Genomic DNA, 72,089 nt, shown 5'->3' with positions numbered 1-72,089 from the left:
ACACATAGATACATACATATCTTCCAGTCATAGATGCAAAGCACCTGGACAGCGCGGTGGGTGAATGCACCTGCTCAGTAACTGTGAAGGTCCAAATCCCAGCACTTAAGTGCATGTGTCTGGAGGAGAGGTACCTGTTCTACGAGTTGATGGTGCAACAACCCTCCTCTTTCGCCTTTTCTTCGTGGGGGGGGGGGTTGCCTGAGAGCACACCCGAGGTAGGCCAACAAGCAGGGAGTCAGTCAGCACAGAGGCTCATTAGTGCAACAGGATAATTATACAGTCGCCAGCTGCACCAACGGACTTCGGGAACCACACCTCCCACACAGTTCCAGTACTGGTGCACTACCTCCTAAGTGTTGTGGGGCCCAGTTGTTGCTCGACACCACTGCTGAGCAGAGATGCATAAACATAAGCCACTGGGTGGTGCACCCACAAAAGATCTAAAGTTCCTTTTGTATGTTAGTTATTTACTTTATTGCAAGTATTAGATTTTCTTCAATCACAGCACAGGTTGCAGCCAACTCGTTTCACTCAGTTAAACTGAACTTTCTCCTTTTCTCGCAGTTTTGTAAACTATAGGGAAAACTGGTGATTTTAAATAAATAAAGTCGCTTCGCCGTGCGGTCTTGGGAGGTGGGAGGGGTCTGACAGTGCAGTTGATGTTAAATTAATAAAGGTGCTTCGACGTACTGTGTTGGGAGACGGGAAAGATCTGAAAGTGCTGGTTATGGTACATCAATAAAGGCGCTTCGCCATGCTTTTGGGAGCCAGGAAGGGTCTGAAAGCGCTGTGTCATTAAATAAATAAAGGCGCATTGCCGTATTGTGTTGGGAGGCGGGAGGGGTCTAAAAACGCTGGTGATACTCATTAACTAAAGGGGCTTTAATGTGCTGTGTTGGGAGTGGTCTGAAATCACCAGTGATGTTAAATAAATAAAGGCGCATTGACGTATTGTGTTGGGAGGCGGGAGGGGTCTAAAAACGCTGGTGATATTCATTAACTAAAGGGGCTTTAATGTGCTGTGTTGGGAGTGGTCTGAAATCACCAGTGATGTTAAATAAATAAAGGTGCTTTGACATGCTGAGTTTGGAGGTGGGAGGGGTATGAAAGCGCTGGTGATATTAATTAAATAAAGGCGCTTTGCCATGCTGAGTTGGGAGGGGTCCGAAAGCGCTATAATAGTATCTTCAAGAGATGCGTCCGGTGAGAAGGGCATGAAGGGTACAATGAGGATGGGAAAGGAGTAAGTAGAGGGTGAGAGACATTGGGCACCGAATCACTCACCACGTAGGCGGCTCCGCCCTCCCCGTTATGGGTCTTGGACTCTTGGACTCTGGGATGGAGAAGTGCATGTCCCCTGTTCTGCTGCTTTCCAGGCACGGCACGCACACCCTGTAATTGCACAGCATATGGCACGGGGAGAGTGTTGTGCATGCGGGTATTGTGGCTTAATAGCTAGGCACCCTTAAATCCAGGATGGAGACAGCACTCGCAGATTAACCAGGGGCACGACCTTCTGTTTAAAAGCAAAACGAGCATGGGTGCTAGTGTTAAAAGTGCGCCCCCGTTATGAAAACTGAAAGCCTGCATTTGAAAAGCAGGAGGCAGAAGTCAATTTACAAATTCCCCGTCCTTTGTTCCCCAAAAAACAGGTTTTAGAAGACATCTGTCGAGTTTTCTTATAATTTTGCCTATATTGAAATGGCAAGTTTCCTCACGTGCTAGTGCTTTCTTGAGGTTTCTCACAGGGTAATTTCCACAGGACTGTGGGGTCTTTACTCACGCTGATCTCAGTAGGGACTCTCTCCACACACTGTCAGCCAGGGGGCTCCCCACTAAAACACAGTGTGAGCGGCCAAAGTGAGGTCAGGACATGGCTTAATACCATGCACTAATGGTGGGTGTGCTTCAAAAGTGCACTCACTCACCCCTCACATACACTATGTTACCAACACACAGTCAGCAAGGGAGCTTCAGAAGTGCACTCACTCGTTGCTTGTGTGCGTGAGCTCCTCAACCCCTCCCCCCTCGTTGCTTGTGTGTGCGTGAGCCCCTCCCCCTTTTGTGCATGAGCTCCTCACCCCCCTCCCCTCCTCGTTGCTTGTGTGCATGAGCTCCTCACCCCCTCCCCCCTCGTTGCTTGTGTGCGTAAGCTCCTCACCGCCCTCCCCCCTCGTGGCTTCTGCGTGCGTGAGCTCCTACACCCCCCCTCGTTGCTTGTGTGTGCGTGAGCTCCTCACCCCCCCCTCGTTGCCTTTTCCTTTTGATAAGGTGGTGTAATGATAGTTAGTGCTTGTGCTGCGTTACCACCCCTGGCTGTGCTTGCTCCCCTGCCCCTGGCTGTGCTTGCTCCCCTGCCCCCTGGCTGTGCTTGCTCCCCTGCCCCCTGGCTGTGCTTGCTCCCCTGCCCCCTGGCTGTGCTTGCTCCCCTGCCCCCTGGCTGTGCTTGCTCCCCTGCCCCCTGGCTGTGCTTGCTTCCCTGCCCCCTCGCTGTGCTTCCTCTCCTGTGTGTGTATGTGGCTCTGGGTGTGTGTGGGGCTCTGTGTGTGTGTGTGTGTGGGGCTCTGGGTGTGTGTGTGGGGCTCTGGGTGTGTGTGGGGGGCTCTGGGTGTGTGTGTGGGGCTCTGGGTGTGTGTGTGTGGGGCTCTGGGTGTGTGTGTGTGGGGCTCTGGGTGTATGTGTGGGGCTCTGGGTGTGTGTGTGGCTCTGTGTGTGGGGCTCTGTGTGTGGGGCTCTGTGTGTGGGGCTCTGTGTGTGGGGCTCTGTGTGTGTGTGGCTCTGTGTGTGTGTGGCTGTGTGTGTGCGTCTGTGGCTCTGTGTGTGTGGCTCTGTGTGTGTGTGTGGCTCTGTGTGGATAGCTTTTTTTTGTAGGTGGCTCTATGTGTGGGTGGCTCTGTCTGTGTGAGGGTAGCTCTGTGTAGGGGGCTCTATGTGAATGACTGTGTGAGTGGCTCTGTGTGGGTGGCTCTGTATGTGTGTGTGGGTCGCTTTGTGTGTGTGGCTCTGTGTGGGTGTAAATGCAATAGGTCATGCATTTGCGAGCGATTAAGCTATTGGCATTGTAAATGACAATGCCATTTATTTAACGATTAAGCTATTGGCAATGTAAATGACAATGCCATTTATTTATGATAAAAAAAAAAATGTCATGAGCAATGCCAATAGCTCTACCTTTAATGATGCCGAGACCATTGCATTGTAAATGCTTGTTTATGTTTACATTGCGGCTCCGGCACCCTTCTCTGCATCATTTGTTTCACATGATATAATGCCCGTCCCAACTGTGTGTTTTTTTATTGTTTTATTGGTCTCTCACCACCGCCCCTGAGAGATCGCTGTTTATTTATTTATTTTTACTTAATAGATAGAGATTTGCTAATAATTACCGCCAATGCCGAGGCTCCAAGCCTGTTAACGGCATCCGCTTTAGCACTTCCCTCTCCCGTGTTATGTTTAATTTGTGGCTCCGGCACGATTCTCTGCATCATTTGTTTCAGATGCTACCCTTAAACATTCCAACCAACTGTGTTTCTTTTTTCTTTATCTCTCCCCACGGCCCCTCTGAGATCGCTGTTTAATTATTTATTTTTAATTACTAGATAGGGATTTGCTAATAATTACAGTCCACGTTGAGGCTCAAATTCAGTTAAGGGTGTTTGTTTGTGCACTTTGCCCTACAGTGTTATGTTTACTTTGTGAATCTCTCTCCCTCACACACCCTCACCTACCCTCACCCACACTCACACTCTCACACACCCCCTCACCCTCACACACCCTCACCCTCACACACCCCCTCACCCTCACACACCCTCTCACCCTCACACCCCCTCACACCCCCTCACCCTCATACCCCCTCACCCTCACACACCCTCACACCCTCTCACCCTCACACACCCTCACTCAGCCTCACACCCTCATTCACAATCACCCTCACACCCCTCACCCTCACACCCCCCACACCCTTACACCCCCTCACCCTCACACCCCCTTACCCTCACACACCCTCACTCACCTCACACCTTCACCCTCACACTCCCTCACCCTCACAACCCTCTCAGCCTCACACCCCCTCACCCTCACACACCCTCACCCTAACACACCCTCTCACACCCTCACTCACCCTCACACCTTCATCCTCACACTCCCTCCCCCTAATAAAAAGAGATTGCCAGATGCACAAATCTCTAACAAAAGAGAGTTCCACAGGGCAGCAGCCCGAACACGGAAAGAACGTCCTCCAGCTCGGCTGAGTTTAAACCTAGGAACCACAGCCAGATCCTGACCCAGGGATCTCAGTGGGCAGGCAGGAACATAGGGTATCAACAGATTCCTGCGGATCGGGCCGAGAGGCCCTTGAGAATTTTGTAGGACAGACACAGCACTTTAAATTGGATCCTCTGCTTGACTGGCAGCCAGTGGAGGGAACGAAGGGTGCTAGCAGCGGAACAAAACCTAGGCAAGCCCACCACCGCTCTGGCTGCCGCGTTCTGGACACGTTGTAAACGTGTAATTTCCGCCTGGTTCACCCCTACTAGAAGAGAGCTGGCGTAGTCAAGCCGGGAAATGACCGTCGCCTGCAACACCAGCTGCCTGGTAGCGGCATCAAAGAATTTCAGTGCTGGTCTAAGTCCTCGCAAAATTCCTAAACAACTGGCGGCAGTTATTTTGGTATGGGACACAAAACTAAGGGCAGGGTCTAACCAGACTCCCAGATTTTTAATCTCCGTTACCGGAGTCGGGGTAGATCCCAGTTCCGGAGGCCACCATTTATCGCCCCAAAGTTCTGGTTTCTTGCCGATGATCATTATCTCGGTCTTTTTTGCGTTCAGCTGGAGATAGTTGGAATTCATCCAGCTGGCAAGCGCCCTCAGCCCATTATGGAACCTAGAGGCGTCCAAATCAGAATCCCCGCTGAGCGTGACCGCCAGCTGAGTGTCGTCAGCGTATGAAACCATAGTCAGGCCCCATTTCTTGACGACATCAGCCAGCGGCCTCACATACAGATTGAATAACATGGGACTGAGCGAGGATCCCTGCGGGACGCCCTGGTCCAGCTGATGACATTTGGACTGATGGGGAGGGATGGCTACGCAAAAAGATCGGTCGGCGAGAAAAGAACGGAACCACTGGAGGGCAGTCCCAGAAATACCAGCTTCTTCCAAGCGCTGGAGGAGGATACAATGGGATACGGTGTCAAAGGCAGCGCTCAGGTCTAATAAAACAAGCGCTGCCGTTTGACCCGAATCTAGCCCCATGCGCAGATGTTCCACCATGTAAAGAAGGGCTGTCTCCGTGCTGTTATCTGCACGAAAACCATTCTGCGTCGGATCTAGGACATTTGCCCGCAGGAGATGGTCTGAAAGGACACGATTTACGTGTGCTTCCGCTACTTTCGTAGGCCATGGAAGAAGTGATATCGGCCGGTGACTCTCCGGTTTAAGAGAATCCAAACCCGGCTTCTTCAAAATCGGCGTAACCACCGCTTGCTTCCAGCTGGCAGGAACCATACCCATGGAGAGCGAGAGGTTGATCAGAGAACACACCGGTAGGAAGTCTAAAGACAACGGGTCTCTGAAAAGAGCCGGTGTCAAAGGATCGGCCGGAGAACCGGACTTAGTACGAAGGGCCAGTTGATTAAAACCCTCTGGTGATAGGCAGGGAAAAGTATGCAGAACCATGTGTTCCTCAGCCCTCAGAGATGGTCTGGTGTCCTGGATGGGCATAGAAAATGAACGACGGATGGCTTGGATCTTCTCCAAAAAGAAGTTTGCCAATGCCTCACAATGTGAGATAGAGGCCGTGTCGTTAATAGGGGCCTTTTTAGCCATAAGGTCTTTGAGGGCCTTAAAAATAGCTTTGGAGGGATTAGAGCTGTTGCGGAACTCCGAAGAGTAAAAAGCCGCACGTGCTCTGCAAACCGCGCTATGGTAAACTTTAATAGTGGCGAGATATGATACTTTTTTACTAGTGTCATAGGCTTTCCGCCACTCCCTTTCCGCGAGTCTGCATGCAGTTTTCAATGCACGTAGCGAGTCTTCGTACCAGGGGATGGGATCCCTTACACTGCATTTACTCAGAGTAACCGGGATGATGAAATCCAAAGCCCGGGTAATCCACTCACAGAAAAGATTATAGCCCATATCTACATCATCAAACGGGCCTAGTGGATCCTCAGATAGAGTGCGGTACAGATCCTCTAATCTGAGTTTGTTCCAATGTCGTCTAGGGACGACTCTGGCCAAGGGTTTGGGGGGAGGCTCAAACAGAGGGCACTGGATCCTAACCAAGAAATGATCGGTCCAGGCAAGGGGGGTAGAGGATAAGACCATAGCCTCTGTCAGATTGGTGAAAAAAGGATCCAAAGTATGACCTCCCACATGGGTGGGGGAGGTAACTCGTTGGTACAATTGATAGGCTTCAAGATCCGCCAGCGTGCTAAGCATAGCAAAACACAGCATAGCATAACAACACATAGCATAGCATAACAAAACACATCACACATAACAAATCAAAGCATAGGATAGCAAAACAAAGCATAGCATAACAAAACAAAACATAGGATAGCAAAACACAACCTAGCATAGCATACAGCATCACTCAGCACCACCACAGCATCACTCAGTGGCACCACAACATCACTATGCGCTACCACAGCATCACTGAACGCTACAGCATCGCTCGTTCACCACCACAACATCAATCTGTGCAACCATTCAACAGCAACTGGTTCAAATGTCTCAATGTTTCAAGCTTTATTACAAAGGTCACAAAAAGATGTTAATATTTCTTTTCTGTTCTTGGATTTTCGCCACAATAAAATACAATGAACATAATCTTCACAAATGTTATTTACAAAAGTTTAAGCTATTGCCATTATAAATTACAATAACTTTTATTTAAGTATTCATTATTAAAAAAAATGAAAAGCCAATGTTATTTGAAATATCAATAAATCCAAGTCACGTAAATACAACACATATTGCATTACAAATGCTATAGGTGTCACATTTGTGAAAGTTAAAACTATTGGCATTGTAAATGACAAAGCTATTACTTTCACTATTTTCAAAAGCAAAACATAAATAAAAAATGTGTCATTTACAATACCAATAGCTCAAACTTTCCTAATGCGAGACCTATTGCATTGCAAATGCTTGTTTTTTTCACTGAAGATGGATGCGGGAGGAGCAGGGAGGAGAGCGACCAGGCAGGGGAGGTGGCAGACACGCAGGTAAGGGCCTTCTTTTATCATTTTTAAAGGATTTGGGAGGGGAAGGGAGTGGCTAACTCTGCTCAGCCATAGAGGGGGAGTTTTTCCTAACTCTGCGTTCCCAACAAAGCACGGAGTAGGGAAATCTCCACAAACTCCGCTGGCGGAGCGGGGTTACCTGCCCAGGGTTAACATTGAGCACTATTTTCTTAGCACAAAATGCACCCTTGTGTCCAAAGTGGATCAGAGGATGCATTTTGCTCTAAGACAGTAGCACTAAGTGCAACAGGACATGAACAGCGCAGCCAGGAGTCGCTCATGCTCACCAAGTTTGTTGCTCCAGTCATCCTACAGTAGGATTTTTGTCCCAAAATACTCTTTATTACTCAAGCAGATAATCATGTAATTCCGATAATTTCGAATCACAAGAGAAATGTGGAATTTCCAAAACTACTCTAATTACTCCAGCATAATTTAAATGTTACCTATGCCTAGCTGAAACCAGTCTGGGGCTGCTTGTGTTACTTACTAGCAAGGGCCAGTACTGATTTGCATATGGTAGGCCTTTGTCTGGAGTAGCACAGTGGCCAGAATGACAGGTTGTGTGATTGCCAGTGATTTATGATTTGTGCAAGTATTCTTCTGATCACCTCTTGTGAGTTTAATGTAAAACTGTGCCCAGGAGGCTGGCTCTCATCTTCTTGAAGCCTGGTCTTGGACTTTGCTTCTTCCTGCTTCTGGATTAAGGATTGTAACTCTGTTTTGAGATGTTGCACTGCTGCCAAGCCTGTGTGCTTCTGCCAACTGGCCCCTACCACAAGCAATGGCAAGGCTCATCCTTCTCTTGGCACAGTTCTACACCATTGTCTTTAGAATACCTTTGGGCACATCACAATACCTCTGGGTCCAAAACTACTACCACGCCTCAACCTCTAGTACTTACTGCTTCAGCAACTCTGCACTGCTGTGACTACACTTTACAACCACATAATGCAGGACTACTGCCTTGTGGAAAGAAAAGATATCCTGCCAGTGCACCAGTGAAACAACTGACACAGCATATTGACCCTGTACACCAGCAGTGAAAGTAAACGTGCACAACATTTGTAGGAGAACCTATTCCCTAAAGGTAATTACTGTGGTAGTGTGTATGACTGACCTGTTGTCTAGCAGGGATAGTTTACTGCACTGCTACCCTTGTCCTTCTTAGAATCTGCTGCTCTGTTGCCTATTTGTGATGATGAATAATTCTCTATTCTGCATTTGGCAATATATATTTATTAAAATGCTGTGTCCACAGAAATCTGGGCTGAATCCCTTCTCTGCATTTGGCAATGATAGAAGATTCCTGGACTCCCACAGCTTTCACATTCATAGCAAACCCATCAAGCTCCTGATTTTGGGTTACATTACCATTAGTTTCGGTTCTCTAAGGAGCAAGTGCATGAGTGGGACCTTGGGAAACAAAAACTAAGAGCCCCTGTTGTTTGGTTATATCTAAACATGACCAACCCTTCTACATATAGTTCTACATACAGTGTTATATAAAAAAATTGTAATTTGCATACCAAACCCATCAAGGTTTAAAACCTTATGGGTAAAACATTAGGATGAAGTAATCAGGAGAGTTGCTGCAGGTAACATAGTGTTAGTACAGCTACCTAGATTTCTACTTGAGATCTGTTGTCCACAGCTTGTTCTTATATTGGGGCAACCAGTATCAGGAAGTAAGAAAGATTGCGAAAAGACATCCCTCTACAACATATGCCTCGCGTGTCTTATAGCCAAACAGTGGAGAGCTGAAAAATCTACAAGAATTCTACGTTGTCCAGGAGAGCACAGAGAAGTGGTGCTCGGCTCTGACAGGTGCATGCTCTAAGACTTCCTAAAGTCCCATATAACCTTGGAGCTTCTCATCTTTGGAGTGACATCTCCTTCTGTCTTTCTTCACTTCAGGCCCGATTCTCAGAACTAACTTAAGACAAAATCCTAAATGTACTACCATTTTGGTATATTCACAGAAGGCACTTACTCATTTTGGTATTCACAGAAGTTAGGAGTCCTAAGTTTAGGACTCGTAAATGCCTTCTGTGACTACTGAAAGTCTCAAAGTTAGCACTTTTCTCAGTTTAGGAGTAGTAGTTAGAAGTCCTAACTTTAATACTACTAAACTGAGAAAAATTCTAACTTTAAGACTTTTGGTACTCACAGAAGGCATTTAGGAGTCCTAAAGTTAGGACTCCTAACTTCTATGAATACCAAAATGCGTAAGTGCCTTCTGTGAATACCAAAATGGTAGTACGTTTAGGATTTTGTCTTAAGTTAGTTCTATGAATCGGGCCTTTCCTTATTACAAGGCCAGCCTACACGTCTCTTTTTTCACTTTCCATACCTCCCATGTACTCTCTGTAGGGCAGAGGATGGGCCTAGAATATCTGCCTGGTTCTGCCTCCCTTTCCACAGGTTGAGAAAGACACTTTACCTCACCTCTCTATTCTTTCTACCAAATGTCGCTGTCACTTTCCAGAGGCACAGGTCCCAACTCTACTCCAAGTTAATCCTTGTTTGCCTCACTTCCTCCAACTGGGGGGCTGTACAACTCTTCATCCTCACTCTTTCACCATCACCACAGTGGAAGCTGTGTACAATATGTGGGTCTTACTCACCCTCCGTGGCCATCTCCTCCAGGCTTCATGAGTCCTTGGTCTTCACACAATCTGTAATGCCATTGATGGTCATGACCTGCTGTGAGTGCTGCTGTGTGCCTCAGTCAGCTTGAATCCTGTTAGCTGGACTCCATGAGACAAAAGCTTATAAATGCTTTCTGCCTCAAGTTCTTAAACAAACATGTAGCCTTTTCTTCCTCATCCACGCTATCTGGTGGATAGTGGGCCAGCAAAGATGACCCACCTTTTGTGGGGGATCTCCTGTTGACTTGGGTAAACAACGTACTACCCAGAGCTGCTTTTCTGTAGGCCAGCATGGACACAGGAAGCAAGAGATGACCAAGGTCTCCTTTCCCTTTCCCAGTTTCAAAAACTGTGTCACACGTAGCCCTAGCTTCAATGAAAATCAAGCGCATGCTGCCAGAAGTGCCTGCTGTGTCTCTCCTCCATCCCTCAGCACTACGGATGGTACATTCCATTGCCCAGAGGACGTCGGTCTTCCAACTCAAGGTGTTTGGTGCTGCTGATGCTGTCCACTTTGGGAAAGCTTGGTTATCTCTTGCATATTATATTTAACTGCATTCAGCCAATGGAAATGTGGGGAATGCATTGAAAAGTAGTGTGGAGATGTCACATGAGTATACGTGGATGAGAAGGGGAGAAAACAAGTAGGGAAGAGACCAAATGAGTGAGTGTGTGTGAGTGAGCAAGCAAGAGAGTGATTTTGCATTAGTAAGCGATTTGGAGGAAGAGAGCAAAAAAACAGAAACTGAGTAAGCAAGTCACTATGTAAGTGAGCTTGAATGAGGTAGCAATAGAGGGGCAGAATTACAAGCCCCTGACGTCACTTTTGTGCTGCCGTTACATCGGTTTTGTGAATCAGCTGCAGTGTAAAAAATGTGTCACGTTGTAAAGCCCTGGGTTACATTATACCTGAGTCAGGTACAATGTATGCAGGGTGGGTATTCCCACGCAAAAAAACATGTAAAACTGACGCAGTGAAATCTAAAAGAGTGCACTGCGTCACTTTATCTCTTCACTGCGTCAAAATCCCTAAGCCTGATTGGACCAGGCGTAAGAATGAGGCAGGGCTTTTTGAATGGGACTCACCCATCTACTGTGGCGCTTTGCTGGAGTTGCGTCACTTTCATGCTCAACTCCAGCAATGTGTAACGTTTGCGACAACAGATGTGTCAGAATTTCCGACGCATCTGTTAATCATTGCTCCACGAATCACTGTATTGTAAATACAGCTCATCAATAGTGGCGCAATGTCATTTGGTGCTGGAGCAAGGAAATGGACGGATCTATGCAGATGCGTCAGTTCTTTGGAAAATCTGCACCTGTGTACTCAAATGAGCAAAAGCGAGAGCAGTTGAACATGTGAGTGAGTGAAATGTTCTGTGAGGGCAAATAATTGAGAGGGTATGTTAATGCATCTGGTGCCTATAAACTATTTCCCAGAACTCTTCCTTCTTTTCCCACATAGATGTCAAGGAAATCATTCTCACACTGCCCAACTGTCTCCTACACCCCCGGATGAGAAAGAAGGACCCAATTCAAATGCAGGAAAGATTGAGATGTTTCCTTAGAATCTTACCACATTTACCCAAATTATTTCCAATGCTTCCTAAATCTCAGAACTCTGGCGCTGGATCTTTAAATCCTCTCTTCTGAGTATCGCAAAACATGTGTTTGTACAGTTATTTCTGCCAGTCTTGACTGTAACAACTCCTTCTACTTCGCACACACAATTATTTTTATAAAAAGCCTCCAATGTATTCAAACTACAGCTGCTGAGTCCCTGTTATACCTTCCCAGGCGGTTCCCTTTTCAGCAGATCTGCGCCAAGCTCATTGGCTCCCTGTCCGGGACTGCGTGCGCCCCTAATTTACTGAAAACCACACTGCGCTGTGCAGTTTAGTGCCAGCCCACCAGCTTTTACAGTGCTTAGTCAATTCTTCTGTCTCTCATGTTGTGTTGCATTGTGGGGATTGATCGAAGGCACAGACCTTCCAACTCACACAGGCCACCGTGTGTCACATGATATCGGCTCCCTTCACACGGTCACTCCGTGAAGGACAACACCACAAGCTGGAAATCACTGCACACCGTTGGTTTCCAGAGCATCTTTAGGGTCTCTGAGCAGCCAATGCCCATTAAGGGGAATGAAAACACCTTGGACGTCAGCGCCGTCCCCAGCAAACTTTCTTTTAGGTCTGCCGTTAGCTCTGACCTTTTTATTTTACCAAAATTATATGTACAAAGGGCCTCATTTATGAAAAGTGACGCATCGCTGCGTGAAAACAGCGATGCGTCACTTTTCACTGGACTCTCCTTATGACACCAATGATGCGTAATATTTACAGAATGCCGCATCATGGCGCAAGGAATTACAGATACGTCAGTATTTCTGACGTATCTGTATGGCGCAAAAATGACGCATTGCTGGAGTGTGTCACAAAAGTGACGCAACTCCAGCAATGTGTCCTTTCACATGGGGCAAGCCCCATGCGAAAGGGCCTGCGTCAGTCTTACGCCTGCTGTGAGGCAGGCGTAAGAAATTCATGCATTTTTGTCCTAGAAGTGGCGCAGTGAAATCACATAGATTTCACTGCGTCACTTCTATGACCCTTTCTTGCGTCAGAACCCCCCCCCCCCTGCATACATTATACCTGCGGTAGGTATTACGCAGCGCAGGGGTTTACAAAGTGACGCATCTACCTAGATGCGTCACTTTGTAAATGTGGTGCAACAAGGCACAATTTTTACGCTGCTGGTGCGTCACTAGACGCACCGGCGGCGTAAAAGTGATGCACGGCCTCATAAATGAGGCCCAAAATACTTACTTGAAGAGGCTTCCAGCAAGCTCTCTTCATGCATTGGTCTGTTGTTGTGCCGTTCACATTTTGCTTCCGTCCTCCGCAGCACACATTATAGGGCAGTGGGTCCACCCACTCATTGTCTAACTTCAATTTAAGTAACATCATTTTTCCCTACGTTGTGCATCCGCACATAAGATAGTTTCCTTCGGTGCCTATAATTATGTATTTATGGGGTTTTTTTAAGTTTCAAAAGAATAATTTTACTGAAGGCATAGATGTGTCAATATACAATACTCATAAATCAATACATCACATATTTACTCCAGCAATAATACATGAATAGGGTTATTGAATAGAAACAGTAACAGTAAAAGGACGAAGATTAATATAATAAAAATTAGGTCGAAATTTGAGGAACATCTGGGAATTCATGGGGGTTTAAGTACTTCTTCTTGGGAAGGATATGATGAGGAAGTTTGCTTGGCACACATATCAAAGAAATTGTAACAGGTGACCATAACGGAATACACTTCGTAGCTATATGTGTAGGATAGGCGAGAAAAATATCCAATCTATGATTATGGCAGATATCGTACTGTCATGCTTTGTAAGAAATTGTTGAGAAATCTTTCCAATTCCTTGTTATTTGCTGAAAAGCAATCGCTATTAATAGATCGATAATTTTGATATTGAGTGTATACTTTCTCCAGGTTGGTGAGAGACTTCCTAGAAAGATATTAATAACAAAAAAGGGGGTGCTAGTGCCAAAAATTGAATTAATTTGACACCATACACGCTTCCAAAAATTATGCACTAATGGACATGAAAATAACATATGGAACAAGTCAGCGTTCGGAGATGTGCAAGTCCAGGAAGTATCTGGTACATTGGGGAATCTTTTATTCAAATTGTTAGGGGATAATAAAAGCCTGTTACATATGTAAAACAGTGTTTGTGTTAGACTAGCTTCTCTTGAAGATTTACGTATCTTGGTCCATATATTGCTCCACTTGGAAAGAGACCAAGATGTGTTAAAATCTTTTACCCAGGCAATCTCTATGTTTGATTTTTGCCTACTTTTATCAGGAGATTGCAGGAAATTGTATATAGTAGACGCTTTAGGTAAGGTGCAAATTAAAATGGAAAGATCTGTAGATAAATCGCAAGTATGAGCTATGGAGGAAGTGCTAGCTAGTTGGGTGCATGTGTGCAGCTCCTAAGAATGTAGTATTTGGGAAGAAATGAGGTGGGCAGATAACATAATTGCCTAAGTGAAGGAAAGTTTGAGAATAATTGGTGAATCCATATTAAGCCTTTTTGTCTCCAAGTTCTCCAATAAAAGGGTTTATTGCATATTAACAAGGTGTTGGTATGCCATATAGTTGAGTCAAGGTAAGAATCAAGAGTATTGTGTGTTGAGGGGTAAAGCAGGTCAAGAAGTTTGGAAGTGAGCTTAAATAGAGGAGTGGAAAGGGCTTGAGGTTTGCGGGAAAAGGATAAGTATTCTTGAAAAGAAAATGGAGATAAAAACGAGTTTCAACTAATGTCCATAAAGGATATTCTGCTGTAGAATCCAATAACCAATATGAGGCTTGACTTAACAAAAATGCTTTTTGATAAGCGGGAAAATTGGGAAAGTTAACACCCCATTCCACTTTAGGATGGATTCGTTTGGAGACAGACATACGGGATTTCTTATTATTCCACAAAAAGGAGGAGAGTATGGAGTTAACAGATTTAAAGAATTTAGTAGATATAAGAACTGGTATATTGGAAACTGTGTATAACACTATGGGGGAAAGTGTCATCTTTATAGTATCAAGGCGACCCCACCAGGATAGATAAAGGGGATGCCATTTAGTTGTAAGCTCCAAATATTTCTGAATGCATTTATTCATGCATAACGTCACTGTACCTGAAATTGTAGGCGTGAAGTGTAATCCAAAATATTTAATATGATTGGACTTCCGTGTGAAGTTAGAAGATGTGAAGTCTGATTTAAAAGTGTACTTAGCCAGGGGAAGAATCTCTCATCTATCACTGCTTAGTTTGCACCCAGAAATTAGAGAAAAGGATTGAACATCTGCTAAGAAGGCGAAATTGATTCACTAGGGTTTGAGATAAAAAGCAAAATGTCATCGGCGTAAGCCGCAAGTTTACCATGAAGTGTAGGTGTTTCTAAACCATGTATAAGTGCATTTTGACAAATTTTTGAAATAAAAGGTTCACGGGCTAGGTTAAAGAGAAAAGGGAATAGAGGACATCCTTGACGCACTCCTCTACTAAGATCAAAAAATGATGATATTGAACCATTGGCGCCCACAGCAGCATGCAGGTTAGAATATAATAGGGAGATTAGGGATATAAATTTGGGACCGAAACCAAACCATTTAAGGGTATAAAATAGGTATTACCACTCAACTCTATCAACCGCTTTTTCCGCGTCTAGTGCTATTGCTGCAAGAGAATGCTTTAGATGTAAAGCTTTAGATAAGATATTTAAAAAAAGTTGTGTATTGTCTGTGATTAGACGTCCCTAACAAAGCCAGACTGTTCCTTGCATACTATACGTGGTAAGTGGGAATCCAAACGGAGGGCCAGTGCTTTGGAAAAAATGTATAATCTATATTAACAAGAGAAATAGGTCTATAATTTTTACAATACTTTGGGTCTTTGCCTTCCTTAGGTATGAGACAAATGTGCGCTTCTGAAAAGGAGCCAACTGATTTTTTCAGGGATTAAAAAGAATCAATCAAGAGAAGCATTTTGGGTATCAATAATTTGGAAAAATGAAGAAAAAATTCAACAGTAAAACCGTCTGGTCCAGGTGCTTTTTCTTTTTTGAGATGTTGGAGAGCATATAAAAGTTCCTGTTGTGTTATATCAGATTCCAGGGTTGATAGACCAGGGGAAATCTGCTGAGATCCTTGTATAGTGGAGAAAAAGTGTGACAGCATGAGGTCTGTGGGGCTTGTTTCCGAGGAGTATAATGATTTGTAAAAAAAAAGGAAAATGCATTCATCCTTAATTTTTAAAACAGATTGTTCATCAGAAATAACTCAATGTTTAACTTATTGTTCCTAGTTTTCAGTTAATAGGCCAAAATTGTCCCTTCTTTGTTATTACCATCATAACATTTCACGCTAAATTTCAACAAATATAATGAAGCATTATCTGTTGATTCTTAGTTAACCTGCAATTTTGCTTTCATAAGATTATTCAAAACATCTTTTGAATTAGAGGTATAAAAATAATGTTCCAGTCTCTTTATATCTTGGAGAAGAGATTGAGTATGTTTGCGTGCGTTAGTTCGTTTTCTAGCAACATAGTTTATTATAAAATCTCTTTTTGAAGCATTGAAGGCATCCCATATAGTTGAAAAGAATAGAGAGTCAGTTTGGTTTATTGAAAAATATTCATTAAAAAAGGTAGTGAAGGAAGAGGAAAATGCTGGATCCAAAAGGAGAGCATTATTAAAACGCCATCTTCTGGGAGCATTTACCTTAGGTATGATATCAAGGCAAATTGAAGTAGGGGCATGGTCTGACAATAATATAGGTCCTATTTCTGCACTGATGAGTGCCTGCGATGTTATGTGATACGAAAAAATAATCAATTTGTGATCGCGAATGGTAGACCAGGGAATAAAAGGTAGATTCTCTTGTGACTGGATTACATAATCTCCAAGTGTCTAGAAGTTTATGATGGGTAATAGCATGGATGAAAGATTTGTGCGATTTGTTAGGGATATATGAAGCTTTGGAGTTTCGATCTATAAATGGGTCGAAGATCTGGTTACAATCACCCGCTAATATGAAATTGTCTTCCATGCAAAGAGTGATTTGCTTAGCTACTGAGGAGCAAAAAGAGGAATCACCACCAGTAGGAGCATGAACAACAGCTTAACGTTAAGCCAGCAAACTTCAATGTCAGATTCTTGTGAAATAAATTTGATATGGAGCGATTTACGACAAAGTATCATAACTCCATTGCGTTTGCCATCACCTTTGGAAAAGAAAATTTCCCCCAACCAACCCTTTTTAATTTTTAATGATTCAATTTCCGTGAGATGTGTTTCTTGGAGAAATATTATATCTACATCTAATTTAGCTAAATGGGTTAAAACTCTCTCTCTTTTAATGGAAGAATTGAGCCCCCTACCGTTCCAAGATACTAATTTCAGCGGCATGACATCTTAAAAGGAGTAATGAATGAAAAAAGTGCATACCAATAACCCAATTCAATAAAACAATAAAGGAGAATATGGAAGAAGGAACATATCCTATGAATAATCACAATGACTGAGATAGGAAGAAATAAAGATATGGAAAGTAATATGACCAAAAAGTGTAACTGATATAATGACACATTTGAATAAAAAGATACAGAAATAGAAATGTGATAAAAAATTATAATGAGAGAAAGTGGACGAGTGATGACAAGAATGTTTAACAATGAAAGCTGGAGAAAACAATATCAATATTGAATAGAATGAGAAAGAGAGAAGGAATGTGATGAGAAAAGACATAGGGGATAAGAGAATCAATGACACCTGAGAAGAAAAGAAGAAGAATATTTGGAAAGGAAAGGAGAAGAAAGCCTTGGAGCAAAAATAAAAAAGAAATGCAGGAAGATAACATACCGACAAAAAAAGATTCAGGGATACACAGGAAGGGGGATGGAACCACATGGAACAGACAACACATCCGGGGTCATCTGAACGGAGGATCAGGGAGAAACCACGTTACGGGGTATTAAATCTGTGGAGACGACAAATAATAAAGATTAGGACAAATATTGGAGCAAACGATAACAAGAAAAAACAATGATAACATTGAACAAATTGACATAAAATGAACCTTTGTGAGAACAACAAGCTTATCAAAAACTAAAGACAATCATTTCTTAAGTAACGGGATACTATGAGGAAGAAAACAGAGCCTGAACATCCTGTCAGGGAAAAAACACAGAGTCAAGCATTAAATCAAGAAGAAGGCCTTGAGGAATCCATAAAATCTGTTTTGCATGAGTTTATGAAACTTTGTAGACGTATCGGGTCTTCATACATTGTTGTTCTGTTGTTATACTTATCTTTGAAGAGACACGGGTGAAAAAGGCCACATCGGGCTAAAGTAGAATGGAGATCAGCTTGCATGTTGAGAAAAGCCTTACGTCTGTTAGCAGTAACTTTAGCATAGTCCTGTACAAAAAATAAAGATGACTATGACTATGTTATTCTTGGAGGAGCTTTGACCGCTGATAGTACTTTCAACAAATCTGTATATTCCAAGAAGTATAAGATGACTCCTCTTGGTCTTTGTGAGGGTGAAGCGTGAGATGGAGCATGCCTAGGCATGGGCGGAAAATCCGTTCCGCTCGCGGATTTTGCGGATTTTCGGGAAATCCGCAATCCGCGAGATTTGCGAATCTCCCGCAAAATCCGCACATCCGCGAGCAGCGGATTTTGCTCGCACTGCTCGCACTGTTCGCGTGAGTTCGCGTGAGTTCGCGCCCCGCGAATAAGTGCAAAATTGCAGAAATACGATTTTAGCAAAACTGAAAGTAACTACTTACCAGGTTCAAAAGTTCAGGCTCATCATTAGTAGCCATTTCCTGTAGTGCTTCCTGAGGGGCCCCTCCAGAGTTCAGTTGCCAGTTGAAACTATTATGTGACCCTGCTCTGAACCTCAGAATAGTTACACATATGCCACAAAGGTCCTGAATTACAGCTAAGGGAGACAAGCAGGAGCCAGGCTGGAAGTTAAAATCCATTAATCAGCCCCTAATTCATTATTGTCAGTTGGGGCAGGGCAGGTGTTGTAACTAATTTTGCAACAATGAAAGCACTTAGCAAGTGCAAAAGATCACTAATCAGGGCGCACTAAGGAAGCAGGTGCCAGCTAAAAAAATATTCTGTGACACATTAATCAGCCCCAAATTAATTCAGGTCACTTGAGGCAGGGAAGGTGTGCTTTGCTTTGCCGAAAATAATGTACACTGGACAACCAGAGGGTGTGGTGATGAAACAGAGGGTGGCATGGGTGGGCCAGAGGGTGGCATGAGTAGTCAGAGAGTGGCAGTGGTGACAGAGAGTGGCAGTGATGAAGAAGAGTGTCCCAAACAGGCTGGACACGTAGAAACAACAAGTTCGCGAAACTTGCGACCCGACAGGTAAGTTCGCAATTTGCGAAAGTGTACAAAACCCTCGCGAACTGGCAGAAACACGGGCGAACACAAAAAAAAAAAATCCGCAAATTCGCGGGAATTCGCGGATTTTGCGGATTGCGAATCCGCAAATCCGCAAAATTCGCGAACGCGAGATCCGCAAAATTCGCTCATGCTTAAGCATGCCCCAACCTGTGAGCTCGTTGAATATTAAGCATAGTTCCTTCTGGCATGTGAAGTCTTTTACTGAGGAATGATTTAAAGAAGGTAAGTGAGTCTGATCCTTCAAGTCCTTTTCCCAGGCCGTAGATACGTAAGTTGTTCCATCTATTGCGATTTTTAAGATCCTCAACTTGTCTTTGAAGCATAGAGACTTGAGAATGCAGTTGAGAAACATTAACACACATTTCTTTTAAGGAAGAAACAGTGTGTTCGACTGCAGAGACCCTCGTATCAAGTTGAGACCAGTTATCCATTAAGATTTGCAGCTTAGTCTCTTCCATAAAGGGTCGAAGGGCCCTAATTTCCTCGAGCAACAGTTCCATAGACACAGGCGAGACTGAGTTAGGTGGTGAGGGAGGATCTTTTTTTAGACGTTTGGTGACAGATTTCCTGAGAGTTGCAGAGGAAGGATCTATTGTTGTCTTTGAGCTTTGAGGCATGGATAATAGAGAGTATTCACACTTGGAAAGCTCAGTGAATTTCTTTGAGGTTTTTATAAATATATGCTTCTTAGATAACGAGGGATGGAATGCCTTTGTTCTACCCATAGAGCGTTGTCTGAACACTCCTTCCTGATGTTGATATGCGAAAAATCAATCAAGGAGAAGTGAGAATCACTCAGGAGGAGAAAATCATTAAAATCTCATTACTATGTCAAAATGATTATAAAAATGTGAGCATGGGAGTCTCTATTAGATGAGAAAAAGAGGTATTAGTTCACACTACGTGCTAACTTCAATTCAGCAGCACTGTGAGAATGAAGATAAATATTCTCTGTGAGAGCTTGCTGATAATCATAAAATGGCCGCCAAACACATTCCTCACAGATCCCTCAGCAAGCTTCTGACAGCAATATGCAGCATTGTAATCCAGGGTTCATAGGATAAACCAAACAATTTCCCAACTTCTTAGGCATGCTCGGTGCAAAAGAAAACGTTTAGTAGGAATTGAGGCTTCATTTGTAGAAACTCGGCGATCGCGGTAAAATTACAAAAATGGCAGTCACGAAAGTATGCAGCTGTTAAGGAACTCACTTCTGTAAATAAAAGTACTTGCTGACCGTAAATGGAAGCTCTGAGGGTCACATATTGCCTAGCAGCCCTTCCGCTGTCCGGGGTCATCACTGGCGGTGCAAAAGGCAGTCTGGAAGCATGGGGCCTTATTTATGAAGGCCTTGCGCCACCGGTGCGTGTCTTTTTCCCATTTTAAAAGTCACGTAAAAGTGGCGCAAGACCTTCATAAATAAGGCCCATGGAGTCTCCGAGATGCACCGGAGAGCTTCACCCATGCGCCACCATCTCCCTTGGGCGCCAAGCCACGTCCTCCTTGTATTTACTTTAATATTTCTTTAGAGTTGCCTTTGTGCTAACAGGCAACCTTCTACCAGGTCTTTATGTTTTTGATGTGATTGCAGAGCACATTCCAGCTTTATCAGTTCCTGTATCTGCCTACCACTGTTCTTTTTAGAGTGGCATGTCTTTACCTGACTGCTGCTGTTTCAGAGCATACCATACTGTGTCCATTTGATATTGTTATGTATGAAGATATCCTCTTTTTAATAGGCATGCACTGACATGATTTATTAACTGCACTTCTTCATTGCATTCTGGTATGCATTGTAACTAGGGACTATAATTATACTTGCAACCCAGTTAAATCTGTATGTTCTACTAGAATGGCTTTCTAGTTTGCTTTCAGTGTTCCTGTATGTCCTGATTATATATTGTTCAGTTTATCTCAACATCTTTATTCAACACTTAAAAAAATAATATTATACAATTCTAAAATATGTGAAAACATAAGACAAATCCAATAACATGTCAAAATAATGCAAAACTACATCTTATTAAAATCTTAAAGAACGGAGCAATAGTTTTGTTTTAAAAGTTTAGCTGTTCATACCGGTTTCTTATTTTCATTGCATCCTTATTAAAATTCAATATTCCAATACAAATTTCAACCGAGATTAGCTTTTATAAAAATTCCACTGAGGGCAAATCATTTTTAAAACTTAGTGCAGTAAAGTTTTTAAAAATGTTGATCTTGGGCTGGCACACAGGGGACAAAATAGGATACAGTGAAATGTGCATTGTCTAGTTAAATGATTACAATGACATGGTGGCAGGCAGATTGAGTGGGGAAGGCCACATTAACATGTATAAGATGACGTCTAAACAGGGATAGAGGGAAACAACTAAGAGGGTTTTCAATCCAACACAAGGCTATTACCTGTCACAATGTGGATATATGCTAACACCACCTTCATATTCAGCATCTTACATCTATCTATCTATCTATCTATCCATCTATCTATCTATCTATCTATCTATCTATCTATCTATCTATCTATCTATCTATCTATCTATCTATCTATCTATCTATCTATCTATCTATCTATCTATCTATCTATCTATCTATCTATCTATCTATCTATCTATCTATCTATCTATCTATCTATCTATCTAGCCATCCCTCTTTAGGGAAGAGAATTACGCAATTTTATGCAACTCCATGGGGTGCGGCACCGCCGCATTCCCCCCCAATGGCCACAAGCCAATGGAAATATCGAAAGATTCATGGGGACTCTCAACAAGGCCTTACGCATTGCTTTGGCTGAGGATGCAGACCATGAGGGTCACTTACAACGATTTCTCAGGGAGTACAGGAGTACGCTACATAGGACCACTCACCACGCTGCTATGGCACTAACGCTCAATGGCCCACACCGAAATACCATCTCTGTCTGTCCCAGGTGGGCCTGCCATAACTATAACAAGGGCAATGCCCTGGAACGAAGGGAGAGACAAAATCTAGCTGCCAGCCACAGGAGACGAGTCCGGCTTCGTGATCTACAACAAGGTTACCTAGTAATAATAAAGGACTGGAGACCAGGAGGGAAATTCCGGACCCCTTATGAAAAAGGCTACTGGACCGTGACTGAGTTAAGGGGATTATGATCACCGCAGAGAAGGGAGGAGAGACTGTAACCAGGAACATCTCATGGTTCAAGGAAGTAAAAGAGGCTCTCCCAACCATGAATGAAGAAAACAGGCCCTTAGCGGAGCCAAAAGAGTAAGGAGATAACGAGATGGACCATCCGAGCACCTCACAGGGTAGCTGCCCCCAAGGGTCAGAGGAGACCCATCAAGCAACCAGCCTGACATCCTGAAGATCGCAGTCAACACCCCCAGTATGGGCTGCAAAGAAACCCTGGCAGAGTTCCCGCCTCAAAGACTTTGTATGCCGGGTTGCAAGTCACTACCCAGTCAGCGAAAAGAAGGACAAGAGACTGAGTTAAGATGGGATGTATTATGTTAACATTTGAGTGTTTGTGACCCAGTGTGAGACGGATGTACCGCATTCAAGCGCTCGGCCCAGGAGTGTCCGAGGCAAGTAATTAAAAGGGGACTGTTTGCTTGAGGCCAGTCCCGCCCAAACCTTTCACTGTATGCCTTATTTGTGCATGTGCCCCCCATTATACACCACAAACTACCTGGTGTGCAATCTGCCACCCAACAATCATCATTGTAAATTAGTGGGTTCTAGGCCCACATACTTTGAAATAATGGATGCAGGCACAGTAGTATGGTTACTGGTCACTGGCCACGAGCAGGTGAACTCTGGCTCTTTTATTGTCGGGGTCACCTTACTGGTGACGCCTGTGTTGGATGGATGTGGGGTGCGTGTAAAGGCCAGGCCTCAAGGGAGTGGCTGGTAACTAGACATGCCTGAACACTAGAACATGTCCAGCAGGACACTACAGGTTCCTCCTTGGTGCGTCCCTGAGTACCCATTATGTGCACATGGACCAAGCCGCCTATTTTCTTCTTGGAAGGCTTATCATTGTGTGTGGCATTTTGTTTTAGTCATGCTTCTCAGTGCCTGTGGTATAGCAGATTATGTTTCCCTATTATTTGCTGCCCTCTGGTGGTCACCGTGCACATGTCTGATGATTACAAGCCCTTGGAGCCCTTGCTCTCTGTTTCCATGCAGAGTAACAAATCTCTCCCTTGAACACCTTGTTGCAACTCACATTCATAGGGGAGCACAGCTTGTGCGCTCATACACCACTTCTTCGTATGTACAGTACAGCGTTTATAAAACCATATTAGAGAAATTAGGCAATTCTGTATGAAAAATAAATACATTGAATAAACTTGCTTGAAATATGTTGTCATCTAAAATAATGGAATGGGTATTTTACCTGTTTAATGACTACTATACAACATCACCCACCGTAGTGGGGCAATTACACGTTTATTGAATGCAATTGAAAAAAGAACAGGCAGGGAAGGGGTCAAATTAGTGCATCTGTTTTTGCATGTGTTGCCCATTAATTACACAGCACTTATTTATCATATAGAAAACTGTGTCCTGTCGTGTAATCCCATGAGTAGTAAAACTGTGTCACTTCTAATGACGTTCTGGATGAAAACAGGTGTTTTTCACACCCGCCTACAATATCCCCTTGTGACTTTATTTCTCAATAAAGCCTAGAAGTGCCATAATAGTCCAAATGGTATTTATTGAAAACAATCATGTAACTTCAAACCTTTAGTCCAATTACCACTGCCCAGGTAGAGACTCAGTCCAAAAGTTACTGGAGTTTCAGAACCAATTCGGGACCCAGGTGGTTGCTTTATTTGATGGAATATTTGACCTCTGCCTGCTCAGGATTGGAAGTATTATGAGGCCTGATTACTGACCATATCACACCTGGCCCTGTTTGAAGAAGTTCTTGTTAGTATTTGAGCCACATGAGTTGTTGGAGAATAGGCAGCATACAAAGATAGACCTTAACAGCCCAGACCCTTTCTAAGCATCCTGCAAATGCCACCTCCTAATTCTAGGATTAGGAACACACCAGTTCTGTCCCATGTTGCAAATATTGTTTTTGGCTGTGCTATTCACCTGGAATCTTGAAAAATGCAAAAAAGAAATAAAGTTGGAATGTACTAGTGTTAAAAAAATGGCAGTGGTGTCAAATTTTGCATTGGGGCTGTTGTCCATGGATAACTTGGTTCTAATGTTTTCCTTGTGTGCCCCTTTCAGCTCTGTTTGCAGCACACTCATGTGAGGTTTGTTGAAATCTCTTCAGCCATTTTGGGAGCCTCTGATCTAAAAATATGCTAGGCCTTAACAACCATCCCTGTTCCTGCTTTGCTCTGAAGGTGTTTGCTTGACCAGCTAGTCATGAGAAGAGCCTTTGATTGAAGGTGCAGTGTTCCTCTTCAGCCCCTGCACTTCTTGGAGACAGTTTCATGGCATTTCTAGCCAACACTTCAGTCGTCTCGTGAATCGCCAACATCACATGGTTAAACAAATGTTGAAGCTGCACCCCCTCCACACATTGGAGTGTAAAACCTCCCCAGGAGTATGGCAACTGCCTTAGAAGCTGTTGTGAGCTTTCCTCACAGTACACGGTGGCATTCTTTTAAAAATGTGTAGGTCTTCACTTCTAGCAATCAACCAATCAATATTTTATTGTTTACTTAATTTTCTGTTAAATATGCTCATCAGAAAGAAGAAAGAGTTACCCAGGTTAGACCAAAAGGGACCGGGTCGTATCACACTAGTGAAAGTAAAAATTCCCTTCTGTGTCGTAGTATACTTCTAGTAAAGATGTCTCTATTAGTTTACACTGAACCAAAGGAATACAATTAGTTATTAATTATCATCACACAACGTAATTCAAATCACCAATTCCTTTAATTTATTATTCACATTAAAGGCCAGAATTCAGCCTTAGATCACAATTAAATTAAAGATACTCTTGTAAAAACATTTATAAAAAATCTTTATACACACAGGTCTGTAATCACAATATTTCAAAACATTTGGCAATTTCCTAAGACAAGATAAATATTAATTTGACATTTTTACATGGGATTCAAAACAAATCTTTTTCCTAAACTTCATGCATAGAAAACTCTATGTCATAGAATATTTTGTTACTCTCATGCTATTGTTTGCAAAACACTGTTACCACAACCACTCTACTTTAAATACACTTCTTCTTATGGTATAAGATACTCCAGTGTGTGTAATACATACAAATTTAAAAAACAATACATTATTTTGTCCACATGTCGACGCGTTTCGGTGTGTCTTGTAATTCTTACTGTGTGCTGAGTATAATATGCAGTAACTGCATGCCTAGTACAAGATGCAGTTATTGTGTGCCTAGTATAAGATACAGTTACTGTGTGCCTAGTTTAAGGTGCAGCCACTGTGTGCCTAGTAAGAGACACAATTTCTCTGTGCTTAGTACAAGGTGCATTTACTGTGTGCTTAGTTCAAGGTGCAGTTAGTCCGTGCCTAGTAGAGGATGAAGTTGATGTGTGCCTAGCATAAGATGCAGTTATTTTTGCCAAGCAAAGGATGCAGTTACGGTGTGCCTAGCCTAATATGCAGTTACTGAGTTCCTAGCATAGTATTCAGTTATTGTGTGACTAGTAGAAGATACAGTTACTGTGTGCCTAGCATAAGATTCAGTTAGTATGTGCCTAGCATAGGATGCAGTTACTGTGTTCCAAGCATATAGTGCAGTTACTGTGTGCCTAGGTTAAGTTGCTGTTCTGGGTGCCTAGCAAAAGGATATGGGTACAGTGTGCCTAGTGTAAATGCAGCTACTGTGTGTCTAGTATAGGATAACATTACTGTGTGCCTAGTACATAATGCAGTTACTATGTGCTTAGTACAAGGTGCAGTTACTGTGTGTCTAGTACAAGGTGTAAATACTGTATACCTAGCATATTATACATGTGTACAAAATAATGTATTGTTTTTTTAAATTATACAGTTCTTTGCCTAGTAGAGTATAAAGGTTCTTTATGCCTAGCATAAGATGCAGTTACTGAGTGCCTAGCATAGAATGCAGTTACTGTTTGTCAAGCACAGGATGCAGTTACTGTGTGCCAAGCATAGTCTGCAGTTATTGTGTGAGTAGCAACGTTTGTAGTTACTCTGTGCCTATCATAAAATGCAGTTACTGTGTGCCTAGCATAATATGCAGTTACTATGTGCCTTGTACAAGATGCAGTTAAAGTGTGCTTAGCATAAGGTGCATTTACTGTGTTCCTAGTGCAAGATGCTTTTACAATGGGCCCGATTCACAGAATGAACTTACTACTTTTGGCATTCACAGAATGTAATTACTACTTTTGGTATTCACAGAATGAACTTACTCATTTCGGTATTCACAGAAGTTAGGACTACTAACTTTAGGACTCCTAAATGCCTTCTGTGAACCGAAAGTCTTAAAATTAGGATTTTTCTCAATTTAGTAGTAGTAAAGTTAATTATCCTAACTTTACTACTACTAAATTGAGAAAAATCGTAATTTTAAGACTTTCGGTAGTCACAGAAGGCATTTAGGCGTCCTAAAGTTAGTAGTCCTAACTTTACTACTACTAAATTGAGAAAAATCCTAATTTTAAGACTTTCGGTATTCACAGAAGGCATTTAGGAGTCCTAAAGTTAGTAGTCCTAACTTCTGTGAATACCGAAATGAGTAAGTTCATTCTGTGAATACCAAATGTAGTAAGTGCATTCTGTGAATCGGGCCCTGTGTGCCTAACATAAGATGCAGTTATTGTGCGCCTAGCATAGGATGCAGTCACTATATGCCTATCACAAGATGCACATACTGTGTTACTAGCATAAGATGCAGTTATTTTGTGCCTAGCACAGTATGCAGTTACTGTGTACATAGTACACGATACAGTTACTGTTTGTCAAGTATAAAATATGGTTACAGTGTGGCGAGTGTTGGGGTTACTGTATGGCATGAATAAAATAAAGGTACTGTGTGTCTAGTGTAAGGTGTAGTTACTGCATGCCTAGTTTAGGATGAAGTTACTGTGTGCCAAGTAGTAGATGCTGTTAATGTGTGTGCCTAGTATACGGTGCAGTTAATGTGTGCCTAGTGCAAGGTGCAGTTACTGGGTGCCTAGCAGAAGCTGCAGCTATTGTGTGCCTAGTACAATATGCATTTACTTTGTGCCTAGCATAGGATGCAGTTATTGTGTGCCTACCATAGGATGCAGTTACTGTGTACCTAGTATAAGATACAGTTACTGTTTTGCCAAGTATAAAATATGGCTACAGTGTGCTGAGTTTAAGTTGGGGTTGGGGGTACACGATACAGTTACTGTTTGTCAAGTATAAAATATGGTTACAGTGTGGCGAGTGTTGGGGTTACTGTATGGCATGAATAAAATACAGGTACTGTCTGCCTAGTGTAAGGTGCAGTTACTGTGTGCCTTGTTTAGGATGAAGATACTGTGCACCTAGTACAAGATGCAGTTACTGTGTGCCTAGTACAAGGTGAAGTAAATGTGTGCCTAGTATGAGACACAATTACTCTGTGCTTAGTGCAATGTGCATTTTCTATGTGCTTCATACAAGGCGCAGTTACTCTGTGCCTAGTAGACGATGAAGTTGCTGTGTTCCTAGCATATGATGCAGTAACTGTGTGCCTGGCATAGGATGCATGCACTGTGTGTCCAGCATAACATGCAGTTACGGTGTGCCTAGTACAAGGTGCAGTTAATGTTTGCCTAGCACAAGGTGCAGTAACTGAGTTCCTAGCATAATTTGCAGTTACTGTGTGCCTAGTGCAAGGTGCCATTAATGTGTGCCTAGTGCAAGGTGCCGCTAATGTGTGATTAACATAATATGCAGTACTGTGACTAGAATAGGATGCAGTTACTGTGTACCTAGTACACATTACAGTTACTTTTTCCCAAGAGTAAAATGCGGGTACTGTGTGGCTAGTGTAAAGTGCTGTTCCTGTGTGCCTAGTTTAGGATGAAGGTACCATGTGCCTAGTAAAAGATACATGTTCTGTGTGTCAAGCATAAGATGCAGGTATTGTGTGCCTAGCATAAGATGCTGTTACTGTGTGCCGAACATAAGGTGCAGTTACTTTGTGCCTAGTACTAGGTGCAGTTACTGTGTACCTAGCATAGGATGCAGTTATTGTGTGCCTAGTATAAAATACAGTCCTATGCCTTTGTAGTTGCCCATTTGTCCCTTGTGATGCCTCAGTGGTGCACTACCTGATATTAGTTGATGTTTGGCTTACTATTTTATACGTAGTTCAGGTCTGTTGAACTGTGTGTGTGTCTGCTTTTATCTCACTTGTGTGCCCTGTCAAGCTTTGCTTTTTATTATGTGTTCTGCTGTGAGGTTTTGACGAGATCTTCACTTCATTTTGACACTCTTTGCAAGATGCATATCTATATTGTTCAGTTGTGTCTCTGAATAGCATCTTCACTTTGTGCAGCCCCTCCCCCGGGCAAATTGAGTTAGAGCATAATGTGTTTGAATGAAAGAATCAACATTTTAATGTGATATAACCTAAAGTGAACATTGAAATAACATATGATGCAGTGAGCTTGTTCTTTTATAATTCAGACGTGAGGCATCAAGGTCTGCGGAGGCGGTCACAAAAATATATGCTGTCATATTATGCCAGTGTAACCTTGAGCCTAAAGTATACCTGAGAAGACAAGTGTGCTGAGTTACAGGCAGGACTCCTTCAGAGCATTGGAACAGATGACTGCAGGTTTCAAGCTTGATTTCAGGAATTTAGGTATCTTATCTGAACATATGAAGGTGGTGTTGTAGTTGATGGACTGTAGTTGCAGGAATTGCTAACTTGCCCTATTGTTCCAGGTTTTCTTCCCCTGTCTATTGTCCCTAATCCCACCCCCTTCAGAACCTCCTCAGTGGAGTCTGTGCTGCTGGAAGGTGGGCTTCTGATGTCAGGGCTTTAGGTGGGCTGGGTCCCTCTGAGTCTAAGACCTCACAGTATTTACCAACAGACAATAAAACAGCTCCCTATGAGGCTCTGTGTTCATGTGCTTAACTTTATTGGCCAATAACACGTATCAATTTCTAAACAATGAATGCAAAACACATTATTTTAATCCATTTCAGCAATTTAGGTTTGCTATTGTTTCACATTTTGCTTAACCCTGCATTCCCTAATAATATTAACTTTCTCTAGGATACTGTGTTTCTGTTTTTGTGTGTTTTTTAGCAGCATATTACCGTCTACTTTAGGTCATTTCCAGCTATTTATAACGGGCAATGATTGAGCGCTCTGGATTTGAGGGTTAATGCAGTGCTGGGCCTCCACAGTGCCTGTCAGTGGGTCAGAAAGGTGTTCAGAATACATACTCATCCAGTCTTTGGTCTTCTTGCAGAGTGTGCAGGGTAGGGTGCATATTCTATATGCAATTGTGAGTCAGTGCCAATATATGTGAAGGAGGTACAGAGTTGTCAAAATACTGACAAGGCAATGGTAAAAGAAAATTCAGAACGTAAAGGTGAGTGGGTGCGTTGTGTGTTTGGGGGTGGTGAAGTGAAGGAGATGTGAGGAAGTGCATTCAGGGGAGAGTGAAAAGAGGGTGCAAAACAGTAAGGAGATGGGGTGTAAGATATGCAGATGGACAAGATGAGAAAGGCAAATGGTGTATATGTCTTACAAAGTGAATACAGTACCTGGAGTGATTTACTCACTCTGAACACCAGTCCTTCTTTCACAAGACCAGTAATATCTATTTCACAATCTCGTAATTTCAGATTTGAAACACTTTCAATATTATCTACATCAAAATCATAATTGTTACTCACTGACCTTAAATAGTTAACACTCACTCACAAACGTATTAGTTCTGGTTGGTTGCAGGTGTAAGTCAGATGTGTTATATATGTGGATGCAATCACTAAAAGCTCAGAGGAACCACCCTGCCTTTTGGGTGGTTTAGTTTACTTGTTTAAGTGAATCCCTTAAATACATAGACCATTCCCCTTTTTGAACCCTCTCCAAACGTTTTTCACCCCACTTAAAGCCCTGGTGATAGTACCAGGTCAATTGTGAACGGATCTTTAAAGGCAAGGGTCTCACTTTGACTTTAAAAAAAGTGAATATATTTAGCACATATGAGCTAGCAGGAAGGTTCAATTGGCTCCACAATAAGGACCATGTTATCCAGTATGTAAGATGCCCTTAACAGGGATGTAAAGGCTCACTGTCCACTGGTGCCCCTCTGGCTGAGGAAGATGGATATAGCATCCTACAGGTTCTGAGGCTGAGGAGGATAGATTTAGACACCCTACAGGTTCTGTGGCTGAGGAGGATGGATATAGCACCCTACAGGGTCTGTGGCTGAGGAGGATGTATTTAGACACCCTACAGGTTCTGTGGCTGAGGAGGATGGATTTAAGCATCCTACAGGTTATGTGGCTGAGGAGGATGGATATAGGTACCATTCAGGTTCTTGGCAGAAAGGGTCAGGGCAGGTTCACCTGCCATTGTTGTAGTAATCTCTCACCTTTGTCGCCTGTGTCTCAAATGTGTTTGTTACCCAAGTGAATTTCAAACAATATTGATCTTTGGGATGATTAACCCTGTCATGGTCCAAGATATAATATTAAGCATTTGGTATTGAAGCCTGCACCCCCTCCCCCTCTCACCCCCAGCGCCTTTAGACCCTTACGGGTGAGTAGTAGTGCGTAACAAACGCCTGATTGATTGATTGATTGATTGGTATAAGTTATTTCTCATTTCTTGAATTTTAGAATCAGACAGGATACCTCTTTGTGGGCACATGCACCTTTTGTGATCACCCTGTTTATTCCATTATACTATTTTGGGGTAACTGTGGTTCTATTGACTTTTGAGAGAAACACAAGTTTTTTTTTTACCAATTAGATTGTGTCTAGTGTTTATTTCAGGCCTCCTCAAAATAATATAGCATTTTGGAAAGAATATACATCCGAGCAGTCCAGCACTGGAGCACAGGATGGCAAACACCTCTACGGCCACCATGTACTTCCCCCGTGTGCTCAGGTACGCTGGGAGGAAGGAGATCCACACACTGACAAACACCAGCATACTGAAGGTGATCAGCTTGGCCTCGTTGAAGCTTCCAGGCAGGTTCCTTGAGAGAAAGGCAACGATAAAGCTGACTGTGGCCATGAGGCCCATGTATCCCAGCATGCAGTAGAAGAAGATGGCGCTCCCTTCATTACACTGAACAATCATTTTTTCCTTATAAGACACACTGTTTAGCTCTGCAAAAGGAGGTGATCTCACCAGCCAAACAACACAGATAACAACTTGAATCAAAGAAGAGACAAAGACTATGCATGTTGGTGTCTTTGATCCCAGCCACTTTCTCGCAGAGCTGCTGGGATTAGTTGCCTTAAAGACAATGACAACTACGATGGTTTTAGCCAAAACAGAGGCGACGCTGACAGAAAATATCACCCCAAAGACTGTCTGTCGGAGCATGCAGGTGAACGTTTGAGGACGACAGACAAATATAATCGAACAGAGGAAGCAGAGCATGAGGGAGGCGAGAAGAAGGTAACTGAGACCACGGTTATTGGCTTTGACGATGGGAGTGTCTCTGTATTTAATGAAGACTCCAAGGACCAAAGAAGTGATCAAAGTTAAAAAGGCAGCAAATATGGTGAGGGTGAGTCCCAGGGGCTCTTCAAACGAGAGGAATTCAGTCACTTTTTGGATGCAGTGATCATGATTTTCATTGGACCATTTGTCATCAGGACATTTCATACATTCATCTCTGCCTGAAAAAATAATGAAACAATCTTATGTTTGGAGACAGTCTCTGTCTATGGAGTAAAACACATTTTAATTGCAGGGGAGCCATCAATAATACATTTCAGCAGTACATAATTACTCACATAAGAACCTAGAACTTTTGAAATAGTGGCAACCAATGTGTTATTCATTAAGGGCAAGAATAACTTCAGGAGGGCTGGCTCTATGCCAGATTGTTTTGATAACCACTGACAGTATGAATAAATTAATTTTAGAATATTTGAGGGTAAATGTATCTTAAATTGCTATCACTATAATATGGTATGCATTTAACTTTCCTCAATTTAAAGTACTATTTATTTAAAGCTTAATTAGGAAAGGGTAGTCAGAGGATTGTGGCATAAACTATACAGTTCACAGATATGTATCTACTTCCTCACAGAACATAAAGGTCATTTGTGGGGAACATTAACATGATGTGTGTGTGGTACACAGTCAGAACAAGTGTTATACACCCCAGCTGTTCCTCCATCAAACTGATCTGATATGTACATGATCCTTGACTACTCATTAGTTCCCAGCAAACACATGGGCAAAGTAAGAACGCCTGCTAAACTAGCACATGCCTCCCTTGCCACCTATGTGTGTACTGGTGTGCATTTCAGAAAACAGGCTTTAAGATTAGCGTTCCCTAAGAATACTATCAAACAAGGAGACCCTAAGGAAAAATATTGCAAAATGGTATATATATTTTTTACCTAAATGCATCAATATACCAGAGTCTAATACAGATCTCTTAACTGAATTAATTGGTTTGATGAAGTTAAAGTATATTGTGAATATCAAAACTATATGCTTAGCCAGTACAAGAACTGTATGCATAGTCCTTTTATTGAGACAAAGATTTTTATAAAACAATGTATATTGTTACAGTAATCCTTGGGCAGTGATAATTAAGAGACACGCCAAGGACAAGAACAAAGTAGGTGTCTGCTATTTGCTGGCAAATCTTTTATTAAACACACTGATCAATTTTATCATGATACACTATTTTGTGAATTATAATGATTACAGAGCATTTGAGTAATTTAGAATGATTACTTTCAGTCTGATTCATTGATGTTTTGGTTCCTTATTTTAAAATGTACAGAGCCATCGCCAGGACATAAAACATATTTGTGACCACTCATATTGTATAGAACAGATTACAAAAAGAACTGATCACTTGGAGAGTACAATCCGGGTGCACAGTGGGATTGCCGCACTTAGGGTGGAGATTCCGCCCCAACTGCAGATGTGAAGATACTACTTGTAACTTACCTTTGTGAATACAGAAGGTCGTAAACTTAGACCTTTGATCTAAGTTTATCTTTGTAAATACCGAAAGTCATAAACTTAGACTTTTAGTCTGAGTTTACCTTTCTGAATCGGGCCTAATATGTCTGCTTACAAAAACTAAGGCTGTCTGTATCCATTACCTAAAAAGGTATCTCAGTTCTTGTCTGTCTCAGCTTTCATGACACCTGAGACTGGAGTTTTCAGTGGCAGTGGCTCATTTCTACATGTTCTATCACCTACTACACATGCCATTCTGCATTGTTCATAATCCCTGTAGTGAGGAGGATATTTTAATCTGTAAGAAATATAATATTGTTTCTGTTTCCTCTTTACTAAAAGTCTTTAGACGTTTATCTGTTTTTAGATCCAGTGAAGAGGCATTTTTACCTCTCTCCTAACCTCTTGAAATAAACAAAAATAAAGCATAGTAACCATCATTTATAACAATATTACAAGTCATACACACATACGTAATACTTAAATGGGCTTCCTTCAGCCCCCTCCTGCCATTGCGTTGTTGAAGTATTGTTGATATCCCGGGTCAACCAACAACATAGGCGTAGCTCTTCTGTTTGAGCAGGAGCATCGCTCCGCTAACCAAAATGCACAAAACAGCTCCAGAGATGAAAAATAAAATGCCAGTAAACGTAATTTATTACCATTTTATTTTTCATTCAACCGTCCTGAAGCAAGTTTTAGGACAGGGTGGGTCCTGCTGTGTGACGGCAGCATGGAGGAGGGTGGGCTGCCTAGGCAGTTTAAAGTACACATGTCCCTTTAGCCAGCCGTCTTGTGGCTACCAGCCAGACATGCACACTTTGAAATCTCTAACCCAGCTGTCTTAAGACACCAGGGTTAAACCAAGCCCAGGCCTCCACCACCTTCTGGTGCTCCAAGAGGGGCCCCACCCTCCAATCCTGGTGCTGCTCACATGCTGATGAGAGCAGCATCAAGATTGGTTTAGGGAGTTGTTGAGGGTCCTGCACTGTTGGCAGAGCCGAGCAAAAAAAAAACAGACTGGAGTGACAAAGACCTTCATGCAGGTAAGTGCTTTTTTATTTATTAACTGTGACCCACCCATTTGCCGCCCCCCCTCTACTGCTGCTAGCTGCAAATGCAACAACATACATAGTTCCTAATTACAACTACTCTGGGGAAAAATAACACACCAGATAAAATCCCATACCTAAGAGATCATAATACATTGGGTTCAATAGCTATGTCCTACTACAAGCTTAGTATCCCAGAATGGGAAATAAAATGCAGATTTTAGTGCTGTAGGCACCGAATTCTGCATGTCCTAGTATATATCAACAGATCTGAGCTATTAATGTGTACCTGGGTAAGATTGTGGGGTTATGGATATTATGGAATTTAGTAATATCGGCGTGTGGTAAACTTGCACGTCATCGCCTCCACGGACTAAATCCTCCTCGGAGGCCTGAACTTCCACCTCGAGAACAACAACGACACCAACTCCACCACCCTGATCGACAACCTCGGACTACGACAGCTCGTCGCAAAGCCCATCCACTCTGCCGACCACACGCTCCACTGGACCGACCATCACTGCATCCACTTCACCTTTCAGAAACCTAGCACGCACCACCTCACCCAACAGGTCCCCCGCCTCTGCTGGAGCAAAGTCACCGAAGACCAGCTAAACACCGCCCTCGCCTGAAGCCCACCCTTCGACCCCACCGACCCAGACGCCGCCGCCAGCAACCTCAAGCGCTTGATCAACGACTGCGCCAACACCCTCACCCCGATCAAGAAACCCACCAACAGACACACCAACAAGAAGACCAGCTAGTTCTCCGTGGACCTCCAGACATCCAAACAAACCCGCCGAAGAATAGAGAAGAAATGGCACCGCGAACAAACGCTGGAGAACCAAATAGCCCTCAAGAACGCAATGCGCCAACACCACCACCTTATCAGATCCACCAAAAGGACCTCCTTCAAGGAACGCCTCAACAACAACGCACACAACAGCAAAGTGCTCTTCAACATCATGAAGGAACTCTCCAACACCAACGTCATCCCACCATTGCAAGACCTGTGCAACTCCCTGGCCACCTTCTTCCATCGCAATATCGCAGACATCCACGACAGCTTTGACGACCAGACCACCACGACAGCCAACGACACCTCAGATCCCACAACCACCACCCACAACCACCACCTACTCACCTGGATGAACATCAACGACTACGACACCATCAAAATCATGAACACCATCCACTCCGGCTCCCTGTCAGACCATTGCCCACACCTTATCTTCAACAAAGCCAGCACCACCATATCATCTCAGCTCCGTCAGGCTGTCAACATCTCCTTTGAGACCGTGACCTTCCCAGAGAGCTGGAAGCACGCCCAGATCAACGTGAAAACCATCAACAAACAGCTGACTCCCTGCCTCGAGGAGAACAATATCCTGGCCCTTTCCCAGTCCGGGCTCCACAGCAACCACAGCACTGAAGCTGCCCTCATCACCGCCACCGATGACATCAGGGCCCTGCTAGACAATGGTGAAACCATAGCCCTCATCCTCCTCGAACTTTCAGCAGCCTTCGACACGGTCTGCCACCACACCCTACGCACAGGCCTCCACAATGCAGGAATCCGAGACAAGGCCCTGGATTGGACCACCTCCTTCCTCGCCGGCAGAACCCAAAGCGTCCGCCCCACACCCCTTTCCGCTCCGAAGCATTCAAGATAATCTGCCTGACATTGTTCAACATTTACATGGCTCCGCTCGCCCACGTCGCCAGACTGCACAACCTCAACATCATCCCGTAAACCGATGACACACAGCTGATCCTCTCCCTTGTCAAGGACCCCGTCTCCACCAAGACCAACCTCCATGAAGTACTGAAAGCCATCGCCGAATGGATGAAGAACAGCCGTCTGAAGCTGCACTCAGACAAGACGGAGATCCTCATCTTCTGCCCCACCCCTCATCCTGGGACGACTCCTGGTGGCTGACCGCCCTGAAACTGCACCAATGCCCACCAACCACACTCGCAACCTGGGGTTCATCCTCGACACAACACTCTCGATGACTAAGCAAATCAACGCCATCTTATCCTCCTGCTTCAACACCTTCAGCATGCTCCACAAGATCTACAGATGGATCCCCACCGACACGAGCAAAACAGTTATCCAGGCCCTTGTAAGCAGCAGGCTGGACTACACGAGAGTTCCAGCCAAACTACTGAAACGTCTGCAACTTATATAGAACGCCTCGGCCCGTCTGATCCTTGACATCCTGTGATACAGCCACATCACACCCCACCTGAGAGACCTGCCCTGGCTGCCCATCAACAAGAGGTATCGTATAAGCCAAATGTCCAGGTAGGAATCATTCGCAGTATCAATTTTTAATCAACAGTGTCATAACTATGATCACTCACTTACGACAGGTAACCAAGGGGTTTCAACAACAACAAAAGTGAATAGTATCAAAAATATACTTTTATTTTTCATATAGATTTATATATTTTTCCTCTTTTTGTTCCGAAATCAAAAAGTCTGGCAACATTAACCCACCGACGTTAGATATCACAAATCATAGGGTGGTAAAAACACCTTTACCAAATACTGTGGACACACTGAAAGGACCACATGCACAATCTTATATGCGCAACCTAATTCACACAGTGTTGTTTCAAGTGAATTTAAACAGTCTGGTTGTCTAAAAAGGTGTTTAAGCGTCGACGTTTCGGTCCGTGTTGGTCACAAAGATCCGGAGGACCATCTTCAGGACAGAAAAGTTGCACAGGGATATCTAATGTAAACATAATAACATAACAATATCAATGAAACCCTAGGGTACACGGAGATATTTATGCAGCTCAAAAACAAAGAACAAAGTGACAAAAAACACTTCACTAGGTGTGGCATGCACCTTCAAACCACCACCAAGTGCACCTAACATACTGGTATCTAAGTGCCAAAAAAACGCCAAAGAGAATGCCAAAGAAAAGACCACGTGACTTGTGCCTACATGTCTTAATTATCCAGGTGCCAGGACAATCAACAATTCCACCTCATAGCAAATTACACGTGAGGCTTACATCCAGCTTATACTACCCTATTTCCCTTGTCTATTACTCACATTTAGCAAAAACGCCTCACAGGTCGTTCTGAAAAACCAGTAAATAAAATACATCAATAACGCTGTGTGAGCAGGCGAGGTACTATATCACCCAAGATGCACGTAAAATCACTTACATTCTGCCAAGCCAAATGAACCTTTGAAAGAAAGACAAGCCCGTAATCAGAGGAATGTGGTCGCCAGAGATGTCAAGAATACAGTGCTAGCATGCCCCAAACTTACTTGACTATCCAAGAGACGCCGGCTCAGAGGGAGTCCGTGTGTCTACGCTGGTAGCGCTCGCGGAAACCTTTATATTCCGCAAAACAAACCAAGTTCGTAATCAGAAGGCTGTCCGCACCACAAAGACTCCAAATCAATAGGTAAGAAGGCGTCAGACTTACTTTACTCGACGGGAGACGCCGGCTCAAAGGAGTCCGTGTGTCTTCTCCGGTGGTACTCGCGGAGCCCTTCAGCTTCCGCAAAAAGCGTTGATAACGTTGGAGCGCCATGACGTCACTTAGGCAGTGAGCTTGGCGGCCATATTAGAGTGGTCTACGAGGCTAGTAAGTCTAGTGCTAACAAAACAGTGAACCATTAATAAATAGGGGAATTAACTACAGATAACCAAACTGAAATACAAAAATACAAAAATGCAAAAACGTACAAAAACGTACTCAACTCTCCTCCAGTTACTGATGCAGTATTACATACAGCCGTATGTAAAAGTACAAGATCAAAAGAACAAAAGAACCTTACATTAAGGTGGCCAGAGAATGCCATTCAATAAGGGTATTCAGCCCGTTTTCCACAGTGTCGCATAGCCAAATCAGTTTGTTCTCCCTTTGAGCAAGCAATTTGTCCACATTGGGACGTCTCCTTGTACCCCTTACACACTCAATAACAAACCATTTCAAATCAGTGGGAGCATGTGACATGTTATTAAAGTGCTCAACTAGTGGCGCCGTTTGTATTTTGCATCTAATGCGGGACTGATGTTGTGTTATCCGTTTTCTTATCTCCTGCGTTGTTTTTCCCAGGTAATATAGGCCACACGGACACTGGATGCAATACACCACGTTCTTGGACATACAGTTGGAATGGTGTTTCAACGTCAACTGTTTCCCATTAATGCAGCAAGTTTTTGTTATTTGTGTGGTCGCGCAAGCTGTGCATCCACCACAGGGAAAGTGCCCGACAATGGGTGCCAGGCCCCATAGGCTAGTTAGGGTATTGATCTTGGGTTCCCTATAGGCTTTGACCAAATGGTCACGTAGATTTTTTCCTCTTTTGCACACAAGGCACTCCACGACACATGACCTCAACAGACGACTCACCTTCTACAACACGAACCGCCAGCTCCGCTCTGCCGACCACGTCCATGCTACCGTCCCCCTCATCTGAAGAGCAACCTTAGCAGCGGATCTTTACCGTACCTCTCCGTCAAGACCTGGAACACCCTCCCCATCCTCCTACGCCAGGCCCAAGATTGACTAACCTTCAGGAGGCTTTTCAAGCCCTGGCTGTTCGAGCAATAGCAGAATCCCCCCCCAGCGCCATGCTCACGGGTGAGTATTGCGCTTTACAAATTCCCTGATTGATTGATTGATTCAGCAAACCATGTGTTTGACCCTTGGGATAGAAGGTGTTTGTACTGAGTTTGGCATTTCCTGGCCTTCTAATAATGCAGCAATAGGTCAGCCGCGTTATCTTTTTTCTTGATGACTGGTCCATTCATGTTTTGATGAGTCCTAAGGACAGACATTTGTTGTTTAGGGTGTCAGGAACATTGGGGGAAAGTCTTTTTTGTGACTGTCAAATGTAGATCTCTGTTTTCACCCTTGAGTGTGAATGGTTGACCATGCAGTTGATGAAATTGGTCAGTGATGAATGTATATCCACTGCTTGATTGGCAATACAAAATGTCAGCCTATAGGTAAGGCAAAGAGGAATTACCTTCCTGTTTCTTCTGCTTTGAATTTCTGATTCTTGTGATAGAGTCTGAAGAGAGTCTTCATATTTTTGGTTTTGCACAGCATATTTAATTCCTGATGCATCAATATCTTTGGTGGAGCCAGGGGCCAAAAGGTTTGCCGGGTCTTTCTTTGTTTCTAACTCAAGAATTAATAAGAAGATATGCTCTAGGTAAGCATCTAAAGCAGTGGGCCCAGACTTCTGATTATTCTTTAAAAATGTGTTTTAATGAAGAGTGGGTGTATGGTCCTATCAAGTTAATCAAGATGTTCCAGTGTTTTCTTTTGCTTGCACTTGTGTCCTCTAGTGTTGTCCCTTCTGGTGCCATGTGCAGTACTGTCTTCAGCATTCTGGTGCTTCCACATTCAGTCTTCCTTTGAGAAATTGGGGTGTTGGTTTGGGTGGGTAAAATCCTGCTCAAGCATCAGTCACAATGCACCTTAGGGTGAACAACTAAAGTCACTAAGTTAACCTGTGTTAGCTTGCCACAAAAGCAGTCAGGCTTTACTTAGAGGCAATCTTGTAAAGGATTTATGTTGCATGCAAACAGCAATAAAGTGAAAACACAACCTAAGAAAAATCTCAAGACACTTTAGATAAATAGTGTATATTCTAAAGAAATATTTTACAACAAAACATAAAACATCCAATCAGTAGAACTGGATGTATGCAAATTTAAAGGTTTACGTAGAAATAGTGCTTAAAGGCATGAAGCCCCAATTGGTGCTATATGATTACGCCAGACGAGGACAAAGTCATAGGTTGAGGCTGACCGCAATGGAGTTCAGGCCGGGTATTAGGATCAAGTTAGGCCCCCTGAGTATTGTATCTTATTTCTTTGGCTCACAGCTGCAATGCGAGGTCTGACAGCTCATTGCTCAGTTCGGATGAGGAGCTGTGAGGACCGCGATGTGAGGTCCTGCATTCAACTACGTCGCGATGCGTTGGTTTCGAAGGGCAGCTGCAAAGCTTTACAGCGCTTTGCGTTGCTACGCACCAGGTTTGGGGCGGACCATCGGTGGGCTGTCAAGGCACCTCTATCTAGTAGGGACCTAGAAATAAAGTAAATTAAACATGCCAATCAGGTGTAAGCCAATTTTACAATGTTTTTGAGAGTGAGCACAAGAACTTTAAAACTGGTTAGCACTGGTAAAGTGCAGATGATCCTAAGGCCAGCAAAAAGAAATTCAGAAATGTAGGAGGCTGAAGGCAAAAAGTTTGGGGGAAGACCACCCTTATGCTGACACTTGCTGCAAGGCTTGTTTTTTTTGGAATCTATCACCTGCAAACTTATTTTACCTCCTCTCAGGATGCATTTCAAATTAAATTACATTTAATGAAAATGCCATGTTGTTTGAATCCAACCATTTTGTTTTGCCCATGTTATACTAAGGCCTGAACTGTACTTGCACTTTTGATGTATTTCGGCTACTTTTCATATTGGCATAAGCAAGGACTCGCACATCACTCATTCGGACTGTGCGAAATTGTGGGGATTTGTTCCTATTGGAATGTTGTGGTTGCTAAGTGATATGGAATGTTATTAATTAAAGTAGTCAGTGGAGAAATTGCTTCAGTGGAAGCAGCTGGAGGTCCTGTTATTTCCTATGCTACAATAAAGATCTTAAACCAATATTTCTGCGTTGGAATATTCTTTACATTGGCGACGAGGGTGGGATTCGAACCCACGCGTGCAAAGCACAATGGATTAGCAATCCATTGTGCTATGATCCCCAAAAATATCTGGGGATCATACTTAATCCGAATGCACTTGAACCAGTAATGCCTGTATCTGTGCTTAATGTTAATGTTGATGACTACGAAGTAAATATTATGAAAAGGTTTTCAAATGTTTTTTCTGATAAGTTGGGGAAATTAGTCAATTTCTCCCACAAAATTGTACTGAAGAAAAATGCAGTACCTGTGGTTCATAAAGTAAGGAATGTACCTTATCTAATGAGAACTCCTCTTCAAGAAGAGTTAGACAAATTATTGAAGTTGAATATCATAGAACCTATTGAGAGCTCTGAAAGGCTCGCGCTCGTTGTAGTCACGCCAAAGGATGGTGGGAGCAAAATTCGTCTATGGGTGGACTTGCGCGATCTTAACAGAAACATATGGGTTGATAGGCAGTTTCTGCCAAATATCTCTGAAATGCTGACAGGTATGGGTGGAGGAGAAGTTTTTAGTGTAATAGATATGTCCGCTGCATATCTGGACAAGGAGTCAAGACATCTCACTTCCTTTGTAACACCGCTAGGAGCATTTCGTTATTTGAGAATGCCTTTTGGGTTGGCGTCTGCCTCAGCGGTGTTCCAAAGAATCATGCAAAAGATTTTTGGTGATATGGACAACGTCTTGGGTTTTCAAGACGATGTGTTGATTGTAGGGAGGAATGGAAACCATCATGAATAGTTTAACCATTAAAAAGGAAAAATGCCAATTAAAGAAAGATTATGTCACCTATTTAGGGCATGAGATATCAAAGGAAGTAATAAAGCCTAAAAAAAGCATTATCTCAGCTATTAACGATGCCCCTGTTCCTGTTAACAAGGAGCAATTGAAGTCTTTTTTAGGACTCGCAGAGTATTGTTAGAAATTTATAAAGAATTTCACTGAAATTGTGGAATCTTTAAGATTGTTGATGAAAAATGGTGTTACTTTTCAATGGGGTGAATCTTGTAAGAATGCATTTTTAGCTGTAAAACAAGGGATATTGCATGCGCCTACTCTTGGACACTTTAATGTCAAAGAGAGAACATATGTCACCACAGATGCAAGTGGTGTAGGAATTGGAGCCGACCTTTCTCAAATACATGATGGAGTGGAGAAGATAGTTGGTTTTGGTTCTAGAAGACTTCAGCGTGCAGAAATATCGTATTCTGCGATTGAGAGGGAAGCTCTAGCGTGTTGTTGGGGCATCAAGCATTTTAGATACTTTGTTTGGGGATTACCACTGAAAGTACGTACTGATCACAAACCATTGGTTCATTTGTTTAAAGGTGGAAGAGGCTTGGAGGGGAATGTTACCCCAGAATCTCTAGGTGGATACTATCAGTACTTGAATACAATTTTCAAATGGAATTCATGAAAGGTGTAAAAAATGTTGTGGCAGAATATTTATCTAGAATGCCAGTAGATGCTACTAATGATGATTTGGAGGACGTTGTGGATTTGATAAGGTGCAATGAGGAACAAGCTTTTGCCAAAGAGGAATGGGACAATAGTATGTCTAATGATGATTTATTATTGAAAGTTATGAAGTGTATATCAAAAGGGTGGCCAAAAGGAATTTCAGAAGATGTACGATTTAGGAGTTTTTATCATGTAGAAGATGAGTAGAGTGTGAGTGATGGAAAATTATGGAGAAGAGGAAAGTTGGTACCACCAATAACTTTTAGATGTAAAATCATGAACATTGCACATGAAGGACATCTCGGAAGGAACATGACCAAGAGGCGTATTCGACAATCGTTTTGGTGGCCAGGGATGGACAATGACATTGAGGGTCTTGTCAGAGAGTGTCATGCATGTGCTATGAGTGATAAAACTAAAGTTGTGAGGCAACCGCCACTTGCATGCACTGAATTTCCTAAACAGCCGTGGGAAAGGGTCGCTATTGATTTCCTGGGTCCTATAGCTAAGTTAGGATCTCGGAATAAGTTTTTGATGGTCCTGGTAGACTATCACTCAAAGTGGTTTGTTGTAGAATCTACTGAATGTATTGAGACTGAAAAAGTTATTGGTTTCATGGAGAGAGTATTCTTAAGTGAAGGGATTCCAAAAACTTTAGTATCGGATAATGGAGTTCAATTAGTTTCAAGAAGGATGAAAGAGTTTTTAAACAAGATGGGAATTTTTCATGAAAAGGTGGCGTTGTTCAGGCCTCAGGCAAACGGTTTAGTAGAAAGGATTAATCGTTTGTTGATGGACAATATTCAGCTTTCGTTAGCGAATGGTTTGGTATGGTCAGAAGAACTTAAAAAAGTGGTGTGGTCTTTCAGAGTTACACCACATGCGGTGACTGGAGTGTCCCCGTTTGTTTCTTTGAAGGGACGTGAACCAGGTGTGAAAGAAGTTCCAGGATGGTTAAAAGACAGAGAATGTGTGTGGGTGGACCGTGCTGCAGTTGAGAGTGATGTTAAAGAAAAACAGAGAGTAACAGTAGACCATTACATTTTGAGGAAAAGTGTTAAAGTTCCTGATTTCGTTGTAGGTGATTGGGTGGTTGTGAAGAGAGGAGGAGTTGTTACTAAAGGTGAAAGCAAGTTTTCTATATCTTTACAAGTCAGAAGTGTGAAGAAAAATATTCTTATTTTAGCTGATGGGTCAGCTTGGAGTTGTGGGAATGTGTCTAGGTGTCATGCCCCTCAACATTAGATATTTGTGCATATTATTCAAACTAAGTGTAATGGTATAGATCTATATGTAGGTTATATATTATATGTTCTAATCTTCATTTTGTTTTATGTAAGGGGGGAGATATGTGGGGATTTGTTCTCATTGGAATGTTGTGGTTGCTAAGTGATATGGAATGTTATTCATTAAAGTAGTCAGTGGAGAAATTGCTTCAGTGGAAGCAGCTGGAGGTCCTGCTATTTCTTACGCTACAATAAAGATCTTCAACCAATATTTCTGCGTTGGAATAATCTTTACAGAAATGATTGTATTCTGTATCTCTTAAAGGTCCTCTCCATCCTTCTCATGAGAAAGCTCAACACCTGATGAAACTCACACTAACCAATTCTCAGTTTCTGTCACATATCATTTCTATTGCTAGTTATGGGATCCTAATCGATAAAAAGTGATGAATTCATTTTTGCTGTCTGTGCCTGGTTGTGGAATAAAAGAGGAACAAGTGAGCGTTGTTTGAGATTTATAAGGCTTTAAATTCAGATGACTCAGAGTAATCAAGTCTTAAACTTAGTTCAAGGCAACAGGAAAAAGATTCTTGGAATTGTCTTGGTTTCCAACATTAGAAAGAAGTTGGTACCTACTCCATCAAAAGAAATGAAATACTTATAGCGCAAAGCAGGCAGGCTAATGAAAGGATATAAAATTAAATAAAAGTGGCAATAATGATGATCCTTGAGGAACTCCTCAAGGGACGGGTCTAACTTCTGAGGTGAAAGGCCCTTCGGAATTACTTGGGATCTGTCAGACAGAAATGATTGAATCCACTTTGGTGGTGAACCAGAGATGGAGGATTCAGACAGGCAGCAGATAGAGCTCTGATGATTTCATGCGTGGACCTGTTAAAAGCCGTGGGTAAGTCTAGTAGTATCAGGTTCCTCCACAGTGCTTTCAATAGTCACATCTTTATTACAACTCACACCAGTCATACCACTCATATCACAAACAAAATTAAACTGAGACGAAAATCTAACTTTACGAATTTCGATATTCAAAAAGGGTATTTACGAGTATCAAAGTTAGGGGCACATTATCAAGAAACAGCGTTAAATTGTCGCCACTTTAGAGGCAGGAAACTGTCGCTAAAGCTGCGATAATGGGCTTGATAATATGCCCTTGTGAATTCCATTAGAAGCCCATGTTCTGGTGTGAACATGGGCTTCTATGGGAATTCTCTTCTACATATTATCAAGCCCATTATAGCCGCTTTAGCTAAAGCGGCGATAATATTAACTCCATTCTTGATAATATGCCCCTTAGACTTTTGCCTCAGTTTTGGTCTCAGTTAAACTGAAGACCAAAACTTAAGTTAAGCTGAGGCAAAAGTCAAAGTTTACTACTCGTAAATGCCCTTTGTGAATACCGAAAGTCATAAAGTTAGACTTTCATCTCAATTTACCTTTGTGAATTGGTCCCATTATTTAAACGTTCACCTTACCAAATTCATTATTACCACTCGCACTACTCATATTCCTTCCAAGAGTTTCAGCCTATTCGATTTTCGGTAACGTTTTTAATTCTATCAATCCACTCACTCACCCATTCAGTCTTTCAAATCCCATTCCCACCATTCACCTTTTCAAAAACAAATACATGCCCTCACTCACTTATCAAGGATTCATGCTCTCACTTACAGTTTTCATGCATATTTACTTCTAGATAAGCTAGAAATATTGGTCTTGCAACATTTAGTGTGATATGTCATCTAAATGTAAGCATTGAAACATATAATTAAAGGACATGAAACTGGCGAGTGATGGATTTCAGAGAGCTGGAAAGTGCAGATCCCGCAGAAGTGATATATTAGTGAATTGTAATGAACTAATGTAACCTGATCAGTGATTAATTTGAGCAAATTTTTGTCGGTGGTGACCACCAGCACTCATTTTTGGAGACCAACACTTATTTTTCTTGAGCAGACATTTTCACAGAGAGAGAAAAACACACAGAGGGGAAAGAATGAGGAAAAGAAAAACAAAAAAAAGCCTCAGAGGGAGACAGCTGGAACCTGCAAGAGTAAGTTAAAGAGGCAAGGAGTGTCTGGTGGTGCATTAAAGAGTCATGAGGTGGATTCAAGGCTATGCAGCCATGCTATTCCGCATGCCAACATTTAGTAGCACCGGACGCTGGCTTCTCAGCAGAGCTTTGGGCACCAACACCCATTCTACTACAAATTAATCACTGTAACTGTTCATCTCTTCCCGTTAATTATCTTCATTCAGTTAATTGAAACCATGGTGGTAAAAAATATAGAAGCACAAGTAGCATGAAAATATAAAATAGGAAAAACATACAAAAAAACACATATTCAGATAACTTCTTTCTTAATCTAGTAACATCACTAAGATCATTTGAGAAGCCTGAACAGGTTAATTCATTTGATGACATATGAAGATGAACAAGGGCTGGTCCACTGAGTTAATACAGAGATTTAAGAAGTGGTTAAAATAGTGCCTCTGTTCTGTCACTTTTTGTGACGCACTGGCAGCGCAACCTACTGCCCCATATTTACAAGGACACGTAAAGTTGCCCTGCGTGGCTTTTCGTGTCATTCTAAATATGGCCCCTGTACACGCAACACTTTGCGTGAAAGGGGTGTGTCATGAGTGTTGCTGTGGGGGTATCCATGCAACACCCCAAAACTCCTGCAACATTTCCAGATTTACAAGACATCTTAAAACTGGAAATGCATCAGAATGCTATGCGTCCTCTGGGCAAAACCAGGAGAAATGTTTGTGATTGTTTATGTGCAGGAAGGTGTCCCTTCCTCCACATGAACAATCATTAAAAAAAATTACGTTTTCTACTTCTATGTGTGCTGCATAAAAAAGCACACGTAGAAGTTTCAAAACACTATTTCAGATTGTTTATGTGCAGGAAGGAACACCTTCTTGTACATAAACAATCATTCCCCTCAACGCAAGCACCCTTGCCCTATGCTGCAAGGGTGCCTGAGTCAGTGCATGTCAGCATTTTGTGCACCAGTGCAAGGGAGAGGAAAGGGATCCATCATTTCGTTGTAGACAACATGCATCTCTCTGCTTCAAAATTAGCGCAGCGTGGGGCAGCTAAATGACTTGCGGCACCACTCTGCATTAATTCCTTTAATTGAGGACCAAAATGTATGAACATAACCCACCTGCAGTGTAGACTGGACAGAAACAGCATCACATGCACAGGGTGGAAAAATCTCAACCCCAAGGGAAACTCATAAAAAGGTGACCACATCCCAGCGTAAAATGTCCCAGTACTTACCCGGGATAGGTGTACTTCACCCTAAAGAGGCAGGGCTCAATATTAGGAACAGTTTTTTAAAGAACATACAATGAGACTGATTGTTTCAGAAGTCCAAGTTCTTCCCTATGTGCCCATCGAAGGGCAAGGAATTAAGATTTAATCCAACAGTTATCTTTATTATGACAGTGCCAGGATTAAAAAAAAAGGCCAGGTTCCCCAAGTTCAACACTCACTAATTTAATACATTGGGACCACAGTACCTTTAGGGAAACCATCTAGAGAGGAAGATTCCGAAATAAATATTCTATTCAGCAAGTTTGTCCCAAGTTAAGGTCCACAGCACTATTGGGCAGAGTGTGATAGTATCATCAGTATACTGCAGACCAAGCTCTTCACAGCAAATGAAAATAGATGAACTAGGAGGTGGGGAAGCAGGTACCCACAATACCCGTCCAACTCCATTTGCAAATTTGCCTTGTCTCGATAACCCCAGATCCTCCCCTGATTCCTTGCAATGGAAAGATATTTAATAAGGTAAATATAAAGCATGACCTTAAGAAGTGTGGAGCCTAGTTTGGAAGAAAAATTGAACACAGCATCCATAAGCCTAGAATATAGCTGTCCCTGAATGGCTAATAGGTTGTGCCAATTACCAGATCTATTGAAAGGGACTCCTACTAAGTAAAGATTTGCTCTTTCCCATTTGTTTTATCTTGAATTTTAAATGGCTTCAAGGGCGCACATTTTGGATCAATCCTCGAGGAAAAATCGATATGGTCTGCAAAAACACAGAAATATGCAATTTATGTAAACCATTAGCAGAGCAGCAGGTGGGTGGGAAGAATACTACCTCACATCTTAGCACTCAGTTTACCTCAATGCATTAATTGTTCACCCTTGTTAGAGAAGGCTGTACTGTGTAAATTTAGGCTTGTGTTTCTGGACTTATTCTTTTATCAGCATTAAGCAACAAGTTATTTTGGAGTGCAGGAAATGCTGCCCAAAGTCGGTCTCTGTACCACTCACTGGCAACAGGTGCATCAACACAAGTTCATCAGCTCGAATACCTTGAATGGTACCTTCAATGGAGTACCTTGAATGGAGGAGTACAGTGCTGATCACCGGGACTGCGCTATGGAGGCATACTAAGATGCCTTAATCCACCAGTGTTGGGATTCAATCGACACTGTTGTCCTGAAAACGACACATTGTATTCAATACCTATTCTAAATCACCGCTACTGCTATGTGGACCGCCACCTGAGCGGCTGTAACACTGACTTCGCCTTGATACAGGTTGTCCCCCCCACGTCATGAGGAAGACCACCCTGCATGGAATACAAAACACCCTTTATGCGCCAAGGTCGAAACGTCAACACTTCCCCCTAGTGGGCCTGTACCCTACTTCACCCTATCCCTACCTCTTTACAGAAGACTATACTCTGTACAACATCAAGAACCAGAAAAGTACTTTTGAATACATGAGAGACAGGCCCCATTTTAAAACTGGTGCTACTGTAAACCACGGCCAGTTTACTAAGGGCATTACTATGTGTAATGGATTGTTTTAACTACTCTCTGATTTCCCTCCCTATACATCTGTTTTATTCTCACAACCACAATCCTTTTATGAACCCAAAGCCAGTTCCAGGATGCTTGTTTCCGGTCCAGGGAAGACATGGCTTGGCAGTTCGGGCTGGACTGTTCCCATGAGGCACAGGGTCAGACTGATTTGCATATAGCCATGTCTGAACTGGGGTGGCAGAGTGGGCTAAAGAACGGTGATGGATTAAACCCAGATCTTTTGACTGGGTGTGAGTGTTTGATTGATTCAGATGCTCCGTCCATCACCACCCCCTTTTGTACCACTTTTGGCCGCCATAAGTGTGGCAGGGTATGCTCAGACGTGAGTCCCTTGCTCACTTTGCCACTGGATTCAAGCAATCCGGGCTGAAGACGGCTGGAATGCCAGAAACTGGTCCTCGGAAGCTTGTTTCCGGTCCAGGGAAGACATGGCTTGGCAGTTCGGGCTGGACTGTTCCCATGAGGCACAGGGTCAGACTGATTTGCATATGTCCATGTCTGAACTGGGGTGGCAGAGTGGGCTAAAGAACGGTGATGGATTAAACCCAGATCTTTTGACTGGGGGTGAGTGTTTGATTGATTCAGATGCTCCGTCCATCACTACCCCCTTTTGTACTGCATTACGATTGTAGCAGTTCACTTCTCTTGTATGAGAAAGAAGACTGTTCAATAAACCTTTTTATTGAAAACGCCCATCTCTCTATTTCTCTACAAATGCTGCTAAAAGGAAGCACGCTCAATTGACTGAGGGAAATACTTATCTATTGTTTCCATGACTCTAGATTTATATTTCTTACTTTTGGGAAACAAAGTTGTCATGTTTATGCAGATGTCAGAAACTAATCCCTTCTTGTGAATTCGAGAACGTTTCTAGTGACCTCTGAGCTAGCTTGCACTCACTGTTAAGTTTAATATACTCAATAGAAACATAGTCGACCTCAGTCTTACATCTAAACTATAGGATATATTATTCCAATGCTAAGAGCCTATTGGGAATATAGGAACTACACTACATGGCGCCCACATTTGGTAAGGCACTAATTTAAGGCTAGATACTAAAGTAGCTCAGTTGTGCTTTTCTCAGAGCCCCATTTTTCCCGTAATATACTCCAATAGACGTATGGAGTGGGCAAATGGTTAAAATGTCCGCCATAGCTGAGTAGGACGAAAAACTCCTATTTATTAGCTTTTAGTTTTGTTCAACGTTGAAGGATACAGTGTTCCAAAATATTGTGCACCTTATCTTTGTTTCCTTGAAACTTACTCTGCAAACTTTCAGTCAACAAAATGAGTGACGATGAGAACGGTGTACTTGGTGGCAATAATGCCGTACCAGGTTTTGACGTTACAGGCTTTATTGAAGCTGATGCGGACGCTATCATGATCCAAGGAAATTTAAGGAACACCATCACTGTAAAACTTATGACAAATGGCTTATCATCAAGAGGTGGTAGGGTCATCTTCGTAATAGAGGCACATGAATATCGTCAGACAGAGGTATTCTATTCATGGATTCTCTTTCCTGAAGCAAATCCAGTAACACACATGTTTCACTTCTACAAAGAAGAGGAACCTGCAACGGATTACACTCCTTTCGAGGATGTTGAAATTCCACTAACATACCAAGAGCATGCGCTCTGGTTTAAAGGCGCCCTTTAACATATAAATCACATTACCAGGCTCGGTCCACTAGGTAGACCAGGAGCTACACGGACGGTATTAGCCAGCTATACACCACATCCTACCATTGAAGAAATGACAGGTCCCAAACTATCAGTTCAACTAAAACAACTAATCAAAATCCACAGACAATTGGTTCAATACGTCATGTGGACTCTAACGGGCCTACCTTCTATAAGGATTCCACAACACACCCCTCACCAGGGGAACACATATAAAATGACACCACAGACTATACAATCAGTCATTGATAAATTACCTGCAAAACGGGAACAAATTCCGTTCTGCATAGCTAAAAAAATAAATCAAATCGAGACAGTATTTCCTGATAGTACCCCTCATGAGAAACACAGAATTCTAACAATCTGTTTACCAATGGGGATCGCACCACACCTGTAGGACTGTGACACTTGGGGTACTGCCTTTGCTGCTATCTTCACCAAAACTCATGGTGTTCCATCTGTGGCGGTAATACCAGATGTCCTGAAACAGATTCAAAATGAATACGGGGCAGGGCCTGCTTTAAACCTGGGTATGAAATTACTAATGGATTTCAAACAGGTCTCAGCAATAATATTAGCAAATATTAAAGGTGAAGCAGCATCCGTGGTGATCTGCCAGAAATTAAGAGAATTTGATGTAACTGAGCAACCTCCGGAACTAGCCAGAAAAATTGAAAAATCCTATGAAGAACTAGGTAGAGACAGTTTGAGTGGTAAACAGGTGAAACTCCAACTGACTGAAAGTCCTGAAAAGGTCTTTATTAAAAATACTCTCACACTCCTAAAAACAAGTTGGAGAACACTAAACAAACTTCTAAAGAGAAGCGTTCTCAGTCCAGAGGGAGGTCTCCTCCTAAGGAACCCTATGAAAGGAGGTGCAACCTCAGAAATAGGGATAGTTTGAGAAAATGTGACAGATATCAAGATACTGATACATGTTCCTCTTGTACCTTTCAGCCTTCATCACAGAAATCGGAAAGAAAAGGGACGGTCAGAACAAAAGGAAGAAAGCGTGAAGGCCACAGATGATCAGCACGTTCAGAAAAATAGGAAAACTCAATTCACCAAAAAGAAGTTGCAGGTCTAAAAATCAGACATGCCGAGGATCTTGAGGACACAACTCAAGAACAGGGAGTGGGCTCAGACAATGTTGGACAGCGCAGCAGAAGTCACCATAGCTAGCAAGATCTTGAAGGATCATCTGGAGACAGTGGACTTGAATGAGTGCATTCAAGTTGAAACTGCATATACCAGGGTTAGTGTCCCACACAAGTTATATGAAGTAACACTCCGGATGGAGGGGGACATAACTAGAAAAATAAGAGCACTCTTTTGGGAAAAGCTCTCTCGGGCTTATGACATTCTTCTAGCGGAAAAAAACTGGCCACCTGAATTTGTCAGGGAGTGCCCACATGGCAAAGACATCCTTATGCCAGCTTTCTCCAATCATATTCCAATTCATAAAAAATATACATATGCCAGGAAATGGGCAGTAGCCCAGGCTCAACATTATGCAAAAATCATGTAGGGTGGGATGAGGATTCTCCTCAACATAAAATCCAGTTTAAAAAATCAACCAACTGCACAAAGGCAGTATCCAGTTAAGCAAGAAGCTAAAAAACAGGTCAGGGAGATATTAGATCAACTTGAATACCAAGGGGTGATTAAAACATGCACCTCGTCCATGAACAATCCTTTGTTTCCTGTCTCCAAACCAGACAATACATATTGGCTAGTTTTGGACTACAGACATTTAAACTCTGGTTGCAAAACATTTGCAGTACAAAATGCACACAGTGCAGCACTAATGAATAACATTGTGCGCAAAAAATACAAAATAACATTAGATATTTCTAACGGTTTCTTCTGTCAAAACATTGCACCAGAAAGTAGGTACTTGACCGCTTTCTCAATTATGGGGACACAGCGTCACTTCTGTCGTCTCCCCCAGGGATTCAAGAATAGTCCAGTGTTATTTTCAGCTAGAGTAACAGAGTTGCTACAAACGTATGATGATGAGGCATTATCTTATGTTGATGACATCTATCTAATAGAGGATGACTTGGACAGGTACTTGAACAGAGTGAACACCATTATACTTGGCTTCGCCTCTGAAGGGTACAAATTCAGTTTTAAGAAATCAAGAATGCCCCCATGCTATTTTTTGGATATGAGTTATCAAGTGAAGGCAAAAGCCTGGCAGCAAATTTTCCAGAAAAATGTGCGCTGCTCCAACCTCCAAAAACGCTGAAAAACTTACAGTCAATTCTAGGTTTCCTAAATTTCAGAAGAACTTACATTCTAAATTATGCGGAACGGGTTAAACCTCTCGACAAATTATTCAAACCTGATTTTAAAACAGTTAATTGGACTCAAAAACACACAGAAAAGTTGCTTTCAGTGCAAACAGACATGTTAGCAACGACACATTTACAGACACACGTAAACATACGCAACCCAGTGATCTGAATAATTCCAGGAAGATGTGGATTCACATACTTGACCTTTAATGAAGGAGAAAAAGTACCAATAGCTTATAAATCACACTTGTACACACAAGCAGAATTGAAATTCACTTCTACAGAAAAAATTCTGACAGCGGTTTAAACTGCAGTAGCAAAAGAGAGAACACTCGCAAAGGGTAAGCGCATAATGGTCGATACTCCTGTATCTGCCTTAGAGGCAGTGACAGAAGCGAGCATTCCAAATGCAAAAGCTTTACATCCAAGACGGATACAATGGGTTAAATCTCTTGCTGCAACAGACGTTAAATATGTTTTTGACCCTTATTTGAAAACACAAGAATTTCTCCAATACAAACAAGAATGTCCTCTGCCTACTGAAATTCTGCGTCTTGAACAGTACGAATGTGTAATTTATACAGACGGATCAGCACAACCTGCAATTGGGGGTAAACAAGCTTATAGTGCTGCATGCATGATCGTTAAATGTCGCTGGCGAGATGGTAAATTCCGACCTATGGTCACTAAAACCCAATCTCTAGTAGATTGTACAACTCAGAGAGCTGAACTACAGGCATTCAAGATGGCTCTTGAAAATACCGATTGTGAATTCCCCACACTCATAGTGTGCGATTCATATTATTGCGTTCAATCTTACAATGAATACTTGCAGAACTGGATTCAAAACGGTTTCAAAGATGCAAAAGTTGGCACAATCAAGCATAAGTTGCTTTGGGAACAAGTAGTTCTGTTACAGAAAGAACTACAAGAAACTCATGTGATGCATGTAATGTGTAATGTAATGTATGTATACTTGTAAAGCGCACTGTTACCTCGTTACATGGCGTCCTGGCTCTGTATACCGCTGGGGAACCCGTCCTGGCTTTCCCTGTGAGAGGGAAGCCCCAAGGTGAAGCCAGGCATCCCCGGCGCTGCGAGGGCCATTGTGGAGATTAAGCAAGCTATTGCCCAGAGTTGCAGAGTGGGGTCCATGGTAAGCGTACGCACCTAGGCGAGAATTATCGAGTCCGCGGACATTAACTCAAGACCCTGCCGCATCGGGAATTGAACCCTGGTCCCAGGCCGACCTCTGCTTCAGGGTCTGCCGCTTCTAACCAGTGAGCCACACTTCTCCTTACATACATACACATGACATACACTGAGTCATCAGCGTGATGGCGTTCAAGTTGCAGGGAATTCATTGGCTGATGAGGCCACGAAGGTAGCTGTGCAAACGGCTTCCGTAGCTGCAATAACTTGTTCAAAAACGAAAATAAACAGCGAAATAATGCAAGCTGTAAATGCTTCAGGCAAAGACAGTGATAAAACATTACCAAAAGGCTTTCCCCTCAAATACTCTTATATAACTGATGCAAATAATTTTCCATTTGCTCTAATCCCTGGAGTGGGGGGATAGGGTAATTCCAAACATTGGAACATAGATTAGGACTAATTTTAGCAGCACATGAAGGGCTTGCCTCTGCACACGCAGGTGTTTTCGCCACAGTGTCGTTATTAAAACAGAGATACTGGTGGCCGTGCGCGAGGAAACAGACCAGAAACTATGTTTTGGAATGTGAAATCTGCCAAAAGATGAAAGTCTCTGCAGTGAGACGTCCTGCGCAGACACCCTTGTTAATTTCATATAAACCATTAGCTTGCGTTTACCTGGACCACTACGGTCCCTTTCACAGGGACGGTAACTACAAATGGTTGCAGTGTATTCATGCTCAAGATTCATTTGGATATGGCCTCAGCGCTCGGCTGACGCCCGAAATGTTATAAAAGATTTGCGAGTCTTTATCGGCACATACGCAGTCGGCACGCTACATTCGGACCAGGGTCCTGCGTTTAGCTCTAGGGCTTACAAGGAGGCCATGGCCAGCTTGGGCGTTGTATTGGGGTATTCTAGTCCATTCCAACCTGAGGGAAATTTGGTAGTGGAGAGAAAAAAACAAGACACAAAGCAATCTATAACGGCTAGGGTATTAGGCTCAAGTGACGGGTGGGTCAAACATCTAATAATTGTCCAACGTAGTCTTAACAATCTGCCAAGAAATTCTCTCGGGGGTATCACTTGCTATGAAATGCTTTTTGCTACGAGAATGATCATTCCGGACCTTGATCGTCACACTTCAGTGGTAGAACTAAAACCCTTTGTTTGACTGTTTTGCAGGACTTAAATGAAATAAGAAAAGGCCTAAGCAATGTCTTATTACAGTCAACAACCACTGAAGATAAACCACCAGTCCCAGCAAGGCCTGAGTGGATTCCAAAGATCGGGGATCTGGTCAGAGCAAAGATCGCAGACAAGAAGGAATGTGGGCCTTCTTACAGACAACCAGTACCTGTCCTAGCAGTACACGGATCTATAACACTAGTACTTCCGCCCCTTGCTGGTAAAAAGAGGAACAGGTTTGTGTCCATTGACCTGGTCAAACCACATCATGTGGCCGATCATAAGTAGTAGGCCAAGTGAACTCCAAAGATGTAGCAGATGCCCGAATCTGGCTACTATCTAAGATTTTCAAACTGAAAGACTCATCACCTTTGAAAAATCTGCAGTACTAAAACAAGGAAAAAGTCTATGGAACTTGTACCTCTTGAGACCCAAATAACAGTTTGTAAAGAAAAGCCTGTCTACAATGAAATAGCATCTAACTGTACAAGTATGACATGTGATCAAGTGGTTCCAGCGATTTCAACGAATCCCGAGGCACTACCAACAATTGACAGAACTGCCTCTGGCTATTTCATTAACTTTGATATGTTTTCAAGGATCCCAGTGAACCTGAAACGACGCCAGCTAAAATAACTTTTAAAGAAAAAATTACAGAACTCTTTCGTCAACTTGAAAAAACGTATCTGGTTTCACCATGTGTTGAACGTGGATTAGTTTGAGTGTCCTTTTTTTCTACTTTGGTTGACTCTTGTATTTACCTTGGGAATGCTGATAAATGGAAGATATGTTAAAAAGGACACAGCAAGTAAGAACATCAGCTTACTACTCAAACTACACAAATCATCCCATCGTGAATAAAGAGACTTGTCATCAGTGAACATCACAGCCGTTCCTATACCTGGTGGCATAGCTTTGGACAGAAATGATTATGACATCTTTGGTCCTGCAGAGCTGTTGAAGATTTCACACCAATTCAAGGTTTCCTTGAGTGACTGTTTCAGCTAGTACGTTTTTTGATGATTGGGACTTTGTGACTGTTAAGAATATGATGTCAGACTTAGAATTGTAGGCAAAATTTACAAATCATTAATACTTAAAAGTTTCAGCAGATTATGAACAAAGGTACTGTTATTACCACTATGGTCATCACGCTGTGCACAGATCTGCAAATCCTAGAAATATTTTAACTTACAATCAATGAGAACACTGTCCCACGCCACCAAAGGGTAGCTCAAAAACATTTTATAACAAATTTCCGTACTTTTCAGATTTTAATGTTTCAAATCCAGAATCATTTTACTTTAAAAATGTTAATAGGACAGGAATGAAAAGTATGTTGACAAATACAATACAAATGTATTCTGCAGCCTTTGATGCTCATCTGTCTACATTAGGCTTCGACTTTTGGAAAGACATAATTGAGACAAAAACTATCTGCGGCACAACAGGCTGGCAAGTGCAGGAATTAGAAGCTTTAATTAGAGCCTTCATCATCCCTGAACAAATACTGTTTTTGAATGATACCGTTCAACAGACATCTTGTCTTGGGTTAGCCAAGATAAAAGATTTCAACAAACCGTCAATACCTAAACCATCACCTGATAGTAATACCACTTCAGAGGGGGAGGTAGACATAAATAACATTTTAACACAAAACAGAACAAATCCTGATTGGAAAAAATGGTTAATCTGGACCAGAGACACAAACAACTGTCAAGATAGATTCCTGAATAAGACACAAGGGTTGACATTCAGTGGGCCAGATCCAAGATATGTCCAGAGACAACATCCAGGGACAGTAACATCATACAGTGCAGGGAAACTGTGCCTTGAGTGGCTACACAAATCTACACTAAAGGAAGTAAAACAATCCTTATCTTCACTTAAAGATGGCATTGATCTGAGGGACTTGTTACAAGGACCTACCAAGCCACGGCATAAACGTTTCATATACGCCGGTATCTATGCTGCTTATAATGAAGCTTGGAAAATTGTGCAAGCAGAGACTGCAGAACGTATATGAGAAATTGTTTGTATTAATTTAGTGAAAACTCCGTAGTTGACAATGTGTTAACGACTCTGTCACCCAGAATATATTCTTTGAACTGCATATTATCCTCTGCCATGGACATAGTGGAACAGGACTTGGTCATGATACAACATGGTCAATCACAACTGCGTTCTATAATGCTGTTAGGCTGGACGTTACAAAATCTTCATTCAGGCTATGTGCCATGGCTTCTAACCAACACCACGTCACTGTTTTCTGTATTTAACCTTACAGATAAACAAATCTCTCTGGCACAGAGGGGAGCAGACTATACGGTGCTGAGCATGGAAAAACTGAAAAGATTACCATTAACTGTTTCTGATAAGCCAGCAACAGAATGGATAATACACGTTACAATCACTCTGTGCCGGTTATGATTTTCCATTTTCAGTATTGCTTAAAACTTATACCAGCAGGTCTGTATTAAAGGTTGGGTAAAGAATACTTCAAGACATTCTGGGTTCTACCTTAAACACACAGATGTTGGAGTGGGGGTAAAGAAGTGTGTCTTAGTGGTACAAATTGCGAAAACGCACTAAGCGGTTCTCTCCTATGTCAGGGTATTCATTTACACGGGACCTGTTACGGTTCCGCGAATAACTTATCCTGCCACCTGCAAGGTTCACCAGCTGCGGTGATTGATCCAATTTTTGTGCAAATTTCTAATGGAAGTTATTTAATGTTGAATGATCACAGCTGCTGTGGCATGTTGCCAGGAATAGCCTATCTCGTAACTGTGTCAGCCAGGGTCACTTGCTGTATGCAAGTATTGTTTACTAAAACGAAGACGTTATGGCCTGCACTGAACATCTCTTCTATATGAATTGATACTTTAAGCAGACTGAAAGCCATTCTTTTGCAAAAAACTGTGCCACTGACCTCGTCCAAAGAAACGTATGATCTGCAAGTTGCAAGGACTTCTGCAGAGATACACAGTCTTTTCACAACAAACTGCCCTATACATTTCTCTGAAATGTTAGGTCGTATCTTAAACATGTCTGATACGAGTGGTATTGTATATGTATTTAAGACCGTTTTTTCGGGACTGTTAGCACCATTCGAAGCAGTCCTAGGAATATTTCCAAATTTTGTGCATTTGGTGTTTGGCGGACTGCCTCTTGTTTTGGGACTCGCAGCAGGAATACTATTTTTACTCATTCTGCTCCGATATGGCAAGCCAACTCACAGCTACATCCAATTCACCTTGGAGGATACTCTTCTGGCGTTGAGGTAACGTGAGCGCATAATCCAAATTTTGGGATTAACTTGTTTAAGAGAGCTGAATACCACATGGTTTCTATCATTCAGACCAATCTGGCAAGATTACATTTTACCTGTTCTACAATGCCTGCTACGCGGAGGAGAATGTGTGTTAGACATCTGTCTTAGACTCCCATCAGTCATGCCAACGGAAGTTGATACTTTGTTTGGACCAGTAACGACTCATGCACTGTGTTGTCCCCAGCGGCCACCAATCCTCATGACGGCATTCGTTGAGACCTCGCAGACCCAACATGCTACTGCTGAGGTACAAGAGGGAAGCGGCACACAGGTACCACCTAATCCAAACATTGCTAATGCGACCAGCGCTGACGGCCATGATTCACATCTGTGTACAGTTGGTCTTCTTAACTAGGTAATCCAACTTTCACCTACAATGGTAGACAAATTCTTTACAGACTTAACACTTAATTTAGAAGTTGGCACACAATGTTCTGGGAAGACTTTGAATTCGACCTTCGTTTTTTAAAAACAATTTTTAAAATTTAGTACTCTTTTTCCTACGATTCACATTTTTCCAAATGTGTCCTTTTTTCATTTTTTGGCACACATTAATCTGCTTAAAGTAGAACTATTCGTAGAGAACTAGAATTCTTTGAAAAAACTTCCAAGAGACAATATTTGACCTTGTCCACATTCAAACAGTTTGTACAATCTGCCATGAAATGGTCTTGACCTTTTCATCTGTAATTAGGAGCCATTTCAAAAATGTATTTTCGTAATTCATTTGGTTAGCATTTTCAAATGTCAATTTATATGCTTTGAATGACACATTGCTTTAAAATGCATACAGCACAAATGCTGTTTTCGTGTACAACCAATACCATTGCATTCTTATGTATTTTGGATGGGTTTTTGAACACATCATGTTTATATATATTTAATGTGTTTAGAACTTAGTAATATCGTACATAATAAAATGGAGTGGGTGTTGTGTGGCGTTTTAGGCTCCGATTGAACTTTCCTGATTCATGCCCTTATATAGGTACTATTCAGAACCTAGAGAAATCTTGGATAGATACTTGCCAAAGAAACTAAACCTATGCTACACAATACTTACTTCTTCTGTGTACTAGACTTAGGTTAGGTACATTGGGGTAGGCGTATTTTAGAAGCACCAGTTGAGTATTTTAGTCTATGTATTTATGTATGTTATTTTATATGGCTTAGAAACCATACAATGCTCTTACAGTATTATTTTATAATATTATTCTTGCTGTACGCATTATACTTTGCAGCCTGCATTACGATTGTAGCAGTTCACTTCTCTTGTATGAGAAAGAAGACTGTTCAATAAACCTTTTTATTGAAAACACCCGTCTCTCTATTTCTCTACAAACTCTGCTGAAATAAAGCATGCACGATTGACTGAGTGAAATACGTATCTATTGTTTCCACGACTCTAGAGACATATTTCTTACTCTTGGGAAACAAAAGTGTCATGTTTATGAGGTTGTCAGAAACAAATCCCTTCTTGTGAATTCGAGAACGTTTTGAGTGACCTCTGAGCTTGCTGGCACTCACTATTAAGTTTAATATATTCGATAGAGACCCAGACGACCTTAGTCCTATATCTAAACTATAGGATATATTATTCTAATGCGCAGAGCCTATTGGGAATATAGGAACTACACTACAATCCTTGGACTAGTATGGGTCACCTCATTATTTTGTAACAGTACCTCAAGGGGGCCTTTTCAAACAGAGGTAGGTTGGGTGCACACTGCCTCACATCCCAGCACTCAATTTTCTCAATGCTTCATGGTAAATTCAGTTCATGATAACACTTGCTTCAGTTGGTGTCTTTAATTGCTCACCCTTGTTGGTGCAGCCTATGCAGTGTAACTATGGACAAGTGTTTCTGGATTAATTCCTTCATCAGTATGGAGCAAAAAGTCATTTTTGAGTTGCGAGACATATGCTGCCCAAAGTCTTCTCAGGTCCCTTAACCTGACAAAATCCCTTCCCATCCCTATCAATGACGGCTGCCTTTTAAACACAATTGAAGGTCTTGTTTCCCATATTCCAATTGAATAGGGTTGGCCCTTACTTCTCTTTCAGCACCAAATCTCTCATATTCAACATTGACCCTTGCCTTTCTGGTAGTGAATGCATCAACAGAAGACATGTCCTACCAGATCAAATTTACTCCACCTTTACAACCACACTATTGCTTTTGTAGGTACCAACCTGTTACACATGTAACTAGCACGCACAATTGCTTGCAGAGATGTGTCTTTTTCAAATTCATCTTTCATTTTCTCAAGAAATTTGATACATCAAGGAAATTTATACATGTTTGAATGGTTTTATTGAAAGAATTACATCCTCCAAAACTCACCAGGCACAGAGATTTCTCCCTGAGCACAGGGGACACAGTCAAAGCAGCAGACAGGTTGTCCTTCAATGCCAGCTCTTCTGTACCCAGGAAGGCAATCCTCACTGCAGACAGAGTGTGGGATCTGAAGGATAAAGACAACTGCGTTACTGAAATACGTCACACAATGGGTACATTGCAGGATGAGGAACAGAGAAAGTCATACAAGAAAAGGAGTACATGCATAGTGAAACATTCAGCAATGATGTCACAAAAGGCTTATTTAAAAAAATCACAAGTATGCTTGTGTAATGTCTATTATTGAAAACTCTTGCTAGCTATTAAACCTCTACAATCAGAATTTAAAAATTAGAAGTGAGATTTCAGATGTTGGTGCAACACTGAATGGTGCATTGATCAAGTTAAGCATGTTTTGCTTCTATTTTTTTTTATACAGATTTTATTTGTCATAGATTGCATATATTGCATAGCTCCGGGATCCGGAGTCTGCTGCAAACAGCAATGGAACAACAATAGCATCTTAGACTTTTACATAAAAACAAAAACCATCCCCCGCCCACTCCCCCCGTTTGCGCTGTAGCTGCCACTAGTTTACAATATAATAACTTAAAGAGACATGCCAAGTCCATCGAAACACTCTGTTTTCTTCACCAATGATCCATCTGTTATATCATGGGGAGGGCGGCCCTCTCTGGCGGAGGGTCCAAGTCCAGCCCACGGTAGTCAGCCCACCTCTTCCAGATCTTAAAATGCTTACGGTGGCACCCCCTAGCCATGAATATAGGTTGCTCAAGTCCCATACAAAAGTCCATGCCATTCTTCCAGGCTGCCAAGGGCGGAGCTTGGGGCACCTTCCAATCTTTAGCAATTTCTCTTTTGGCCAGTGTAAGGCCCAGCAATAACAGGTGACGCTTGTACCTATTACCCCCAATCCCGTCCCATGCAACAAAGCCAATTTTGGAGCGCATGGGAGCACGTGAAAACCCTGTTCTAGAATTTATGCAGCACCGAGCACCCCCAGACAGTGTGCAAAAGTGTACCCTCCTCTGTACCGCATCGGAGACAGTCGGTGGAGCCAATCACACCCGCCCTCCATAAACGTTCTCGGGTAAAGTAGGTGCAATGTAAATATTTAAACTGTAAAAGTTGCGGGCAAGTGGAAATTGCTGCCCCCTCGGGCTTGCCAAGGCCTCTGCCCAATCCTCTTCCTCTAAATCCCCCACATCCCTCCCTCATGCGATCCTGAGTCTGTGTAAGTCGGTGGAACAGTGGTGGACCAATGTCTGGTAGATACGTGAGATTTTCTTATCAGATAATTGCCCCATAAACAATTTGGCCTCTAAAGGACTGAACTCAGGAAGTGATCCTAGGTCCGTCAAATATGGCGTCAGTGCATGCCTGAAATGAAAGTATTTATAAAACTGGGAGCGAGGCATCCCAAATTCATCTTGCAGATTCTGAAAGGACTTCAGGGAGCAACCCGACATCACATCTCCTAGGGAGGAGATTCCAATCGCGTACCACCCCTGGAAACCCTGCAGGGCGTCCATGCGGGGCAGATGACCATTTCGCCAGAGAGGGGTCTCTTGGGTAAGCACGTTCCACCACCCAATTCTGCCCAGCATTTGCCTCCAGACATAAAATATCATCTGCGTGGCAGAGGAAAGGCACCTCCGAAGCGAGGCGGAATACAACAGCAACAGCACTGACGCTGAGCCCATTAGGTGCCGCTCGACAGTGTAGGCCGGTTTGCCCCTATCGCCATACCACCACTCGTTGAGAACCAGATGTGGCTAGCCCCCCAGTATAGGAGGATAAACAGAACGTTCGCAACACCACCTGCACGGTCCCCCCCTCCCACAGAAACCCACCCAGCGCTGAGTTGACCTGCTGAAACCAACGGGCGGAATCCGGTGTGGATGATTTTGTAGTTGGTACAGTAGACGAGGAAGCGCCACCATTTTAAAGATGGCCAATCTGCCATATATCGTTAGTGGCATACGGGACAAAGCCTTCCAGTCCTTACTCATACGTTCCCACACCTGGGTAAGGTTGTGATCCCGCAAGACTGCCGCCTCCTCTGACAGATACACTCCCAGGTATTTCATCCCTCGAAACGCCAGCTGAAGGCCCGAAGCCCATGCTCCCACCCGCCGCTGTCCACCTAGGATCCACAGCGTCGACTTACCTGGATTCATATAGAGGCCAGAGGTTTTACCAAAAATCTGCAGAATACGAAGCAGCCGCGGCCCGACCGATCCAGATCAGTGAGAAAGAGCAAAACATCATCAGCATAGAGTGCTATTTTATCAGCAAGGTCCGGTGACCACCGAAAGCCCTTGAGCTAGGCATCTATACGCACCCACGACGCCAGGGGCTCCATGGTGAGTGCGAATAGGTAGGGGGAAAGGTAGGGGGAAAGGGGACAGCCCTGTTGCGTACCCCACTGGACCCGAAAGGATTGAGAGACTGCGCCCCCCCACTCGTACGGACGACGTGAGGTCTGTATACAGCAGCCGTAAGTAAGCCATGAAGCGCGGGCCAACATTGAAGCGTCGCAGCAGGGCGAACAGATATACCCTGCTCAGGGAATCAAAAGCTCTGTCCATGTCCGTCAAAAACAGCACTGCCTGTTCCCCCAAACTCCTCCTAGCCGATATTGCGATGTGAGCGTGCCTAATATTATGTCGAGTCGCTCTCCGAGACATAAACCCACCTGATCAGGGCGGATCAAGTCTGCTATGTGAGATTTGAGCCTATTGGCCAAGGCCTTAGCTAGGACCTTGGCCTCAGTATTGAGTAGAGAGATTGGGCGGTAGAACGTCTCTGGGGGTCTACCCGGCTTCAAGAAGACTACTACCTCCGCATGTCACCAATCTGGGGGGAGCATGCCGTCTTCACATGCCTCCTCCACAACTGGAGGGAGGTGCGGACCCAGCTGTACGTAGAACCGCCTGAAAAATTTGCACGGAAACCCATTGGGGCCAGGAGCCTTACCGGGATTCAGCTCTCCAAGAGCAGTGCCCAATTCGTCGTCGGAGAGGGGCCTATCTAACTGTTCCCGTACTTCGTCCGAGACCGACTGTGGGGGAAGATCATCTATGAACCGCTAGATGACATTGTCCGTCAGGCATTCCTGGGGTGCGTAGAGCTCCTCATAGTATGCCATGAAGCTCTCCGCGATGGCCGGGGGCTCCTATAGAGGCACCCCTTCTGGATATAACATTTGGGGCAGCGGCTGGGCATGGAGTGCCCTAACACAAGCGGTGCAACATCTTGCTGGATTTGTCACCCCACTGGATACACCCGACTATGAGTGGCCAACCAGGCCTGCCATGCTTCCTCAATCAATACCGCGGTATACTGCTGCTGAGCCGAACAAAAGGGGGTGGTGATGGACGGAGCATCTGAATCAATCAAACACTCAAACCCAGTCAAAAGATCTGGGTTTAATCCATCACCGTTCTTTAGCCCACTCTGCCACCCCAGTTCAGACATGGCTATATGCAAATCAGTCTGACCCTGTGCCTCATGGGAACAGTCCAGCCCGAACTGGCAAGCCATGTCTTCCCTGGACTGGAAACGAGTTTCCAAGGACCAGTTTCTGGCATTCCAGCCGTCTTCAGCCCGGCTTGCTTGAATCCAGTGGCAAAGTGAGCAAGGGACTGACGTCTGAGCATACCCTGCCACACTTATGGCGGACAAAAGCGGTACAAAAGGGGGTGGTGATGAACAGAGCATCTGAATCAATCAAACACTCACATCCAGTCAAAAGATCTGGGTTTAATCCATCACCGTTCTTTAGCCCACTCTGCCACCCCAGTTCAGACATGGCTATATGCAAATCAGTCTGACCCTGTGCCTCATGGGAACAGTCCAGCCCGAACTGCCAAGCCATGTCTTCCCTGGATCGGAACCAAACTTCCGAGGACCGGTTTCTGGCATTCCAGCCGTCTTCAGCCCGGCTTTCTTGAATCCAGTGGCAAAGTGAGCAAGGGACTCACGTCTGAGCATACCCTGCCACACTTATGGCGGCCAAAAGCGGTACAAAAGGGGGTGGTGATGGACGGAGCATCTGAATCAATCAAACACTCACACCCAGTCAAAAGATATGGGTTTAATCCACCACCGTTCTTTAGCCCACTCTGCCACCCCAGTTCAGACATGGCTATTTGCAAATCAGTCTTACCCTGTGCCTCATGGGAACAGTCCAGCCCGAACTGCCAAGCCATGTCTTCCCTGGACCGGAAACAAGCTTCCGAGGACCGGTTTCTGGCATTCCAGCCATCTTCAGCCCGGCTTGCTTGAATCCAGTGGCAAAGTGAGCAAGGGACTCACGTCTGAGCATACCCTGCCACACTTATGGTGGCCAAAAGCGGTACAAAAGGGAGTGGTGATGGACAGAGCATCTGAATCGATCAAACACTCACACCCAGTCAAAAGATCTGGGTTTAATCCATCACCGTTCTTTAGCCCACTCTGCACCCCAGTTCGGACATGGCTATATGCAAATCAGTCTGACCCTGTGCCTCATGGGAACAGTCCAGCCGGAACTGCCAAGCCATGTCTTCCCTGGACCGGAAACAAGCTTCCGAGGACCGGTTTCTGGCATTTCAGCCGTCTTCAGCCCGGCTTTCTTGAATCCAGTGGCAAAGTGAGAAAGGGACTCATGTCTGAGCATACCCTGCCACACTTATGGCGGCCAAAAGCGGTACAAAAGGGGGTGGTGATGGACGGAGCATCTGAATCAATCAAACACTCACACCCAGTCAAAAGATCTGGGTTTAATCCACCACCGTTCTTTAGCCCACTCTGCTACCCCAGTTCAGACGTGGCTATATGCAAATCAGTGTGACCCTGTGCCTCATGGGAACAGTCCAGCCCGAACTGCCAAGCCATGTCTTTCCTGGACCGGAAACAAGTTTCCGAGGACCGGTTTCTGGCATTACAGCCATCTTCAGCCCGGCTTTCTTGAATCCAGTGGCAGAGCAGGGGACTCACGTCTGAGCATACCCTGCCACACTTATGGTGGCCAAAAGTGGTACAAAAGGGGGTGGTGATGGACAGAGCATCTGAATCGATCAAACACTCACACCCAGTCAAAAGATCTGGGTTTAATCCATCACCGTTCTTTAGCCCACTCCGCCACCCCAGTTCAGACATGGCTATAAGCAAATCAGTCTGACCCTGTGCCGCATGGGAACAGTCCAGCCCAAACTGCCAAGCCATGTCTTCCTTGGACCGGAAACACGCTTCCGAGGACCGGTTTCTGGCATTCCAGCCGTCTTCAGCCCGGCTTGCTTGAATCCTGTGGCAAAGTGAGCAAGGGACTCACGTCTGAGCATACCCTGCCACACTTATGGCGGCCAAAAGCGGTACAAAAGGGGGTGGTGATGGACGGAGCATCTGAATCAATAGAACACTCACACCCAGTCAAAAGATCTGGGTTTAATCCATCACCGTTCTTTAGCCCACTCTGCCACCCCAGTTCAGACATGGCTATATGCAAATCAGTCTGACCCTGTGCCTCATGGGAACAGTCCAGCTCGAACTGCCAAGCCATGTCTTTCCTGGACCGGAAACAAGTTTCCGAGGACCGGTTTCTGGCATTCCAGCCATCTTCAGCCCGGCTTTCTTGAATCCAGTGGCAGAGCAGGGGACTCACGTCTGAGCATACCCTGCCACATTTATGGCAGCCAAAAGCGGTACAAAAGGGGGTGGTGATGGACGGAGCATCTGAATCAATCAAACACTCACACCCAGTCAAAAGATCTGGGTTTAATCCATCACCGTTCTTTAGCCTACTCTGCCACCCCAGTTCAGACATGGCTATATGCAAGTCAGTCTGACCCTGTGCCTCATGGGAACAGTCCAGCCAGAACTGCCAAGCCATGTCTTCCCTGGACCGGAAACAAGCTTCCGAGGACCGGTTTCTGGCATTCCAGCCGTCTTTAGCCCGGCTTGCTTGAATCCAGTGGCAAAGTGAGCAAGGGACTCATGTCTGAGATACCCTGCCACACTAATGGCTGCCAAAAGTGGTACAAAAGGGGGTGGTGATGGATGAAGCATCTGAATAAATCAAACACTCACACCCAGTCAAAAGATCTGGGTTTAATCCATCACCGTTCTTTAGCCCACTCTGCCACCCCAGTTCAGACATGGCTATATGCAAATCAGTCTGACCCTGTGCCTCATGGGAACAGTCTAGCCTGAACTGCCAAACCATGTCTACCCTGGACGGGAAACAAGCTTCCGAGGACCGGTTTCTGGCATTCCAGCCGTCTTCAGCCCGGCTTGCTTGAATCCAGTGGCAAAGTGAGCAAGGGACTCACATCTGAGCATACCCTGCCACACTAATGGTGGCCAAAAGCGGTACAAAAGGGGTGGTGATGGACGGAGCATCTGAATCAATCAAACACTCACACCCAGTCAAAATATCGGGGTTTATTCCATCACCGTTCTTTAGCCCACTCTGCCAACCCAGTTCAGATATGGCTATATGCAGATCAGTCTGACCCTGTGCCTCATGGGAACAGTCCAGCCCGAACTGCCAAGCCATGTCTTCCCTGGACTGGAAACAAGCTTCTGAGGACCAGTTTCTGGCATTCCAGCCGTCTTCAGCCCGGCTTGCTTGAATCCCGTGGCAAAGTGAGCAAGGGACTCACGTCAGAGCATACTCTGCCACACTTATGGTGGCCAAAATGGGTACAAAAGGGGGTGGTGATGGACGGAGCATCTGAATCAATCAAACACTCACACCCAGTCAAAAGATCTGGGTTTAATTCATCACCGTTCTTTAGCCCACTCTGCCACCCCAGTTCATACATGGCTATATGCAAATCAGTCTGACCCTGTGCCTCATGGGAACAGTCCAGCCCGAACTGACAAGCCATGTCTTCCCTGGACGGGAAACAAGCTTCCGAGGACCGGTTTCTGGCATTCCAGCCATCTTCAGCCAGGCTTTCTCGAATTCAGTGGCAAAGTAAGCAGGGGACTCACGTCTGAGCATACCCTGCTGCACTCATGGCGGCCAAAAGCGGTACAAAAGGGGATGGTGATGGACGGAGCATCTGAATCAATCAAACACTCACACCCAGTCAAAAGATCTAAGTTTAATCCATCACCGTTCTTTAGCCCACTCTGCCACCCCAGTTCAGACATGGCTATATGCAAATCAGTCTGACCCTGTGCCTCATGGGAACAGTCCAGCCCGTACTGCCAAGCCATGTCTTCCCTAGACCGGAAACAAGCTTCCGAGGACCGGTTTCTGGCATTCCAGCCGTCTTCAGCCCGGCTTGCTTGAATATAGTGACAAATTGAGCAAGGGACTTACGTCTGAGCATACCCTGCCACACTAATGGCAGCCAAAAGCGGTACAAAAGGGGGTGGTGATGGACGGAGCATCTGAATCAATCAAACACTCACACCCAGTCAAAAGATCTGGGTTTAATCCATCACCGTTCTTTAGCCCACTCTGCCGCCCTAGTTCAGACATGGCTATATGCAAATCAGTCTGACCCTGTGCCTCATGAGAACAGTCCAGCCCGAACTGCCAAGCCATGTCTTCTCGGGACCGGAAACAAGCTTCCGAGGAGTGGTTTCTGGCATTCAAGCTGTCTTCAGCACGGCTTGCTTGATTCCAGTGGCAAAGTGAGCAAGGGACTCACGTCTAAGCATACCCTGCCACAGGGTATGCTCAGACATGAAGCTTGTTTCCGGTCCAGGGTAGACATGGCTTGGCAGTTCGGGCTGGACTGTTCCCATGAGGCACAGGGTCAGACTGATTTGCATATAGCCATGTCTGAACTGGGGTGGCAGAGTGGGCTAAAGAACGGTGATGGATTAAACCCAGATCTTTTGACTGGGTATAAGTGTTTGATTGATTCAGATGCTCCGTCCATCACCACCCCCTTTTGTACTGCTGCTGAGCCAGCTTGAGCTGTCGTCTGGCAGGTCCCTTGCCCGCCTCCCGACCCCTTCGCTCCAGCCCTTCCAGATCCGCCTCTCATTGCATCAAGTCTCTCTGCCACTTCCTACGGGCCTCTGCATTTCAGGAAATGTCTACGCCCACAATATGGGTTTTATTGCTTCCCAGGGGGTAATTGGGGATTCTTCGGAGACTAAGTTAGAGACTAGGTAGTGATCTATTTCTTTGGTCATGTGCTCCCTGTACTCGTTTTTCAGTAGGTGCCACCCCGACATGCGCCACCGAAATGTCTGCCAGCCCGGGCCTATTCTGAACTTAAGGGCCACTGGCGAATGGTCGGACAAGGCTCTCGGCAGAATAGCCGCCGATAGTATCCTATGTGTCAGCCCCCTGGGGACAAAGATGCAGTCCAATCTGGAGAATGAGTTGTGTACCTCGGAAACGTAGGTGTATTCCCTATGTGGGCCATGCATGTATCTCCAGACATCAGTCCAATCGAGTACCGTGGCTAGGGCATGTAGTTTGGTGGGTGGGCCCCCGCCCCGTCAGTCACCCCACTCTTCCATCTATCACTACCCAGGTCCATCACATCATTCCAGTCCCCCCCATACCACAGAGAGGGTATCCGGCATGTCGCTCCAAAGGGACATAAGTTTCTCCACCAATGTCCACTGTAGCGGTGGTGGAGCATAAACGCTACCCAGGGTCACCCTATCCCCCCCCACCCTGCCCTGTACAATACCATATCTTCCCTGTGTATCTGTCCAGAGTTTTTTGTGTGTATACGAGACCCTACGGTGTATAAGGATTGCAACCCCCCCCCCCTAGAGCCCCTTGTGAATCCTGAGTGGAAGACCTGATAGAACCCAAACCGGTGCAGGCATAGCACCTTCGTGCCGAGCAAATGACTCTCCTGGAGCAGAAGTACATCCACACGCCTCTTTTGGCATGTTGGAGAACTGCCCCCAATTCACCTTGTCCAGCACCCCCCGCATGTTCCAATTAAGTATGCGCTGGGAACCGGGGATTACCCGCCCTCCCCTCTCAGCAGTAGACATGATGGAATGTTTCTATGTAAGCTGCGGGTGTCTCTGTGGCTCAGCATGCATACAATATGGCAGACATATAGCATCAAAACAAGTGCAAACAATCCCCTCAACCCCAGATCCTCCCGCCTATCCCCCCACCCCCAACCCTGTACCTCACTAACATGGAAGCACCTGTTGCGGTCGGATCGTAGCCTAGTCCCCAACGGGGGAACAAGAACCACCCCCTCCAATGGATCCCCAATTGACAACCCACAACTATAGGACTTCACTCCCACCAACCCACTCCTGTTGGGCCAGGCTCCCAGCCCTAAAGAGACTGTCCCACCTAGGCATCCATAATTACTATACATTAAGATCTGTTTGGAAGTCCCATACATCATTTCACTCTCAATTGCTGCTCCGGTGTCGGATTTCGCTGTCGAAGCGCGGAGCCAGAGCGCGAGCTGCGTCCAGACCTCGATCTCCTGTTGCGTCACCGCTGACTCCTGAGGCCCTCGCAGGCCATTCCACTCGAGGAGGAGTCCGATTCTCTACCCGGGGGCGTGCTGACATGAATTTCCACCGTTTCATCCGTCCATTTGAATACTTCCTCTTCGGAATCGAAAAACAGCCTGCAGGACTTGAATATGACTCTCAGCCGCGCCAGGTAAAGCAGGGCATACTGAAGCTTGAGGCCTCGAAGGCAGGCCTTTGCCACAAGAAAGGATAGTTGCTGCTGCTGCACCAAGCGTGTATAGTCCGGGAAGATGAGGATGGTCGCATTGCCACACGTGAGGGAGGCCTTTGCCCTCACCTGTCGCAGGAAAGTTTTTCTTCTTTGATGGGTGAAAAGAGGGGGAGAGACAGAAAGAGGGAGAGAGAAGAGAGAATGAATGAGGGGGGGGAGATTCAGTAAGTGCATGATGCCCCTACTGAACTATGTATTCCCTCAAAAGAGTGAACGGCTGTCCATTTGGACCCTGACGTAGAAGATTAAAATAAGGGATCATATGGGCTGTGATTTAAATGACTCTCCTGCTGACATCAGGATTCACACTGTAACCATTGTTTTACATAAAAGGCTCCACTACAGCGCCTCCTAGACCTTTGAATGTTTAACTTTGAAGCTCTAGAACACCCCTAGGACTGTAACCCTAAATTGTCAACTTCTAAGCCATGAAGTGAAGGCAGAGAATAGCCCAAGGGGAGAGGCTGGTTACTGTAGGGGAGGAAGATTCATTGGAAGACACTACTGACATATACTGAAGGCTCAGGAACTCGAAGAGTCGCCAATAAGGGGCTACACACACCAATTGTATGTTTTTTCTTATTCCTTTCCGGTAGTACCAGAAATATGTTTTAAGGGCTTGCTTACCAAGGAAGCTGAATGCTGCATTGAGTATGTATATTTTGTAAAGCGCACAGCTGCCCCAACGGGGCGTCCCAGCGCTGTATAACGCTGTGGAACCTTCCTGGCTCTCCCTGTGAGATGCCTCTCCTGGGCACCCCCGAGGTGAAGCCAGGCATCCCAGCGCTGTTGGGGCCGTTGTGGAGATTAAGCAAGCTATTGCCCTGAGTTGCAGCGTGGGACCCATGATTAGAGTAGGCGCCGAGGCGAGAATGATCGAGTCTGCGGACATTGAGCCCAAGAGCCTGCTGGGTCGGGACTTGAACCCTGGTCCCGGGCCTGATCTCTGCTTCAGAGTCTGCCGCTCTAACCAGTGAAATAAATGTATATGGCCTGGTGTTGTGAGTCACCAGGACTCCAGTACGCACTACTTCAATACAATTATCTGACGTTAGTACATTCTTTTTATTTAAACAAACAATGTTCAAGCAATCGTTTTGTTCACTTTGATATCTTACATTCCTAAAAACAATACATTCGTATCATTACTTTCACAGAAATGCAAACAAATTCAATGGTTCGTACAACTTAAATCATAATGATTAATCTACACCCAATGCATTTCGGGGCAGGTGCCCCTTCGTCAGGGGTCACGAGTATGAAGGAATTATAAGTTCCAATAGAACCTCATGAATTTGTGTTGTCTGAGTGATTAACTGTGATAAAATCTGCACTGTACTCCAATATTTTTCAAAAACCTGCGAGCCTTAGTTGTATTGTTTCAGTCTCGCCAAAAAAATAGCCGATCTGCCACCCGTGGTAGCGTTCTTCCCGAGACTCGGGAAGAACGCTACCACGGGTGGCAGATCGGCTATTTTTCGGATTACTGGTTTTTGAGAATCTGGCGAGACTGAAACAATACAACGAAATGCATTGGGTGTAGATTAATCATTATGATTTAAGTTGTACGAACCATTGAATTTGTTTGCATTTCTGTGAAAGTAATGATACGAGTGTATTGTTTTTAGGAATGTAAGATATCAAAGTGAACAAAACGATTGCTTGAACATTGTTTGTTTAAATAAAAAGAATGTACTAACGTCAGATAATTGTATTGAAGTAGTGCGTACTGGAGTCCTGGTGACTCACAACACCAGGCCATATACATTTATTTCGCATAGTTTGCAGGCACTAGTCCAGTACAGCACACATACCGGATTAACATTTTGACTTATGTGAATTGAGTGCAGCACCCATCCATATTCATTTTTGCTCTTACCAGTGAGCCACACTTCTCCACAATATGAGAGTATGTGCCCCGCTAGCAAAAGGTACGGTTCCCTTTTCCTTTAGCGGGCTGTTTTCATGAATGAGTTTGAATGGTGATCGTTCTTTTTCGGATTTGAACACAAGTACAGTTAATAGGAGTTTTTTACAAATGTATCTTCGGAGCGTGCTCTAGAGGCCACAGCCGCA

At 43.7% G+C, this 72,089-nt stretch overlaps 1 protein-coding gene across 1 annotated transcript; it reads right to left on the bottom strand.

Moving 5' to 3' along the window:
• Positions 1–30,771: 30,771 nt before the first annotated feature.
• On the bottom strand, positions 30,772–60,425 carry LOC147693301 (vomeronasal type-2 receptor 26-like). Its single transcript, XM_086935911.1, has 4 exons — positions 60,321–60,425; positions 48,329–48,340; positions 38,439–38,440; positions 30,772–31,693 (listed from the first exon to the last, which is right to left on the bottom strand). The coding sequence occupies exon 4, from the start codon at positions 31,681–31,683 to the stop codon at positions 30,772–30,774; it is 912 nt and encodes a 303-aa protein (XP_086792037.1). The 5' UTR covers positions 31,684–31,693; positions 38,439–38,440; positions 48,329–48,340; positions 60,321–60,425.
• Between the last annotated feature and the right edge of the window lie 11,664 nt (positions 60,426–72,089).

This window comes from Lissotriton vulgaris, chromosome 8 (genome assembly GCF_964263255.1).
Source record: "Lissotriton vulgaris chromosome 8, aLisVul1.2, whole genome shotgun sequence".
In the NCBI taxonomy this organism is placed as follows: Eukaryota; Metazoa; Chordata; class Amphibia; order Caudata; family Salamandridae; genus Lissotriton; species Lissotriton vulgaris.
The sequence above is the reverse complement of the archived record's forward strand: the minus strand, read 5'-3'. Positions and strand labels throughout refer to the sequence as shown.

Coding starts and splice junctions, on each gene's coding strand:
- LOC147693301 (XM_086935911.1), bottom strand. CDS start 31,683: ATGAAATGTCCTGATGACAAATGGTCCAATGAAAATCATGATCACTGC.